The 60,948-nt window shown below is 39.9% G+C and overlaps 1 protein-coding gene across 1 annotated transcript; it reads left to right on the forward strand.

The window, feature by feature from the left end:
* The first annotated feature begins 28,813 nt into the window (after nt 1-28,813).
* Nucleotides 28,814-60,723, forward strand: lhx5 (LIM homeobox 5). Its single transcript, XM_060935004.1, has 5 exons — nt 28,814-28,986; nt 31,339-31,562; nt 34,078-34,355; nt 46,262-46,427; nt 60,434-60,723. Exons 1-5 carry the CDS (start codon nt 28,814-28,816, stop codon nt 60,721-60,723), a joined length of 1,131 nt encoding a protein of 376 aa, XP_060790987.1.
* Nucleotides 60,724-60,948: the final 225 nt, after the last annotated feature.

The raw sequence follows: 60,948 nt of genomic DNA on the forward strand, positions 1-60,948 counted from the left end.
AGATGCGGAGAGGCGAGTACGACCCACTTGCATGGGTTCTGGACAGTCACTGAAGGAGGTAGACGGTCTCCAGGTAGAGGTAGGGAGGCTGGGGGGGCTCAAGGCTTGGTGGCGTTCTCTCATCCTGTTGTCCAGACGAATAGCATGTGAGATGAGGGTTTCGAGGTCACTTGGGCATCCAATAGAGGCCAGACCGTCCTTGATGGGGTCAGACAGACCATGGTGGAAGGCTGACACCAGGGCAGTCTCGTTCCATCCACTTACTGCTGCGAGTGTTCGGAACGAGATGGCGTAATCTGCGACGCTTCCTCCTTGCTGGATGGACATGAGCTTTCGGGCTGCGTCGGTACTGATGTCTGCCTGATCGAAGACCCGAAGCATCTCTTCAGAAAACAGCTGGAAATCAAAGCACTCAGGTCCCTGTCTTTGCCAGATAGCAGTAGCCCAGGCTCGCGCCTTACCAGCTAATAAGGTGATCACAAAGGCAATCTTGCGGCGATCCGTAGTGTAGGTGGTAGGCTGAAGCTCAAAGGTGAGTTGACACTGGGTAAGGAACTCTCGGCACTCACTGTGCTTGCCGTCATACCTCTGTGCTGCAGGAAGGCTGGGTTCGCGAGGTGAAGAAGGCAGCATGGCAGGAGGCACTGGAGCAGGAGTGGGAGCTGGATCAGGAGCAGGAACTGGATCAGGAGATGCAGGCAGAGATGTCAGCTGTGCCAGGGTTTTCCCAATTTGCTGAAGCAGTTCCTCGTGGCGAGCAAGGGCCTCACGTTGGCTGGTGAGCGTATGTCCATGAGCGTCCATGGTCGCTCCGAAGCGTGTCAAAGCTGCCATAATTCCCTGAAGGTTGGCCGGGTAGACAGTTGAAGCAGCCCCTGCTGAGTCGGTCATGACGGAGTCTTTCTGTTAGGGTTTTGCTGGGATTCGAACCTGGTTCGTTGGTGTGATGATCCAGCAAACCCCCACAAGGCCACCAGGGGAATGACTCAAATGCAGAGGCGTGAGGCGGAAGTAGAAAAAGTAACAAAAGGTTTATTAATACTATGTACACTATATACAATCCAGGGCAAAACAAAAAAAACAAAAACAAAGAGTATAATTCAAAAGGAAAAAGGCAAAAATGCAAAAGCTCAGAAGATCCACAAAACACAGTACAAAGGAAACTGGAGATAAACATAACAGCACATAGACTCTGTGACAAGAGGACTGAACTCAGGGGTATAAATACACAAACTAATTAAGGACACAGGTGAAGATAATTAGGACTAACAGGCAATTAACAAAAAAAAAAAAACACAAAACACAGGAACAGTGGCGGCCTCTAGAGGCCAAAATAAATATGACATGAAAAGGAAATAACAGCGGCCTCTAGAGGCCAAAACAGTCCAAGTCCTAACAGCAACAGTAACTATGCCGCCATGACAGGAGGCATTCTAAAACCAAATGGCGACAAGAGAGACAGAACATGTGCCTTCTCTCCCGAAATATCATGATTCTTTAGGCCCTGAAGAGCGAAAAAATTATGAAAAAAACCTAGAATGCAGGTGGCACCGTGGTGTAGTGGTTAGCACCATAGACATCCTAATACATAGACGGAGAGTTGGCTGTTCTGACGCGAGAAATACGGTCGCCATCTTGGAGTGGTGAGAAAGCGCAAGATATCAAGGTACCGTCTATTAGTCTAGGGGGATTCAGTTTGCCCCTTTATCCATTAAAGAAATTAAATTTGGAGTGTTTTTAAATAATAACAAAATTGAATATGGTATTAATAATTTACTACTTTTAGGTAAACATTTTATTCACAAATGTCGTTTTATTTAAAACTAAACCTTATGTTAGACACTGGAAGAATGACCTCAAGCTTTTTGCCAAATCTTTAAAGTTAGTTGAAAATAAGGATGTTGGTTATTTTATATCTTTTTTGGATGACTTTGATTTACTCGATTAACATATGTAAAGATAGTTAAGTAACCCCTTTCTTGTTCATATTTTTTACTTTATTGCTATGTGTGTGTTTTACTATTTTGATGTTTTGGATCTGTATATATATGGTGCTCTATTTGTTTGTATTTTGAATGTTTTGGGAAATAATAATAATTTTTAAAAAAAAGTACCGTCTATTACTGCACGACTGAAGAAGAAGACAAGAGACAAGCTGCCAGGCTGGTGCTCAGCGTACTCCTGCTCAAACGAGCGAACCGTTTCAAACAGAAGCAGGGGGATTACTTTTCACAAGTAAGATTTAACATTACTGTACTATTTGTTGTTTTTTTAAAATAGTATATTACCAGAGCTGAGAAGGAGCTAAGAGACTTAAATCGTCATCAGGTAGTGGTTTCACGAGTGATGTTTTAATGTTGTATGCTAATATTATATATATATTGTTATTAAATGTTTATTCATATACTACCTTTTTTATTTATTTACTAGTTTATTTATTTACTACATTGTTATATTTTTTATGTTTGACATTAATTTGTTATAAATAAATGTTTTGATATGCTTTAAAACAAGACAAAAAATGTTTGTGGTCAATATATGGTCATCACACATTATCCTACATACCAAACAAAGTGCCCCACTCAACCTGAATCCATCAGCTTTGCTGAAGGGGGGATCAGATTGTGTTGAAGGATATAAAAGGGTCTTATAAATTCACTGACTAGATTAATTTCCCCTTTGATATGTTCTTAACAATCTATTTAAAGAAAACATACTGTACACACATTTGAATCATTATAATGGATTTAGATTGTTAAAACCGCATTTTATTTGCAACAGATTGGTGGTTGTAGCCGATAGAAAAACGTTAAGCTGTTTATATCTAATGTATTTAGTATTACACTGAGTGCAGCGGATCACCACTCCAAGATGGCGGCCCCGCGTCTCGTCAGCGCTTTTAGAATTTACATTGGATGCTCCGTCTATGTATTAGGATGTCTATGGTTAGCACTGTTGCCTCACAGCAAGAAGGTTCTGGGTTTGAGCCCAGTGGCTGATGGGAAACTTTCAGTGTGGAGTTTGTATGTTCTCCCTGTGTTTGTGTGGGTTTCCTCTGGGTGCTCCGGTTTCCCCCACAGTTCAAAGACATGCAGGTTAGGCTAATTGGTGGCTCTAAATTGACCGTAGGTGTGAATGTGAGTGTGAATGGTTGTTTTTCTCTAGTCAGCCCTGCGACGATCTGGCAACTTGTCCAGGGTGTACCCCGCCTCTCGTCCATAGTCAGCTGGGATAGGCTCCAGCTTGCCTGTGACCCTGCACAAGATAAGTGGTTACAGATAATGAATGGAAACTAGAATGCATCAGTAATATCGATCCCTACAATGTCACAAATATATATATATATATATATATATATATATATATATATATATATATATATATATACACACTATATTGCCAAAAGTATTCGCTCACCTGCCTTGACTCACATATGAGCTTAAGTGACATCCCATTCCTAATCCATAGGGTTCAATATGACGTCGGTCCACCCTTTGCAGCTAGAACAGCTTCAACTCTTCTGGGAAGGCTGTCCACAAGGTTTAGGAGTGTGTTTATGGGAATTTTTGACCATTCTTCCAGAAGCGCATTTTGTGAGGTCACACACTGATGTTGGACGAGAAGGCCTGGCTCTCAGTCTCCCCTCTAATTCATCCCAAAGGTGTTCTATTGGATTGAGGTCAGGACTCTGTGCAGGCCAGTCAAGTTCATCCACACCAGACTCTGTCATCCATGTCTTTATGGACCTTGCTTTGTGCACTGGTGCACAGTCATGTTGGAAGAGGAACAGTCTGCATGCCTAGGTGCTTGATTTTATACACCTGTGGCCATGGAAGTGATTGGAACACCTGATTCCGATAATTTGGATGGGTGAGCAAATACTTTTGGCAATATAGTGTATATATATATATATATATATATATATATATATATATATATATATATATATATATATATATGTGTGTGTGTGTGTGTGTGTGTGTGTGTGTATATATATATATATATATATATATGTTTTGTTTTGGTTTTTTTTCAGAATCGATTGAAATGTGGCCTGATCTGGAATTCCCTGACATAGTGACCTAGAGCTGTTCTCTACAATTCTTTACATGAAAGATCAAATCAAGGCCTACAAAAGCCAAGAAGCTTATGAGTTTTTTGTGGCTGGCTGGGTAAGATGTGTCTTTTGTATGTAAAGCAACAGAAAATGTGAAGATTCTAATCATAAAGCTTGGTATTTCTGAGGGATTACTTTGTTTAATTCTGCTAGCAATTGACAACGAGTCACTAATCTTAAGCCTATGTTATTATTTCTACCTGGGTTAACCACTCACAGCGATTAAATGAAACTTCTTTGAAACCTTGGATAGCTGTTAAAAATGACAGAGGGATATTAACAGCCTACTGCAACTGTATGGCTGGCTGAGGTCAAGCCTGCTCACATGTAGGAGCATTACTCAGTGCGTTTACATGCACATAGAGAGAATCGAATTTCTGCCATTGCTCGACTGAAATCGAAGTTCAAAATGCCATGTATACGGCTTAATTCGGCTGAAATTGAACCGAACTTGATTTCTCGTAATCGAGCTACACGACCTAGATTATGCGATTTCTGCCGAGCTACTTAGTGCATGTATACCCTATCAAGCTACGTAGTCGAGCTACTTACTTCAGCACTGCCCCTTCCGGAAGTGACGAGTGACGAGACCACAAGCGGGAAACACAACAGCCTCGGTCGGCATGACAACGAATCATGACAACGGCATGAATCTTTTCTTTTTGTGGCATTGTTTGCACTGTTAAAATTTAGCTCACTTACTGTATCACCAAATACATCTGTACAGCTGTTGCATAGCTGTGAATTGTGTACATAAACAAGTCATTGTATTTGTGTGTGTATGTATATATATATATATATATATATATATATATATATATATATATATATATATATATATATATATGTCCAACATCTGAAGAATGTCAATAAAAACAAAGCAATTTAACTTTTTGTGTGTTTATTAAGACATAAGTTAAATTGTAAGCAAAAAAAAATATTTTTTTGTAAGCAAAAAATGGACTTTAGAAAAATATACAATTGTGCAAAATAAGTTGTCTTACAAAACAGTAGTCTGCGCAGGACAGTTTGTAGCCATACAGTCTGTTAGAGCAAGCCTAACAGCTTGAACACGGAACTTGTGAACACGGAACTGCCAGTGTTGCCAGATTGGGCGGTTTTAAGTGGAATTTGGCGGATTTGAACATGTTTTGGGCTGGAAAACGTCAGCAGTATCTGGCAACACTGCTGATAACTTTGTTTATACTCTTGAATAGCTCTTCTTCATGACGACAACCGGAAGTATACCAACACGATGGGGCGTGTAGCGCCACCTGTGGCTCGGGTGCACAATGTACCTCACACAATAGCTCGATTTCCTTGTCTGCATGTAGGATTGGATTTCTCTGGCACCCCTGCTGGGACCCTTTGCTCGATTACCAACAGCAGCTCGATTTGGATGTGCATGTAAACACACTGACTGTTTCGCAGTTGAAGCAGGAATTTGAATGATGAAAGCAAAAACATGCATGTCTGTTTCTTTTAAGTGGCTTATGCCTATCCCTGTAACAAAAAATACCATACCAAGAATTATGAGACATTGATTTTTATCTTCGAAGGCCAAGAAAAAAAAATTGACAAAGAAATAGCAGGGCTTGCTCTTAGGGATCAATATTACTGATACATTCTAGCTTTTTTGTAATTTTTTCACTCTTCAGGGCCTAAAGAATCGTGATATTTTGGGAGAGAAGGAATGCGTTTTGTCTCTCTTGTCGCCATTTGGTTTTAGCGTGCCTCCTGTCATAGCAGTGTAGTTACCATTGCTATGGGGGTCACATAACAGTGTAAAGCCTCTACTGGCTGAAGGACTTTGCAAGTTTTCAACCTGGTAACTAGTGGGGCTTCACAGATTTTGGAAGGAAAATAAAATTTGCACATTATTTTGAATTAATGGAAGAACACAAACAAGACATGTTCTCTCATGTATCCATTGCATTCCTATTCATTTCCATAGACATGTAAGCTTTTCAAATACGCTATTCATTAAAAACTGTAATGGTGCTTCATAAAGATTTTGAATGCAAATGTACAGTGGTGCTTGAAAGTTTGTGAACCCTTTAGAATTTTCTATATTTCTGCATAAATATGACCTAAAACAACATCAGATTTTCACACAAGTCCTAAAAGTAGATCAAGAGAACCCAGTTAAACAAATGAGACAAAAATATTATATGTGGTAATTTATTTATTGAGGACAATGATCCAATATTACATATCTGTGAGTGGCAAAAGTATGTGACCCTTTGCTTTCAGTATCTGGTGTGACCCCCTTGTGCAGCAATAACTGCAACTAAACATTTCCGGTAACTGTTGATTAGTCCTGCACACCGGCTTGGAAGAATTTTAGCCCGTTGCTCCATACAGAACAGCTTCAACTCTGGGATGTTAGTGGGTTTCCTCACATGAACTGCTCACTTCAGATCCTTCCACAACATTTCGATGGGATTAAGGTCAGGACTTTGACTTGGCCATTCCAAAACATTAACTTTATTCTTCTTGAACCATTCTTTGGTAGAACGACTTGTGTGCTTAGGGTCATTGTCTTGCTGCATGACCCACTTTCTCTTGGGATTCAGTTTATGGACTGATGTCCTGACATTTTCCTTTAGCCCATGTTTACATTAGACCGTATCAGCGGATCATCAGATTAACGCTTTTAAAATGATTAGTGTGCACACAGCAACACCAATACACGATTTGCGTGCACACAGCAACACCAATACACGGATACGCTCGGCTCCGCAGGCATCCTGTGCTCCAAATCACTCCGCCCTGAACAGCGAGTGCCCTCTGGAGGGTGCGCACTCCGGCCTTGCGCAGCTCACAGAGCATGCGAGTGAAGTGCACAAGCTGTGATTCGGGACTGAGCCGCTGTGTGTGTGATCCCAGCGCATATCACTTACCACTTGCAAGTGGAAGGATGGCAAGCCTAAAGACAATCATAACTACACAATGGGCAGTATTTGCATCAGTATTTGCAGTATTTTCATACTTTTATACTCTTTAATGAAAGGTGATACAAGGCGGAAGTCCGCGCCGTTTTTCAGCAGTCGCGTCACATGACCAACGCCAGCGAATCAGGAAGGTGGATGTCACAGTGACGTTGTCCAATGACGACGCCAGCTAGAGCTCAGCACAGCGTATCCGCGTATCCGCGTATTCTCAATGTTTACACAGCACCGGAGCTGACACGATCTGGACTGAATACGTGGACCCTGGGGGATTCCCGTTTCCCGGCGTTTCCAGGCGGTTTAATGTAAACGGACAGTGCATCCGCGAAGAAAACGAGACAGATACGGTCTAATGTAAACTTGGCCTTAGAATTCACTGGTATATGTTAGGACTAGGACTGTTTTGGCCTCTAGAGGCCGCTGTTATTTCCTTTTCATGTCGTGTTTATTTTGGCCTCGAGAGGCCGCCACTGTTCCTGTGTTTTGTGTTTGTGTTAATTGCCTAATTATCTTCACCTGTGTCCTTAATTAGTTTGTCTATTTATACCCCTGAGTTCAGTCCTCTTGTCACGGAGTCTTTGTGCTGTTATGTTTATCTCCAGTTTCCTTTGTACTGTGTTTTTTGATCTTCTTAGCTTTTGTATTTTTGCACTTTGCTTTTCTTTTGGATTATACTCTTTGGTTTTTTTTGTCTTTTGTTTTGCCCTGTATATAGTGTATATAGTTTAAATAAACCTTTTGATTCTTTTTCTACTTCCGCCTCACGCCTCTGCATTTGAGTCATCCCCCTGGTGGCCTAGTGGGGGTTTGCTGGATTATCACACCAACGAACCAGGTTCGAATCCCAGCAAAACCCTAACAGAAAGACTCCGTCATGACCGACTCAGCAGAGGCTGCTTCAACTGTCTACCCGGCCAACCTTCAGGGAATTATGGCAGCTTTGACACGCTTCAGAGCAACCATGGACGCTCATGGACGTACGCTCACCAGCCAACGTGAGGCCCTCGCTCGCCACGAGGAACTGCTTCAGCAAATTGGGAAAACCCTGGCACAGCTGACATCTCTGCCTGCATCTCCTGCTCCTGATCCAGTTCCTGCTCCTGATCCAGCTCCCACTCCTGCTCCAGTGCCTCCTGCAATGCTGCCTTCTTCACCTCGCGAACCCAGCCTTCCTGCACCACAGAGGTATGACGGCAGGCACAGTGAGTGCCGAGAGTTCCTCACCCAGTGTCAACTCACCTTTGAGCTTCAGCCTACCACCTACACTACGGATCGCCGCAAGATTGCCTTTGTGATCACCTTATTAGCTGGTAAGGCGCGAGCCTGGGCTACTGCTATCTGGCAAAGACAGGGACCTGAGTGCTTTGATTTCCAGCTGTTTTCTGAAGAGATGCTTCGGGTCTTCGATCAGGCAGACATCAGTACCGACGCAGCCCGAAAGCTCATGTCCATCCGGCAAGGAGGAAGCGTCGCAGATTACGCCATCTCGTTCCGAACACTCGCAGCAGTAAGTGGATGGAACGAGACTGCCCTGGTGTCAGCCTTCCACCATGGTCTGTCTGACCCCATCAAGGACGGTCTGGCCTCTATTGGATGCCCAAGTGACCTCGAAACCCTCATCTCACATGCTATTCGTCTGGACAACAGGATGAGAGAACGCCACCAAGCCTTGAGCCCCTCCAGCCTCCCTACCTCTACCTGGAGACCGTCTACCTCCTTCAGTGACTGTCCAGAACCCATGCAAGTGGGTCGTACTCGCCTCTCCGCATCTGAGAGGGAGCGCAGAAGGAGGGACAAGTGCTGCATCTACTGTGGCAAGCCTGGTCACTTCCGAGCATCATGTCCCGAACTCTTGGGAAAAGGACCGCCCCGTCCAGCCGAGGGAGGGTTGTGACGGGGCCTACCCTCTCTCCCGGACTCCCTGGCCAAGGAATCTACATCCCGGTCTCCATCTCCTGGGGTGAGTCTGTCCACTCTTGTCAAGCTTTGATAGACTCAGGGGCGGCTGGGAACTTTATGGATATTCACTTCGCCCAAAGCATCAATATTCCGACTGCACCTCTTGAAGTCCCACTGTCTGTGTCTGCCCTCGATGGCCAAGCGTTAGGTGATGGAAGAGTCACCCAAGTTACTTCTCCAGTTTTCCTCCAGTCTCAAGGTCACAAGGAAGAAATATCCCTGCACCTGATTCCTTCACCTGAGTTCCCAGTTATTCTAGGCCTTCCTTGGCTTACTCGCCACAACCCTCGCATAGACTGGGTAACAAGCCAGGTTGTGGAATGGGGCCCTGCATGCCATGCCTCTTGTCTGCTCTCTAGCTCTCCTGTGTCTCCTGCCGAGCCCCCTGATCTCACCGAGTTATCTCAAGTTCCCACAGAGTACTGGGATCTCAAGGAGGTATTCAGCAAGAGCAGGGCCGCCGTTCTTCCTCCGCACCGGGCCTACGACTGTGCCATCGACTTGCTCCCTGGGACTACCCCTCCTCGTGGCAGACTGTTTTCCCTCTCTCAGCCAGAACGCAAGGCCATGGAGGAATACCTCAAAGATGCCCTGGTCTCTGGGTTTATTCGACCCTCCACTTCACCTGCTGGAGCCGGCTTCTTCTTTGTCGGCAAGAAGGATGGGGGGCTCCGACCATGTATTGATTACAGGGGCCTGAATAAGATCACTGTGCGCAACCGATATCCCCTTCCGCTGATGTCCACAGCTTTCGACCTGCTCCAAGGCGCCACCGTCTTCACCAAGTTGGACCTACGGAACGCATACCACCTCATCCGTATCCGACAGGGAGACGAGTGGAAGACTGCCTTTAACACCCCGTCTGGGCACTACGAATACCAGGTGATGCCCTTCGGACTCACCAACGCACCAGCTGTTTTTCAGGCCCTAATCAACGACGTCTTAAGGGACATGATTAACCTATACGTTTTTGTCTACCTCGACGACATCCTTATCTTTTCCAAGACCGTGCAGGAGCACCGCCACCATGTCCGCCAGGTTCTCCAGAGGCTGCTACAGAACAATCTGTTCGCCAAGGCCCAGAAATGCGAATTTCATGTTCCCGAGGTCTCCTTTCTGGGATTTATTGTACGGACAGGCCAACTCCAAATGGACCCTGCCAAGACCCTGGCCGTCCGGGATTGGCCTACTCCCAAGTCCGTTAAGGAGGTTCAGCGGTTCTTAGGATTCGCTAACTTCTACCGCAAGTTCATCAGGAACTTCAGTTCTGTGGCAGCACCCATGTCTGACCTCACCAAAGGGACAGGTGGATCTTATGGCTGGTCTCCTCAGGCAGAAAAGGCGTTCAAAGACCTCAAGGACCGCTTCTGCACGGCACCCATTCTGGTTCTCCCGGACACCTCCCAACCATTCATCGTGGAGGTGGACGCCTCGGACAGTGGTGTCGGCGCGGTGCTCTCTCAACGTTCGGAAGGAAAGCTGCACCCCTGCGCTTACTTCTCCCACCGCCTGAGTCCTGCTGAGTCCCGGTACGATGTGGGGGATCGAGAACTGCTAGCGGTCAAACTGGCCCTTGAGGAGTGGAGGCACTGGCTGGAGGGAGCACAACATCCATTCCTGGTTTGGACTGACCACAAGAACCTGGAGTACCTCCAGCAAGCCAAGAGACTGAACCCTCGACAGGCTAGGTGGGCCCTGTTTTTCAGTCGGTTTGACTTCACCCTCTCATACCGCCCCGGCTCCAAGAACACGAAACCTGACGCACTGTCCAGACTGTTCTCTGCCACTAACAGGGAGAATGAAGTCGGGCCTATTATCCCTGTGTCCCGGATTGTGGCCCCTGTCCGCTGGGGTATTGAGGAGGCTGTCCGACGAGCCCAACGCCAGGACCCCGGTCCTGGGACGGGGCCACCAGGCCTCTTGTACGTCCCACATCAAGCCCGGGCCAAGGTTCTCCAGTGGGGTCACTCTTCCCCTCTCACCGCCCACCCGGGAGCTCGGAGGACCCTGGACTTCCTGAAAAGACGCTTCTGGTGGCCTAACATGGAGAAGGAAGTAAGGTCATTTGTCCTGTCCTGTGAGGTTTGCACCAGAACCAAGAACCCACGACAGCGTCCCCAGGGTCTCCTGCATCCTCTGACCATTCCCCGGCGTCCCTGGTCCCACGTGGCAGTCGACTTTATCACGGGTCTCCCTGAGTCACAAGGTAACACGGTCATTTTGGTCTTAGTTGACAGATTCTCCAAGGCCTGCCGCTTCATACCACTGTGCAAACTCCCCTCTGCTCTTGAAACTGCGAAACTTTTGTTTAATCATGTCTTCCGAGTCTTTGGTCTTCCACAGGACATCGTCTCAGACCGAGGGCCCCAGTTCTCCTCCCGAGTGTGGCACGGGTTCTGCAAGGTCATCGGAGCCACTGCCAGCCTCTCCTCTGGGTTTCACCCACAGTCCAATGGTCAGACGGAGAGGCTCAACCAGGACCTGGAAACCACCCTGCGAGGCCTGGCTATGGATAACCCGACATCGTGGAGCACCTGGCTGCCATGGGCGGAGTACGCCCACAACACCCTGCAGTCATCGGCCACCAAGCTGTCGCCATTCCAGTGCCAATTCGGGTTCCAGCCACCTCTGTTCCCGGACCAGGAGGAGGACGCGGGGGTGCCCTCGGTCAACCAATATGTGAGACGGTGTCGCAAGACCTGGAGCAAGGTCAGGAAGACCCTCATACAGACCTCCAGAACCAACCAGACTCAGGCCAACCGCCATAGAAGACCTGCACACGCTTTCCGCCCTGGGCAGCGTGTTTGGCTGTCCACTAAGGACCTTCCACTGCGGGTGGAGAACCGCAAGCTTGCTCCTCGCTACATTGGCCCCTTCAAGGTGGTGCGCAGGGTGAACCCTGTCTCCTACCGGCTCCAGTTGCCCCGGACTCTGAGGATCAACCCCACTTTCCATGTTTCCCTGTTACGGCCCATACTGACGTCTACGTATGCCCCTGCCCCTAGGAACCCCCCACCCCCCCGCATCTTCCAGGGGCAGACTGTGTTCACTGTGAATCGCCTGCTTGACTCCCGCCGGGTCCGCGGCGGGTTGCAATATCTGGTGGACTGGGAGGGCTATGGTCCTGAGGAGCGCTGCTGGGTTCCTGCTCGGGATGTCCTTGATAAAGAACTATGTCGGGACTTCCATTCGGCCCATCCGGATCGCCCTGGGAACGTCAGGAGACGCTCCTAGAGGGGGGGGTCCTGTTAGGACTAGGACTGTTTTGGCCTCTAGAGGCCGCTGTTATTTCCTTTTCATGTCGTGTTTATTTTGGCCTCTAGAGGCCGCCACTGTTCCTGTGTTTTGTGTTTGTGTTAATTGCCTAATTATCTTCACCTGTGTCCTTAATTAGTTTGTCTATTTATACCCCTGAGTTCAGTCCTCTTGTCACGGAGTCTTTGTGCTGTTATGTTTATCTCCAGTTTCCTTTGTACTGTGTTTTTTGATCTTCTTAGCTTTTGTATTTTTGCACTTTGCTTTTCTTTTGGATTATACTCTTTGGTTTTTTTTGTCTTTTGTTTTGCCCTGTATATAGTGTATATAGTTTAAATAAACCTTTTGATTCTTTTTCTACTTCCGCCTCACGCCTCTGCATTTGCGTCATCCCCCTGGTGGCCTAGTGGGGGTTTGCTGGATTATCACACCAACGAACCAGGTTCGAATCCCAGCAAAACCCTAACAGTATAATTCAGAATTCATTGCTCCATCAATGATGGCAAGCTGTCCTGGCCCAAATGCAGCAAAACAGGCCCAAACCATGATACTACCACCCTCATGTTTCACAGATGGGATAAGGTTCTTATCCTGGAATGCAGTGTTTTCCTTTCTCCAAACATAACACTTCTCATTTAAACCAAAAAGTTCTATTTTGGTCTCATCAGTCCACAAAACATGTTTCCAATAGCCTTCTGGCTTGTCCACGTGATCTTTAGCAAACTGCAGATGAGCAGCAATGTTCTTTTTGGAGAGCAGTGGCTTTCTCCTTCCAACCCTGCCATGCACACCATTGTTGTTCAGTGTTCTCCTGATGGTGGACTCATGAACATTAACATTAGCCAACGTGAGAGAGGCCTTCAGTTGCTTAGAAGTTACCCTGGGGTCCTTTGTGACCTTGCCAACTATTACACGCCTTGCTCTTGGAGTGATCTTTATTGGCTGACCACTCCTGAGGAGGGTAATAGCGGTCTTGAATTTCCTCCATTTGTACACAATCTGTCTGACTGTGGATTGGTGGAGTCCAAACTCTTTAAAGATGGTTTTCTAACTTTCTCCAGCCTGATGAGCATCAACAACACTTTTTCTGAGGTCCTCAGAAATCTCCGTTGTTCGTGCCATGATACACTTCCACAAATGTGTTGTGAAGATCAGACTTTGATAGATCCCTGTTCTTTAAATAAAACAGGGTGCCCACTCCCTGTCATCCCACTGATTGAAAACACCTGACTCTAATTTCATTTTCAAATTAACTGCTAATCCTCAAGGTTCACATACTTATGCCACTCACAGATATGTAATATTGGATCATTTTCCTAAATAAATAAATGACTAAGTATAATATTTTTGTCTCATTTGTTTAACTGGGTTCTCTTGGACTGGTATGAAAATATGATGATATTTTAGGTCGTATTTATGCAGAGATATAGTTAATTCTAAAGGATTCAAAAACTTTCAAGCACCACTGTAAATTTCCTCAACAAAAAGTCCATTTTTATGTGAGTAGGCTATAATCTGTGAAACATCTCAGTTCAAAAATATACAAGAAATAGGTTTTTAAAATGATAAAATTATTTACTAGTGGTAATGTTCTATTATTTTTAATATGAAATCAGTTCACTGTGACAGTTTTCAATGGTATGCAAGGAAAATTAAATAAAATGCTGTCAAGGATAGTGTTAAGTTTCAATTAGTAGACCAATAAGAACCACTTACACTACAAAAGGAATTATATGTTCACAAATAAAAATGTCTTGAATAGAGGTAAAGTCAACTTATATTTCTTTTTATTAGATTGTTTTAACCAAATAAACCTATTTCTAGATTTTTGTTATTATTGTGTTATTAAAAATTTTGTTCTGTTGACAGGCAAGAAAGAAAGAAAGAAAGAAAGAAAGAAAGAAAGAAAGAAAGAAAGAAAGAAGCTAAATTATCTTCCAACAGAATAAACCCATTTATTAGTACACATATCTAGAAATGGGCTTAATGGTCTTATGTGTTGTTTCTCATTAGGAAATAATTACATATTAACTTTTCATAATGAGAAATATTAGACTATCTCTATTCAAGATATCTTCACTTGCTATCATTTTTGTGGTGTATACTGTATTTTTGTGGTGGGCGGCATGGTGGTGTAAGTGATTAGCACAGTCGCCTCATAGCAAGAAGGTTCTGGGTTCGACCCCAGCGGCCGGCGGGAGCCTTTCTGTGTGGAGTTTGCATGTTTTCCCTGTGTCTGTGTGTGTTTCCTCCTGGTGCTCCGGTTTCTCCCACAGTTCAAAGACATGCGGGTAGGTTAATATGTGACAGCCTGAGGTGCCCTTGAGTAAGGCACCTAACTCCCAACTGCTCCCCGGGCGCTGTTAGCATGTGTGGGTATGTGTGTGTGCTCATTGTGCATGTGTGTGTTAAATGCAGAGAGGAATTTCACAAGTGTGTGATGAATAAAGTTGTGCTTTCTTTCTTTCAAAACTAGATGCTACTTTAAAGGTAGACTGTCTTTCAGATTTTTCAAGTGTAGGTCATAAAAAGAATTTTCCCTGACACCCAATTATTTTTGTTTCATGGACCGAAAGCTACTGAATTCGAATCATAGACTTCCAATTTTATTAGTTTTTTTTTTCTCATAGAACAATTATTGAATTTAGGGCCACATGGCCCTAAATTCTCTGCCATTTTTGCCTGCTTCAGCATAATCCAATTCAAGATACTACGTCATGTATCACGTGGTGGGCTTTCCCCATTCACGCAAGGCATTGTGAGAGACAAATTTGAAACAGGAGAGAAAAATGGAGGACGTGAGTGTGCGGATTAAATGTGGAAGACTGACTACAATATCAGAAAGTGAGAAGAAAAGCCGTTGTATTGCGAAGGAAGGGAAACGCAGGGCCAAACTAATAAATATCAATGATCAGCGTAGACAGTCGGATGATCAAAGGTAAACTTACGCATGCGCACATGCACTTCCTCTGTCTGCTTGACTGCATGAACCGGGCGATCTCACGCACATTATTTGCTATGGAATCCCCTCAAATTAGATATGTTCCCAGTCACAGAATTGGCTGATATTTGGTGAGATATTAGAAAAATAAACATACATCATTATGACCAAGTTTTAGTGAGAACTAAATTATATTGATTATATTAAATTGAAAGGCAGTGTTCCTTTAAATTGAAATATGCAAACTTCAGAACAACTCCAAGATGTTGTGAGAATTCCCTTTTTTTTCAACCAAAAAGTAGATTATAGGCTTAGAAGGTGTGTGTGTGTGTGTGTGTGTGTGTGTGTGTGTGTGTGTGTGTGTGTGTGTGTGTGAGAGAGAGAGAGAGAGAGAGAGAGAGAGAGAGAGAGAGATCGAGATCACACACTGATGCTCTGAGGCTTATGTGAGTGTTAATGGAGAGAGCTTCAATTTGCCCAGATAAGTGAGATGGACAGCACTGTTGATGTGTGTGTGTGTGTGTGTGTGTGTGTGTGTGTGTGTGTGTGTGTGTGTGTGTACACCTAATTACCTAGCTGCATAGTATCACATGCATAGACAGTGCCTAAAACTCAAGTGTTTAGGTGTGGATTAAAATGCATGTACAGTGTAGTGTGTGTGTGTGTGTGTGTGTGTGTGTGTGTGTGTGTGTCCACGTATGGCCCCTCCCATCTCCCCCCTGACAGACGGCAGTAATGGTCTCCCTGATCTGTGTGAAATTGCCCGGCCGCTCTCAGCAGCTGAGGACCCACAGGAGACAAACCGCCATTTAATTCCCACTGCCAGAGGTGAGCGAGCCCCAAGCCCTGGGGAGGGCTACCAATCAGCCATCCATCACACACACACACACACACACCAGCCTGGAGTGGATGGATGGATTGGGGGGATGGGGGTTGGGGGGGTGTCAGGCATGAAAGCTTGAAATACTTTCCTGGGTGAATATTGGAAGGGGTGTGTGCATGTGTCTGGAAAAACCCAATGAAATAGCCTACCTTAAGGCAGCAAACAGGGAAGTGGAAGTGTGCCATGGACTCTCCTGTCCCCAGGGATACATCATCTGAATTAAGTTGTTTTTTTTCCCTTTATGTGCCATTTATTCCTTCGTGTAATTTGGACTGTCATTCTGTCCTTCTTATCCATTTACAATCTTTCCAACAGTCACACTCATAGAGTTTACCTTGGTTTTTGTTCTCTGCTTGTTTTCAGTTGATGTATGGAATTATTAAGAATGTGAAAGAATCATAGTGTGTCAGCTTCATGCCAGATTTCTCACCTTATGTTTACTTCTCCTTGAGTGTATATATTTGAGAGTGTATACACAGATCAGCCATAACATTAAAACCACTTGACTAATATTGTGCAGGTCCCCCTTGTACCGACAAAACAGCTCTGACCCGTCGAAGCATCAACTCCACGAGACCTCTGAAGGTGTGCTGTGGTATCTGGCACCAAGACTTTAGCAGCAGATGCTTTTAAGTCCTGTCAGTTGTGAGGTGGGTCCTCCATGCATTGGACTTGTTTGTCCAGCACATCCCACAGATACTCGATCAGATCAAGATCTGGGGAATTTGGAGGCCAAGTCAACACCTCGAACTCTGTCATATTCCTCAAACCATACCTGGGCAGTTGTTGCAGTGTGGCAGGGCGCATTATCCTGCTGAAAGAGGCCACTGCCATTAGGGAATACTGTGCCATGAAGGGGTGTACTTGGTCTGCAACAATGTTTAGGTCCAGTGTCTTGCAAAAGTATTCATCCCCCTTGGTGTTTGTCCTGTTTTGTCGCATTACAAGCTGGAATTAAAATGAATTTTGGGAGGGTTAGCAGCATTTGATTTACACAACATGCCTACCACTTTTAAAGGTGAAAATTGTTTCCATTATTGTGACACAAATAATAAGATGAAAAAACAGAAATCTGGAGTGTGCATAGGTATTTACTCCTTTTCCCTAAATAAGAGCTGGTCCAACCAATTCACTTCATAAGTTACATAATTAGTTGAATAAGATCCACCTGTGTGAAATCAAAGTGTCACATGATCTGTCACATGATGTCTGTATAAATCAACCTGTTCTGGAAGGACCCTGACTCTGCAACACTAAGCAACATGAAAACCAAGGAGCACTCCAAACAAGTCAGAGACAAAGTTGTGGAGAAGTATAGATCAGGGTTGGGTTATAAAAAATATCCCAAACTTTGAATATCCCACAGAGCACCATTAAATACATTATAGCAAAATGGAAATAATATGTCACCACGACAAACCTGACAAGGGAAGGCCACCCACCAAAATTCACAGACTGGGCAAGGAGGGCATTAATCAGAAATGCAACAAAGACACCAAAGGTAACACTGAAGGAGCTGCAAAGATCCACAGCGGAGATGGGAGTATCTGTCCATAGGACCACTTTAAGCCATACACTCCACAGAGTGGGGATTTATGGAAGAGTGGCCAGAAAAAAAGTCACTACTTAAGAAAACACATTTGGAGTTTGCCCAACAACATGTGGCAGACTCCCCAAACACATGGAAGATGATTCTCTGGTCAAATGAGACTAAAATTGAACTTTTTGGCCATCATGGGAAATGCCATGTGTGGCGCAAACCCTGAGAACACCATTCCTACAGTGAAGCATGGTGGTGGCAGCATCATGCTGTGGGGAGATTTTTCATCTGCAGGGACAGGAAAGCTGGTCAGGATTGAAGGAAAGATGGATGGCAATAAATAAAGAGCAATTCTGGAGGAAAACTTGTTTGAGTCAGCCAGAGGTTTGAGACAGGGATGAAGGTTCATGTTCCAGCAGGACAATGACCCTAAACATATAGCTAAAGCTACACTGGAGTGGTTTAAAGGGAAACATTTAAATGTCTTGGAATGGCCTAATCAAAGCCCAGACCTCAATCCAATTGAAAATCTGTGCTATAACTTGGAGATTGCTGTACACCAATGCAACCCACCTAACTTGAAGGAGTTGGAGCAGTTTTGCCTTGAGGAATGGGCAAAAATCCAAGTGGCTAGATGTGCTAAGCTAATAAAGACATACCCCAAGAAACTTACAGCTGTAATTGCAGCAAAAGGTGGCTCTACAAAGTATTGACTTGGGGGGAATACCTATGCGCACTCCAGGTTTCTGTTTTTTTTTTTATCTTAATTATTGTTTGTGTCACAATAACACAACAATTTTCACCTTTACATTGGTGGGCATGTTATGTAAATCAAATGATGCTAACTCCCCAAAAATCAATTTTAATTCCAGCTTGTAATACAACAAAACAGGACAAACACCAAGGGGGATGAATACTTTTTCAAGACACTACGTATGTGCTGTATGTCCAAATAATATCCATATGAATAGGTTAGGACCCAAGGTTTCCCAGCAGAACATTGCTCAGAGCATCACATTCCCTCCACCAGCTTGCCTTCTTCCCATAGTGCATCCTGGTATCATCTCTTCCCCAGGTAAATGATGCACACACACACCCGACCTTCCACATGATGTAAAAGAACTCATGATTCTTCAGACCAATTCACCTTCTTCCACTGATCCATGGTCCAGTTCTGATGCTCATGTGTCCATTGTAGGCGCTTTCAGCAATGGATAGGAGTCAGCATGGGCATTCTGACTGGTTTGGGGTTATGCAGCCCCATATGTAGCAAGCTGTGATGCATTGTGTGTTCTGACACTTTTCTATCATAGCCACCATTAACATTTTCAGCAATTTGTGCTACAGTAGCTCTTCTGTGGGATTGGACCAGATGAGCTAGCCTTCGCTCCCCAGGCCCATCAGTGAGCCTTGGACACCCATGACCCTGTCACTGGTTCACCAGTTGTTCTTCCTTGGACCACTTTTGGTACGGTAGGTACTAATCACTGCATACCAGGAACACCCCACAGGATGTGCCACTTTGGAGATGCTCAGACCCGGTCATGGAGCCATCACAATTTGACCCTTGTCAAAATCGCCTAGATCCTTATGCTTGCTCATTTTTCCTGCTTCCAACACATCATCCTCAAGAACTGACTGTTCACTTGCTGCCTCGTATATCCCACCCCTTGACAGATGCCACTGTAATGCGATAATCAATGTTCGTCACTTCACCTGTCAGTCATTTTAATGTTGTTGCCAATCTATGTATATTTTTTCCTTTACAGTTTAAGCTTCATTCTTGTGTCTGTAACATCATGATCTCTATACTTTTGAAAGCAATACTTCTTGAGCAACAAAAAGTTGTTTGTGTTGTTTAAAGTTAATATACAAGCTTGTATAGTCATAAAGCATGTGAGCACCAAAAAGTGAGTTTGGAAAATGGTCATGTAAAAATGTATGTGTTTTTGTACATGAAGCCACACAAATGTTTTAAGCAAACTTCAGGATAAATTATAAAATACAAAAACAATGTAGGATATGAGATGTTTAAAACAGGCACATATTCATTTCTTATTCATTCACGTTGTGTTTTTTTTATGCCTGTATGATGTCTTTGATGTCTGTTAAATTATCGGCAAGCAGAAATTGTTACCTTATGCAGGGTTCAACATTAACAGTAGTCCGACTGTCTAAGACAACCAAATGTTTGGTCTGGACAAGTCAAATCCACATCTGTCTGTCCAATGGAACAAGTTGAATATTTGTTGAAAATCACAATTTTTTAGTAATAACTCAAGAGTTATATTGCCATGGACTAATGGCTAGAGAAGCAACTTGGGGACCAAAAGATTGCCAGTTCAATTCCTTGGACCAGCAGGAATGGCTGAAGTGCCCTTGAGCAAGGCATCTAACCCCCAAGTGCTCCCCAGGCTGCTCTGGGTATACTGTATGTTGCTCTGGATAAGTGCATCTGCTAAATGCCTGTAATGTAATTAAGTTCCAACAAAACTAGTTCAATCCCCTCAGTGATCCAGTCATGTTATTGTTTACAAAATTCTGGGGAAGCCGAGTACAGCAAGTGCATGTGTAAAAATAACCACGTCGTAATATCTAATTTTATTCTAGCCACATTCACTGGATATGAGCAATCATGTACTCTGATTGGCTATTCTACTACTAGGCTATCAGCTCATATACCATGAATAGAGAAAAACAAAACTGTGGCGCATGCTGCTGAACCAACTGAGGATGAAATAAAAACTCTACTCGAAAACAAAACCCCAAATAAAAATACAAAAAAGCAACAAAATATGGAAAAAAAAATTTGATGGTAAGAATGTATCTTTTTTTTCAAGAATTATTATTATTATTATTATTATTATTATTATAGCATTTTTTCACAAATTGTTAGTTATTTTGGCAGTTTGTTTACATTCTAAGCGGAAATGATTTTGTCAGACATTTTGTATAAAGTATTTATTTATCGAATTTGCATAAAATAAAATAAAAATTCTCTGTTTCTCAAAATCCAGTGAATGTGGATAGAAGAAAACAGTTATTCCACTCAATCTCATCGTACATGGCTTATAGCTATCAGCTCATGTACAACTCAAGTTCATGGAATAACTGTTAAATAGATTATTAGAATTTGAATTCATCAAAATTGGAGAAATGGCGATCAAATACCTCAATAATATAAAAATCTGTGGTGAATCTTCATTTCTTTCTGACATTTATTGTATTTTTATTTTATATGGTACACATTAACCATCACAAATGTCGTAAAATATTTTTGTAGGAATTTTACAATAGTGCCGAACTCACTCACGATTTGTCTTCATTCACAACATGATTCTGTCACCCTTATCATGTCCAACTTGTTTTCTTTCAGTTTCATTTCAGTGAAAGAAAGTGAAAAAGACGACAATCCCAAAAAGAAAAAAGGACGAATAGAAAACAGTCATATGAAAAGAAAAGGAAATGCGAGTTCCTTCCAAAGTGGCTTTAAAAAAAAAGTCTCTTTTCACCTGGTGACCACAATGTTTTCTAATCTGTCTTTAAATTAACTTATACTTCAAGTTTTACTGGATTAATCAAGATTTAACTTTATTTCCTGAAGAAGCTTTAAATTTGGGTGAGTCTAACTCTTAAAACTGCAGATGAGGTCATGGCTTAGAACAACACACACACCATAATAGGTCATTGGATAGTTTCTTTTTATTGTTACAGTTAAAATTTGAGTTTTATTGAAAAATTATGTCATTAAAGCATAATGATTATCATAATGATACCTGCTTTTTTGTTAAACTTTGTGGATCACTTTTCTTTCATTGAAATAATAAATACATAGTAATGAAAAGGTTATGATCAGGACAAGTAAAACATTTTGCTGCTTGTCTGACTGGACAAGTGGATTAAAAAGTTAACGTCGAGTCCTGATTATGGTTTATTGGTTATGGTTTATGATGCTTAATGAAAGCAACACTGAAGTCCATTCAGGGCAAGAGCAAATTAGTAGCATCTGCCATCTCCTTTTTCACCTCCAAATGGAGATTCTCTTCCAGTTGAAGTTCCATTAATGGAGTCAGGATACTTAAGCATAAGAGTCACTTAAATAATTATTTGTTTTGATAGTAAAACAAAATTAAGTCTTGTTATACATTGTCCAGTATCTGCAATTATTATTTAGTACTAAAAAAAAAGTATCAATTTCTTCAAGAGGTTTCTGCATTACAGTACAGTGTAGTTCTCCTTAAGTGACAATAGTCACCCCGGAGGCAGGCCAAAACATGTGTTAATGAGCCTGCTAAACTCAAGTTTGGACTGCGTGGCCCTCTTTGCCTGTTCAGTCGTGATCCCCAACAAGTTGCCGATCTTTAGCCAGGGGTCTCTGTAGAATTTTCTTGTCAGCAATGCAAATCAGACCTTTTCAAATAAGAGTCTTACATTTTCTTCTCTCCACATGTGAGCGATCCATTTAAGATACTACACGGGTGATAATATCTCTGATGGCCATCATCTTTGTTATTTACAAGATGTGTTCATTCAAGTAAACAAAGTAAAATGCTTCATCCTTCTCATCTGAAACCTTCTGATGCCACCCACCCTTCACCATACTATGCAGACATTGTGCCCAGCAAGCCGCAAGTTTGGCCAATTGACACTCACTTACTGTAGAAGCCATGCTTGCGTGCCATAGATAAGTCACGAACGAATGCACACTTCCACGATCTTTCTTCTAGTGGCCATGGACACCCTAAAGTCTGTTAACACAATTCTCAACCCATTAAACTTCGCTGTCGCACTAGCCACATGGTGTTCGGCGAAACACCCATCTTCTGTATTGCTTACAACCTCCCTAAGATACCTAAATTCTCTCACATTCTTGATGGTCTTGATGTTTGCTCCTGCGCAAGGGATTGGTCATTGAACACCTACATTTTTGTTTTCTTGAAGGATATCTTCAGCCCAAAACACTTACAGGACTCACTGAGTATGCTCAAAACTTTTTTGGCCTCATACACAGATTTAGAGAAAAGAACAACATCATCTGCATACAAAATCCACTTGACAGCTTCTGTTAATATTAGGCGTTCATTACCCAATCATAATCCAGTGTGTTCTGACTTTTTTTTTTATGTTGATTCATGGTTAATGATATATGCACAAAGTATCAAAGGTCCCCGGGCCACTGTGGATGTGCTAGACCAGCATACACTCTGAGAAATAAAAGTACCAAACTGTATTTTTCCTTATCACTGAGGTGGTACCATCATGGGGGCATCTATAGTACCTTTAGTATGTATGTACATATGATATGGGATATGATCACTGATGTGTCAGCAAAGCAGACTGTATTATTTCAGCTCAAATGGAGACACAATTGTTGTGTCTCAAATGAGACACAAACTGATAGGATACATGAATCTATAGTCTGGGCTAGAATGAAGTCAGCCCCAGCATCTCCTCTTCATACCAATTAGTATGTAGTGCTCATGTACTTGGTTCCACAAAAGCCCAAAATAATCCACTTTCAGACATTTGTTCACAGCAAATAGTCTGATATGGGTGCCAAAAACAAAACCTTATACTGAGGTCTTTTATCTTTGAAATATGGAGGGCTCTTAGCTATGGTAGTCCAATTTCTGTATACCAGCCCCTTAATGGGCCAACGAAAGACAAATGTACTTAGTATAAGCAAAAATGTGCTTTAAAATTTGAATGATGTATGAAAACAATAAGAATTGTATGTACACATGAAGGAATGAGGTATTGGTGATCTTTTTTCCACATAATTTTTAGAGTACAGTAGAGAACAGTAATTTCCATTTGAGGATTGTGCTTAAAAGGGTGGCACAGTGGTGTAGTGGTTAGTACTGTCGCCTCACCACAAGAAGGTTCTGGGTTCGAGTCCAGTGGCTGACGGGGGCCTTTCTGTGTGGAGTTTGCATGTTCTCCTTGTGTCTGCGTGGGTTTCCTCGGGGTGCTCCAGTCTCCCCCACTGTCCAAAGACATGGCCTGAAGGCTGGACTGAAGTGCCCTTGAGCAAGGCACCTAACCCCCAACTGCCCCCGGGCGCTGTAGCATAGCTGCCTTCTGCTCTGGGTATGTGTGTATGCCCATTGCTCACTTGTGTGTACGTGTGTGCACTGCTTCAGATGGGTTAAATGCAGAGGAGGAATTTCTCTGTGTGTTTAAGTCTGTGCTTGAGTATACATGTGATAAATTAAGGCTTCTTGTCATTAGAAGGTACCCAAAAATATAATTTAGCCCTGTGAATTGTAAAGCCCAATTCCCCAACAAAGGCAAAAATGTAAGTACAGACAGTCATCACCAAGCATTTAAATTAGTGTTTTGGGATTTTTTTTAATCATTTTCTTGTGTTTATTTATTCTGTACTAACCTCCCCAATAGGGTTTTTATGAAGGTAGTCCCTGAGTGAAATAGCATGAGGATGTGTTCTTTGATGGAGGCAACAAAGCATTTCTTTAAGTTGCTCTGGATATGAACATCTGCTGAATGTCATAAATGTAAATGTCTATGATGTACCAAACCATTTCTGGTAAGCTTCATTCAGTCAGCTTTAAAATGCTGTAGTATATTACCCACTGTGAAATATTTTCCAAAATGCATTAGAAATCTACAGCAACTTACTGTGTGTCAAATTTTACAGTAAGACACTGTTGAGAATACAGTAATAAGAAAATAAATATAATTTACAGTGTAGATTGACAAAGCCATAATTTGGAGGGCCATGCCATATATACAAAGTGTTTCAAAACATTTTATATCATTTCACAATCTAATAACTTTGCCGATTCTCGTTCAGTTGACCTCAAATTTTAACAGCAGGTGTGGAAATAGGTCAAAATTTTATGTTTAATGTTTTTTTGTTTTTCTCTTTTTAGGTATAGAAATGCCATTCACTGGAAAAGAAAAGGCATTTTATGTGTTAGAGTACGCTCGAACACAGTCGAACAAGACTGTGCAGCATGCATTTATGAGAGAATTCTCTAAAAAATGCACCAGCTGCAATGCAGATTTGGACATGGCACAAAAAGTTCAGAGAAGAAGGCTGTGCAGGGCAAAAGGATCTGGACGACCACCAGCATCAGAAGAGACGGTCGAGTGAGCGGTTTCACAAATATTGAAAATTTGTGAAATCGTTCATGGAATCCACATACCTTTGAATTTCTCATTCAAATTTTGATAAATAAATCTTATATTTCTCAACATTAAGCCTGTTCAGTTTCATTTGCCTAGACTATGTAGTTTCTGGGATATTTACATCTCAAATAATAATTTTTTTAAACACCCTGTACACTGTAAAAAATGATTTGTTGTTTTAACTTAAAAAAGTTAAAGGGCTGCCTTGAAATTTTGAGTTCACTGAAATTACTATAGTAAGTTCATTACAATTTGATTTACTATATGAATTTCAATGAACTCAAATTTTAAGGCAGCCTGGGCACTAACTTTTTTAAGTTAAAACAACAAATCATTTTTTACAGTGTATTTCTGCCATTCAACAAATGTCAATCTTCTTAAAGTTCTAATTCAAAACACCATACATTACAGTATAAATTCTGCTGAAATACTAATTGCCACTTTTGAGGAAGCAATGAATTTTAAATGTTGCTGCTGTATTTGACAGACATAAGCCAATATTCTGATGATTTCTTTCCTATCCCTATGTTGCTCAATCAGTTGTCAATGCACCTAGTGGTCAAAAATAGGCATTGCAACAAGCTCTGATCGAGGCCCATTTGGGCAGGAATCACATTTCTTCATGTTCAGAGGAGGAGCAGCTTGCAGAATAGTTAATGTGTTACTAGGGTGCGCTAGTTTAAAAATACTAAGTGGTTGCAAAGACCTTTTATAGTAAATCATTGGTATTAAATCTAATTTCCACAAAAAGACAAAGTGTAAGTGGAACAATCTGTCTATGATGTACAGAACCATTTCTATTTAAAAATATATTGCAGGAAACTTTCAAACCTGCTTCAATGATGATACCTCCAACACAGCTGACCAATAGGCCTGTGTCTAAAACCACACAATAAAGCTGCTAGACTATATGTTAGATGATTGTATGTTGGCAACTATAACTTTCTATGACAGGGTCAGGCTAAAAGTTCACTACATAGCCTCTTGACTCAAATTTGTTTAATGTCGTCCTGCCCCACCAAAATCCATGGTCACAAGCCACTGCTGCAATTATTCCCTTTGATAATCTTTCTCTTTGTGATCCGCCCATATTACGTCATTGTGTACCGCCGGTAACGCAAAAGGAGTGTAAAGACGGGTGGGCTTGACAGTAGAGGGTCCTTGGTGTTGCGCGTGCCACGAGTCGACACTTTGTCTTAATTCGGAGACAACATTTCAGCACCTTGGACAGTTTCTCATTAGTTGCGTTCCAACCCACGGACAAGTGTTCTAACCATGATAGGTGTACTCGCATGTAGAATGCTTTCTGCCATGACGTTCATGATGTTTCTCGTGTCACTTTTGTGTGCACTTAAAGGAGCAGTAGAACTCTCGAGTGGAACACTGCTCGAAACATTGCGCTTCCATAACTTCATGTGTTTCTCAGAACACCAGATAGTGACTGACCTGTTCCTTTGGCGCTATAATATAAACCGATGTCTCCTGTGGATTTTTATTTTGTGTATTTTATAAAATTGTAATTAAATGAGCAGTATTCTCCAGTACGGATTTTTTTCTAAGACCCACATGTGTACCAGAATAGGCTAAGACTAAAGTCTGTTCCTGCAGGTGCTTCCCACTCTAGGTGTTCCACTATAGTATAGTCCGCGCACACTGTGCCAAGTGGCCCTATCGAGGGCTTTTTGAAGAAGTGCGCCCTATTGATTAGAGAGCGGAATAAAAGCCCAAACCCGCGTGCCCAGATCGCGCCTAAGAATTTTGAGGCGCACGTGCTGGTTTCCCCAAAGCTAGAGTGATTGCGTCGTGAAACACACAGGCAGGTGCACTCTGTGTGTGTGTGTGTGTGTGTGTGTGTGTGTGTGTGGCGCGCGCGCAGGCGTGCCAAATGTCCCCACAAGGATAGGAATATCAGACACGGGACACTTTGCTGATTTTTTTAAAACGAGTTTGTTTGTTTGTTTGTTTGTTTGTTTGTTTGTTTGTTTTAAATCTAAAGCGACCGTAAATTGTCCCCTTAGTTACTGAGGTCGCTGCTGGGGTTAGACTGAGGGGTGTGTGTGTGTGTGTGTGTGTCCTAGTATGGCGATTAGACCTTATCGTGTATTCAGGGCGTGTGTGAGCAGGTTAAATGTAAAATATGCAAAAGCAGATTCATTTCGACTCGCTGCCTCTTCTTCTTCTTCTTCTTCTTCTTCTTCTTCAGCGAGGAGCCAATAATATAAAGCTCGGCGAGTAAATAAATGGCGCGGATTAGGGATTTGGGCACGCTTGCCAAAAGCTGTGGGAGTCCCGCTTCTCTCCTGCAGGGCGCGATACCGCACGCGCACACACACACACACACACACTTTTTTTTTCCTTTTTCTTTTATTTATTTCTACAAGTATAGGCTTAGCCTATAATAATAATAATAATAATAATAATCTCTGCACTTGTCATGTAGTAAAGGTGTGTGTGTAAAAAGCACACACTCACCGTGCACTCAGAGCTCGCGCAATGTCCACACACTGAACGAGAAAAAAAAATCAGGTTCTAATGTAATAATTAGCAGATCAATTAAATATACCCAGCCTCTCCTCTGTCGACAATAAATAATAGATTAAAAGCACATTTTAAATTAATTTACAATTAAATCGAATACAATTCAGCTGTACCACGAGCAATGAATGAATTAATTACAACATAGCTTATATTAAAATTGTGAGATATATATATATATATATATATATATATATATATATATATATATATATATATATATATATATATATATATATATATGGAATGTAATATAACATGGTAAACATAGTATTACCTTATCCGTGTCCACGTTCATCTTTTGCACAGCTGCTAAAGAGTTGTTAATTCTGTAATCTTTCGTTTGGCTATAAAATTGGTGCACGGCTACGTTCTAGGCCTATTTGCATTTCCACGACTAACAAAATGATTATCTGGGTAAATATTTAAATTCCGCACGATCTGCGGCTACTTTGTCAAATCAATGGGAACGAGCCCGACTATTTTAATCCCGCACATTTCCCTGTAAATAGCTTTATACATGATAAAGGCAGGGTTTAGACCCCCACCCAACTGTGTATACACACGCACACACACACACATACAGAGAGAGAGACAGAGAGAGACAGAGATCCTCTGTCGACTACATTTAGCTAATTTTCCAGCCCTACCAGCGCGCAGGCTTCAGCCTTAACCGTCCACTTCCCACTTAACAAAATGCTGAAAATTACCGTGATAAAATAAAATAAAACAAAGCGTTTGTCCTAATAATAAATTATGATGAAAGAAATGATGAATTTTTCACGGATTTCCTGAAGAAAGCGCGTCTTCCAGTCCAAATGTCGCGTCTTCTCGATAGGTTTGTTTCTCTATCCAATGTTGTTGTTGTTGTTGTTGTTGTTTTTCTTTAATTCAGTCAGACGGGAGATTTTTTTTTTTTGAAAGAGGGGAGAAAACCCCACTGCAAAACAAGAAGGTGCCTCCAATGTTCACCTACCTTCACAATTTAAAGACGCTCTGACAGTGCCATTATTTAAGCCGGTTGCCATGACAACGTGGCTCTGATTGGCCAAAACTGCTCACAACGTCACCAAATCTGAATTCTGATGCGCGAGGCTCCCGCGACCCGCGGCACAGCGACGAGGAAAAGCGCGAGCGTTTAGCGGGCACCCTCACCTCCACGCGCACACAGACCACGGACAATATATATGTAGCTGTATGAAATATTCAAAAAGTGAAACAAAAAGTGAAATTTGTTATTTTATGGGGGGTTAATGTGTGTTTTTGTGATTTTTTTTTATGGCTCCTGATGTCTGGATGCCTGCAGGTTGCGAAATAACGCACCGGAGCAAGAGTGTGCTGGCTGTTCGCTTCTAATAGTGGAGAGGAAAATCTGATATTTTGGGGGGGGTTCAAATATAGACATATATATTTAGCATCCTTGTGTTCCTTCGAGGAAGTCAAGCTGCCGGTCCGCGTGGCTCGCGGGAAGCTCGACGCGATGATGGTGCACTGCGCCGGGTGCGCGAGGCCCATCCTGGACCGCTTCCTACTGAACGTGTTGGACCGCGCGTGGCACGTCGAGTGCGTGCAGTGCTGTGAGTGCAGCTGCAACCTCACCGAGAAGTGCTTTTCCAGGGATGGCAAACTTTACTGCAAAATTGACTTTTTCAGGTAAGCGATGCTTGTGGTGGTATAGCGTGCGTGGTGGTGCTGCTCTTCAGGTAATACGTCTTGTGCGAGGATTTATCACCATCCCTGTCTTTGTGGATTACTCACAATTTTGGCATTAAATCGGCGAAGTTTGTGTCGCTGTTGACTGATGACAACTGCTTTGCTTTGCTTGTCGTCTTTAGTTCAGCTGAAACCATTTGTACGCGCAAAACGTCTACTCTTGACTATGGCACTTGAACGTGATTTGTGAACGTTAGCCCAATGTCTTTCTTGTCCTTAGCATTTAGCACACCAATTCCATAAATAAATGAATGCATAAATTAATTCTCGAGAAGCTCTCTAAGCTGTGTCCATTGTCAATCATTTAAATACTGGAAATGTTTAATCTATCCTAAATCAGCACCAGACTGACAGGTATATTCCAAATACAAAAATTGCAGTATTATTTTTTTTAAATGAGGACATATTTATATGAGTTCTTTTTATCTCTATAGACTTACAAATGTTCATTTATCATGGCCTTAAATTTGAAGAAAAAAATACCCGTGTATTTTAAACCCCCAAATCTCTTTCCCCCATGCTTGGTATCTTTGGGTATAACACCCACTCAGGGGTGTTGTTCGGTTATTTGTATATAGAGAGGTTGAACGTGATCTGGTGTTGTGCATTGTTTTCCCAAACGGCCTTGACCATCACATGTGAATGTGGGGACCATTAGTTCTAATCACCCCTAATGCGTCCATTTGTTGTGTAAGTAGTGGTTTTGGCCTTTCAGTGCATTTGAAAAGAGAGAGAGAGCGAGAGAGAGAGAGAGATTCCATACCAAAACAAATGGGGGAGATTTCGTACATTAGTGTTAAAATAAACCCTAGGCGTTCTCCTTTTTTTTCTAAAAAATGAATAATAAATAAAAAAGCCTATCAATCTGTCATGGATTTGTAATGTACTGTTTATTTGATATTTTATTATTTTATATTTAATGTTTTTTATTTATTTGTTTGCCCCTTGAAATTTGATATGCAGTCTTTCAGTTTTAGTTCAGCTTCCATGTAGCCTATTTTTGTTAAAAATATTGATTTATTTAGTGTGTATATATATATATATATATATATATATATATATATATATATATATATATATATATATATATATATATAGACACACACATACAGAGTATGTATGTATTTGGCTGAAGCACTCACAGTATCTACTCGTCGATTACAGTATCTACATTACACAGTACATTAATGAATCAGCCTTAGGCCTTATTCTCACTTCCGACGAAAGGATTCATAATTTTTATTGTTCTCTATTCTTTCAATATTTGCTGCGAATAATGACTACATTTTCAGTTTACTTTATTAGTTTTTGCCTTTAATAGTTTTAGAAACTCCGAACTTTTGCATAATATTTGCGTGTGTGTGTGTGTGTGTGAGAGAGAGAGAGAGAGAGAGAGAGAGAGAGAGAGAGAGAGTGAGTGACAGGGGGAAAGCTGTGCCGATCAGACCGTGCAGTTGTGCATGCTGTGATGGATTAGCACACGCATATCATAAAAGATCAATCATAAAATAAATAGACAACCGTGCACCAGTCTGAGCAAATTTCTGTGATGTTTATTGTTTTTTTTGTTTGTTTGTTTATTTGTTTGTTTGGTTTTGTTTTGTTTTATTATAATTTTTTTTTTTTTTTTTTTGGTGATGTCTAATTACGGAATGAGCGATCCGGTTTGTGTATTTGAAGGTGTCAATTGTCTTTCCACCTCCCACTCGGAATTTCACGGTTTTACATTTAGTCTTGTTAATCCTGTAATATCACCTCATTACGCTCTGCTGCGTTGGCCTACAACTCTGATGCTGCTGTTGTTAGTGGATTTGTTTTCCTTTAAGACTGACAGCACAAAGACTCGTAGAGAAAATGGATGGAGAAAGCTTTTTTTTAAAAGCGATTAATCGGTATGAGATATGGTCGATTAATCTGGGATGTTTTGTTACATAAGGGCATTTATTTATTGTTGTGTTTATTAATTTGCAGAGTTATTATTATTATTATTATTATTATTATTATTATTATTATTATTATATCTGAAATAAAGGTAATAAACTACTTTACCTTGTCGATGGTGTGTTACTATGAAGGGTGTACCTTTAATTAGGTTTTAAAGAAGTGGCCCGTGATGTCCAGTTATGTCTTAAATTATTTTTTTTACGTTTCCAAGTAAAATCGACATGCTAAACATGAAAAACAAGTCCCCGTAATAATAGCATCGGCATTATTATTATTATTATTATTATTATTATTATTATTATTATTATTATTATTTCTAATGTTATAAATGTTATGTCTTCATTGCAGGCGTTTTGGCACAAAGTGTGCGGGCTGTTTTCAGGGCATTTCACCCAGCGACCTGGTGCGCAAGGCGCGCAGTAAAGTATTTCATTTGAACTGCTTCACGTGCATGGTCTGCAACAAGCAGCTATCCACGGGCGAGGAGCTCTACGTCATCGACGAGAACAAGTTCGTGTGCAAGGAGGACTACTTGAGCGCCAGCGCTATCAGAGAGGTCAACCTGAATTCAGGTGAGAGAGAGAGAGAGAGAGAGAGAGAGAGAGAGAGATGCATACAGCTGTGTGATGCATATTAAAAAAAAACTTCAGAACCACGGACAGCGTGTTTATGTTCTCCTACGTCATTGTGTCGTATTCTCGTGCGTGGCACCGCATGTCTCCGCCTCTATTATAATTTCCCCATAACCCTAACTGTGAAATATACTACCAATATGCTTAGTGTCTTGAGTTTCTAAAGTTGTTGTTGTTGATGAAGATGATGATGATGATGATGATGATGATGATGATGATTGATGCTGTAAATTAATTCCTTTTAAACATACAGATGCATTGCTCAAGGCTATATAGCGCATATTTCATGCTGTATGGTACTCTAAGGTGACATATAGGAGACGCCTTCTACACTGTAAAAAAAAATATTTGTTGTTTTAACTTAAAAAAGTTAGTGCAAGGGCTGCCTTAAAATTTTGAGTTCACTGGAATTCACATAGTAAGTTAAATTGTTGTGAATTTACTATATTAATTTCAGTGAACTCAAAATTTTAAGGCAGCCCTTAAGGCAACCCTTGCACTAACTTTTTTAAGTTAAAACAACAAATCATTTTTTACAGTGTATTAAGCTAATTGCGCGTAAAATATATATTTTTAAAAATCACGTCAGAGTATATTTGTGAGTCTTTCTCGACTATATGACTATAAAACAATATTTGGCAGGAATTATGGCTCAAATTAGTTTGAATTATTCTCGTCTATGTTTTAAGAAGCAACCTGTGTGTACAACTTTTTTTTTTTTTTTTTTTTTGGGGGGGGGGCACCTACATCAGTGTAATATGTGTCGCAGTCCATCAATCGACCTTTTCCCTATTCAGTATGTTTATCTATTGTGTTGTGCTGTTTTGTGTCTAAGCATATGTCATACGCTGAGTGCTGAGTTGGCTATTTTATTTAGATTACATGCAGTTCTTGTTATCCTCCTCATTAAAGCAGTGCTTCATATAGGCTCCAGTGGTCACGCAGTCACGTTTATGTGGAATGTTTCAAAGTTATAACACTGAAAGTACAATTTTTTTGAGGTGGTTTTAACTTTATACACATCATGTTACAAGCAGCAGCAGCAGCTCAATATTGACCAATTGGCTGACTATAAACAAAGCCAGGCCTATATACTTTCTCAGAAAAAAAAGAGTACCTTGTCGCTCAGGTGACCCCTTTATTTTTTTACCTGGAAAGGTGAATATACTATAATAAATATTTTTAATAATAAATACTTTGCTACTAAAGCTTCAAATGCACTCTGTATGTCTCTTAGGTTTTATATATATATATATATATATATATATATATATATATATATATATATATATATATATATATATGTGCAAAAGGTACTTTATATGGTACCAAGCAGTGAGAGAAGGTACAGTTAAGTGAGTTGTCTTTTTCTTAATCAAGAACATACTGTAGATTGTCTTTTTTTTAAATATATAATAAAGGCTACATAGCATATTTAGATCATTAGCTGTCACTGTAGATCATTAAATATAGCTTAATCAATTTTAATTATTGCTTTAAGACATTATACTCATAGTTATGCTAAGCCAAGAGGTCTGTTTTCTGGAGCCAAGTACTCACTTTGTTTTTGTTTGTTGCTCGAATAAAGAATAGTTTCGCGCATGTCAACTGGCGCGCAAAAAGTCTGCAGCAGCTTGACGTACTTTCTGTTTCTGTTCACGCCTCGTTTCTCAAATCGATAAAGCGCCACCACGAGGACACGTGAAGTAGTGACACTGTGAGTAAAGCAGCGGGTTCGTTCTTTTAGTGCTGGAGGCAATATGGCGGGGGCAATTAGGAATTCGGAATATGTTGTCGCATCATACGCTACATGGTCCTCAGAGGGGTTCGGCATGTGATTCATGTGATTACGATCACTATTAAAGTTTATTTATTTATTTATTTATTTTAATTTGCCTCAAGTAGTTGACTGGCTACTTGAGTTTGGTTCACCGTGAATGACCTGCAAACACAAGGCTATACCAAATGTCAACCAAAAACTAACTGCAATATTCACAATAAGTATGGGAAAGGCTGTAAATAGATTTTAATACAGTTTGGTTTCTGTGGGTGGAAGGTTCAGGAATAAGAAGCTCTCGTGTGTCGGATAATTGCATATAATGACAGGTTGCACATTCATCTGGTGTGTGCTTATCAAGTAAATATGGGTTGTGTTAATAGCCTGTGTAGCAGTCCGTTGACATTTATTGTTTACAAACGCTTGAGAGTTGTAGTCTTTAAATAAACATATCAATAATGCTTGGAGTCTGTTAATAATCGACAATTAAGAAAAATGTTGGAAGAAAAGCACACAGGTCAAGGCTTTGGCTTTTTGTAATGTTAAATCAGTCAGCTGTTTTTACAATACTTGTGCTTATACACTGCATTCAATCACAGTCTTGGATTTATGTCCGATGTCGCGATTTGATGTTCCGGTACTAATCTGGATCTGTCCTTGTCTCACTGCGCCTCGCAGTGTCGTCGTGCACCGACCGCAGCCTGTCGCCCGACCTGCCCGAACCAACCGCGGACGACCCAAAAGAGACGGACAATTCCACGTGCTCGGACAAGGACACGAACACCAACGAGGGCGAGGAGCAGAGCGCGTGCCAGAAGCGCCGCGGCCCGCGCACCACCATCAAGGCCAAACAGCTGGAGACGCTCAAAGCGGCGTTCGTGGCCACGCCGAAACCAACACGTCACATCCGCGAGCAGCTCGCGCAGGAGACCGGCCTCAACATGCGAGTCATTCAGGTAACCTGGTTTAACGCGCGCGCAGGGGGAACGCTTACACCTTTTAGACCGCTTGGGGCGTTTTGTGCGCGCGCCTAAACGCATCAGTCAATAATATCATAATTATAATTATCCCGCTTTCACCTTGTAACATATAGGCCTGTTGTTATCGGGGGGAAAAAATAAAAACTTTCCCTCCCCCCCAACACCCACGTGTGACTGAATGAATAATATGTGATTGTGATCACCTGAAAAGAAAATGTGAAAGTGCGTTTCAACATGGACTGAGAATTTAAAAATGTGAACACGTGGGATCACACACACACACACACACACACATATATATATATATATATATATATATATATATATATATATTTTTTTTTTTTTTTTTTTTTTTTTTTTTTTGTATTAATACAAAATATATAATACAAAATATATATATTTGTATAATACAAAATCTGTATTTCACACTACGTGTGAATAATCACGTGTGAAAAATAAAAACATCTTGTGCATCTAAAAGTTTAAATAAATAAATAACAAATTGCAGGCTTTTCACAATAACATTGATGTTTAATTTTGTGATGGTTGAAGGCCGTTTCAGTCAGGACTGATTCATTTTTTGTTCGAATTATTGATTTTTATTTATTTATTTATTTATTTATTTATTTATTTATTTCCTTGCTTTATTTTCATTGGAGAACCTGCACTGAAAAATTTATTATTATTATTATTATTATTATTATTATTATTATTATTATTATTGCATCTTTAGTGTGAAAAAATGTACATAGTATTCATGCAAGTCTTAAAGGTAAGAAAAAAATGAAATGAGCTCGATGCGGAGAGAATGCACAAGGACAGTCAGAAGAAGTGTTGATTTATTTTTTATTTTTTACTTTTAGTAGATCTAATCATTAGGGTGCATCAGTTGCCCTCACTTTCATAAAATCTGATGCATTTTTGTTTGGGTGTTCCTTTTCACCAATAAAGACATCCTGTAAAATTTTTTGACCATATTCAAAAGTCTAATGGTGGCACCATGAGGTTCATTTTTTGTCAAAAAACGCTTATTTTATGTTTTCGCGTAAGGTTTGAATCACAATGTTGGACTCCATTTATTGATTTCTTGTGAGCCAGAGATCATGTTAAGAACCTTTGCAAGGGATTGAGAAGCATTAATGTGATTCATAATACATTTGTATTGTTTAAAAGTAGTTGAACAATGATTCAATGAACAGCTAAAACTCAAACTGTGCTTGATAATATATTTAGAATATGTACTAAAAATGTGTATCTAAGATATTTGGTATACTCTATAAGGTGCCATAATGTTTCATGAAAAGTGATCGAAATTTTGTCATAAGAGTCATAGCTTTTTCCATAACTTTGAGCTCCTGGTGCCACCATTAAACTTTTGAATTTTGTCAAAATATTTCACCCAGTGTGTTTTCTTACCAAAAGGAACATAAAAACAATAATGCATCATGATCGGAGGAACTTTTCATTTTTAGGGGGCAACTGATGCACCCTACTGAGCACTTAAATAACTAAATGACTAAATTAAATTTCTAGATTTAGAAGAAAAAAAAGCTATCCTTCTATTTTCTCAGCAATATAAGTAAGGATGTGAACTAACACAAACTTATCACTTGTCCAGATTTTTTTAAGCAAATCATTTAAAAAAAAAATTTTTTAAGTCACAGACGTATATACATTTAAATACTTGAACATCATATAATCACTATAGTGAATGAAGTTTTACTGAAGGAATAAAAGTATGGCTTAATAATCTTCCTAGATAAATGATCTCACATCACATTTCATTTATGTATGAATATAAAATGTGACTACTGATAACCGTATCGTATCAGTGGCACATGGGCATGACACACTGTATGAAAAGATCTGTGAAAAAAAATTGCTTAGAATCATTCAACGGTGTTGTGGAATTGATCATGTATCACTTCTGAAAGTTTTGCAGCTCTGATGAAGCATAAGCACTTAAAGAGAAACATATATCACACTTAGTATTTATTTTAATGTATTTTCTAGACCAGTGGTTCTCAAAATGGGGTTCGGGAAACCCCAAAGCTCCATGAAGCACGTGTTGTTGTTGTTGTTGTTGTTGTTGTTGTTGTTGTTTTTAATTTGTTACAAAACTCACAGCTCATCATTATCAAGGTTATTATGTTTATCAGTTTTTTTATAGATCTTTGTTTGTTTGAATTTAATCCACATCTCAGTAAATAAAAAAATCAATCAGCCTGTAAATAATATGAAATTGGACCGACTCTGTTCTGTCTGAAAGTTCAGGAATATACAAGAAACTTGAAGGCTCAAATAAATAGGCAATATATTGTTGTATAGATTTTTTTTCTTTTTTTTCTTTTTTAAATGAGCTGAATATTTGAATCATTGCTTTGTGATAAGAGAGGATCTGGGGGATTCATTTTACATTTAAAGAAGTCCCAGGCTGCAAAAAAGAAGTTTGAGAACCCCTGTAGACGGTCTTTTCTCCTTATAGTGCGCTTATTTTACAGTATAACTCATTTAGTTGGTGTACAGTTCACGTAACAGTCACATCCAGGTCAAACCCTAAGCATTTGTTAAGCATATTGATTGATTTATTGGAATTTGTAATGAATATTTCTACACATGAATGCATTTTCTATGTGTGACTGCTGTATGGTAATCAGTAGTAATTTTTTTTTCACCTTAACACAGATTTTTGCTGAAAACCGATAGGGTGCAAATTAGGCCAAAGCAATAACGGTTTCTCACTTCCAAGCTTCTCTCGTCTCCTTCCACACACACTGTGTATTTATACTCATACACACCCATCAATAATCATACTGCTTTAGCCGTTTTTATTCGTCAAAATAGAGGTGGCCTTTGACTATTATTATTATTATTATTATTATTATTATTATTGCTGCTTATTGCAGTGTTAAATGTTAAATGTGGACAAGGGTGCCTGTGTCGGTGTAGCAGGGCGTGTGTGTGTGTGTGTGTGTGTGTGTGTGTGTGTGTGTGTGTGTTTACATACTACTGAGGAGCAAATGTTCCCACAATCTGACAATTTCGACCTTGTGGGGACATTTGGATGGTCCCCACAAGGAAATTGCTGTTGTTGTGAGGGGTTTTTAACATAAATAAATGAGACAAAAAGTTTCCTTTTCATTACTGAGGTTAAGGTTAGGGTTAGGTGCAGGCGCAGTATTAATTAACTACAATAATGTCAGTGGAAGGTCCTCACAAGGATGGTGAGACAAACGTGTGTGTGTGTGTGTGTGTGTGTGTGTGTGTGTGTGTGTGTGTGAGCGCGCGCGTGTGTAATCCCTAAGCAATGCTCAGTCAGGAGGAGGGCAAACATTTCCATAAAAATCTACTCAACAGTTAGACACTTGTTCTCAATAAGCAGGTGTTTGTTAAGCATGGTGAGGAATGCTTAAAAGGTTTTAGGTACACATGCTGGGTATGTGTTTTCTTTCTTTCTTTCTTTCTTTCTTTCTTTCTTTTTCTCTCTCTCCTTTTAGTAGGGAGTTCTCTCACGTTTGTGTGATTTTTCATTATAAAACATGCAAAGTGTTGTAAAAGCTTTGTATACATGAAGAGAGAATAGATAAAGGATGATAGAAATAAGTTATTTGGGAGAAATGGTGTGTGTGTGTGTGTGTGTGTGTGTGTGTGTGTGTGTGTGTGTGTTTGGCTCATGGTCTTTTGATGGCATCATCCTTTTAAAGCTTCTTTTTAAATTATTTAACGTAACAGTCCCTGGTTGAAACCATGTGAGTAGTTGTGATGGCTGAATTTTTTTAATTCATTCATATTTGAATGGATACACACCTTTTTTGAACTTCTCTTTCTTTTTCTTTCCAAACAATCTGGTCTCCCAGAGATTTTTATCTCTGATGTGATTCATTATGCAGTGCCAAAAACATCATTGCACCGTGTTATCAGGAATAACAGTGTCACTTTGGGTTAGATGTTTTCACTGCTTTCTTTCCCTTCTACTTTGCTGCTGAAAGCTGATTATATTAAAGTTAGGGACATATATACCTCTTCCTGTCTGTGGAAATCACACTTTGATATAAATACACTTTTTTTTTAAATGCAAGATTATGTTTGAACCTTTTAAGCTGGACTGCTGTGTTAAAAAGTTTCATCTCGCAGATACTTCATGCAACTGTTTGACAGTAGTGTGCAGTGTATCTAACACATTGCTTCTGTGGTAGAAAACTTTTTAACTTAATTTTTTTTAATGTTCATGTGTTTGATGATGACACATGTCTAGGAAGTCAAAGTTCAAATCGTGTAAGATTGTATGATGGAAATAAATGTAAATGATCCTCATCTTTCAAAGAAAGGAGGCTTTTTTTTAACAAGGTCACACCTTTTTTATTAGCCCTAAATCCTGCACCAAGCTATAATAAGTATATCTTATTTTATACAAGTGCAAATCTGGAGTGACTGAAGTGCTTTTCCAGCTTATTGCATGTTTCTGGAGCACATCACCTCATGGAATTAGAAAAGGAAGACATTAGGCCACTGTGAAAAGAAAAACACGTTCTCGTGTTCGATTAAAGAGCATTTATTGGAATTACAACAAGTACTGGTCATTGAGATTTATTTATTTATTTATTTTGGGCAGCTTCATCAAAAAAAAACAGAACAACAGAAAAGAATTCACCGTATCTTTGGGAGATTTGTGAATTAGAATCCCAGTGATTCGACAGCCATCTGTGATCAGAACCCAAGAGCTCAGGTATGCAGAAGAGGGCAGATATAACTTTCCTCTAAGTGTGTTAAACTGCCCTGTGATGCAGAACAAGGGAGACAGGCTTCATGGGTCTGGGTTGAAGCACAAGTTATCCTTCTTCCTCTTCAGTTTGTAGCTGTGGTATGATAGAGGAGAGCTGGCTGGTCAGTGGGCAGTTGACCAAATAAGGGAGAAAATGAGATAATAATAATAATAAACTTTATTTATTTATATTTATATACTTCATTTATACATTTTATACGTTATGCAATTAAAATCAACTCAACGTTTTACAGTGCAAAGTAAAAACTGAAGTAAATGGAAGCAAATGATAGTGTTTTTGTGAACTCAAGTAAAAGCAAATGTTGGGTGCATCAGTTGCCCTCACTTTCATAAAATCTGATGCATTTTTGTTTGGGTGTTCCTTTTCACCAATAAAGACATCCTGTAAAATTTTTTGACCATATTCAAAAGTCTAATGGTGGCACCATGAGGTTCATTTTTTGCCAAAAAATGCTTATTTTATGTTTTCGCATGAGGTTTGAATCACAATGTTGGACTCCATTTATTGATTTCTTGTGACCCAGAGATCATGTTAAGAACCTTTGCAAGGGATTGAGAAGCATTAATGTGATTCATAATACATTTGTAGTGTTTAAAAGTAGTTGAACAATGATTCAATGAACAGCTAAAACTCAAACTGTGCTTGATAATATATTTAGAATATGAACTAAAAATGTGTGTCTAAGATATTTGGTATACTCTATAAGGTGCCATAATGTTTCATGAAAAGTGATCGAAATTTTGTCATAAAAGTCATAAAATAGCAGCTTTTTCCATAACTTTGAGCTCCTGGTGCCACCATTAAACTTTTGAATTTTGTCAAAATATTTCACCCAGTGTGTTTTCTTACCAAAAGGAACATAAAAACAAAAATGCATCATGATCGGAGGAACTTTTCATTTTTAGGGGGCAACTGATGCACCCTATTAGACACCCTATTTTTCCATACAAACTTTGTTATAGATTTCTACTTTATCATTTCTACATTATCAAGTCAATCCAAAAACATTTTAGAGTCCAAACGTTCGTTTTCCAGCACAAAATTAAAGATTACAGAAAAAAAAGTTTGTATCTGAGCAGCATATTGCATAAGAGAGCACTTTTCAGATTAAAAAGAAAACATAATGAAGGCTACTGGGTTTTGGTGCAAAATGAAGAAGCGAGTGAGACAGTCAAAGTGTCCAGAAGAACTGTGGCTGGTTTTGCAAGATGCTCAGTAAAACCTACAGCTCATTTCATTATAAAACTGCACTCATTGTACCTGAGATTACTATTTTTCAAAGCAGAGAGTTGTCTCACACCAAATATTGACTTTATTTCATTAATTATGGCTTACTGCTGTTTATAGTAATTTTTTTAATGTTGAAACATTTCATTTAACTATTGTTAAGCCATTTTTGGTCTACAGCATTTCTTTACGTGTTTAAGACTTTTTACAGTACTGTGTATATAAACATAATTTTAAAAAATAATTGTGTAAAATACAATAAAAGTATAATACTTGGCATAATACCAGTGGCGGCTGGTAGTCTTTCAAACAGGGGAGGCTGGTCGGTTACAATATTTCCAGATTTTAAAAGAAAAAAGAAAAAACAGATCAATTTTGCCCATACTCTTGCCTCTGATCTGGCTGATCTGGCAGGGTCACAAACTGTGAAATAACAGGTTCTTTTGGCCCATTAGCCTACTGTCCAATATACATGATGGTGGTGTTGGGGGGGTATATTTTAACATTTTTATATTTTAAAATTGTGGCATGTTGTTTAAAAATTGATCATTATTGAAAGCAGCTCTTTGTCAGGAACCTCAGCAGTAACAGCAGAGTGTTCTGGAATAGGCACAAGCACTGACCTTGGGGAGCCAAACATAGAGCTGGGTGCCACACATTTCATTCAATGACACTTTCCCTGTGTTTTACTTATTTTGACTGAGAAATGTTTTATTGACAATTTTGATAACCCTTCACTTTTAATCCAGGTCTGTAGTGTGAAATGTTCTTGGCTGTGTTTTTGTTTAAAAATGTTTTCCAAATTGTAGCTGTGTTTAATTCATATCCAGAAAAATATATATTCCAATATAATATACTCAGCATAAACATTTTAAATAGATTCTATATTTTTGGTCCATCCATGACATATTACTAAAGTAGCCTATTTACTGTTGTTGATGTGGGTCATTTGCTGTTAGCCAATTCACTTTCTCGTACCAGGAGAGCTGAAAGGAACGAGTATTATTCCCTACCTTTTTCACCAAGTCAATTTGAGGCGTTGGTCTACCCTGCTCTTTAATTTTAATTTTTTCCTCGAAAGGAAGACTGGCAAATGGCTTCGCCAAACTTAAATCAGCAATGCTTGGCATCCGTGCGCAGCTTTCTTGCTAGCTGACTAGCCCCCTCAAGTTCAAGTTCAGTCACTCAAATAAACGAAATTTCTGGAACTAAGATAGCAAACTTGACAACACTATATTTACACTTTATTTACAATGAAAATATATACAAACTAAAAAAGCTGGTAGAAACTGTATGTAATGAATGAAATCGAAATGTAAGCCGATCTCTTACAATACACCACAGCACTTGCGAATCCGCATGGGACTGAACTGAAATTCACCGCTGCCTGTCTATATTTGAAACGAGCTGTCAATCAAAAAAAATATCCGACCACTTTCACCAATCACCAGTCTCCTCACGGAACGCTTTGCCATGTCCCTCCCACTCTGAGGCTGGGAGTCCGTGGGGCGGGCATTTTCGCAGTATTTGTCCGATAACCGTCTTGCATTTTGATATTGAAAAGCGCATAGCTCCCAAATGCCATTGAAGTCCACTGAGGCTGGGAGTCCGTGGGACTCCGTGGGCGGGCGTTTTTGCAGTATTTGTTCAATAATCGTCTTGTATTTTGATATTGAAAAGCGCATAGCTCCCAAATGCCATTGAAGTCCACTGAGGCTGGGCTGCATCGCGCTGTCACGAGGGGGAAAAATTCACGCACACATTAGGCAAACTGGGGAAAGTTATAACGGAATGATTTCGCACTGTAGTTGGGTTGAGCACATATATTTCTATGATTCTGGATCTGAAATAGCAATGTTATAAGGTCGGCTATAACATAAGCCTAGCGCAATTCATCCTACACGATGTTCGTCATTTTTAGAGGAGGCTGAGCCTCCCTCGTTGTCTTAGAGCAATCGCCCGTGCATAATACAGTATAAAGGTAACAGCATTTAAAGGAAGTAAGCAATAAAAGTTAGCTAAACTGAAAAATATATGAAGCCTGATGATATGTTTAATGGTAATGTGTTCCAATAATAACCTGATGGCAAATTAGCTAATCACTAGCTAGCAAAATAGCACATAAAACAATAAACTCAACTCAAAGGACAAAGAGATGAAGAACAAATATGACCTCTAGTTAATAGACAGCATAGCAAAACTTATGCTTTATTTTATCCAAATGGTATGTTTGTCAACTCACTGTAACCCCAAATCAGGAAAAGTTGGGATGGTACGGAAAATGTAGATTAAAAAAAAAAGCAGTGATTTCAAAATTTACTTTGATTTGTATTTCATTGCAGACAGTATGAATCCAAGATATTTCATGTTTTGTCTGGTGAACTTCATTTCATTTGTTAACATACATCCATTCCTGTGTTTCAGGCCTACAACACATTCCAAAATAAGGTGGGATGGGGGCAATTTAAGGCTAGTAATGAAGTAAAACAATTAAATAATGATGTGATTTGAAACAGGCAATGTCAACAGGTGACTGTAATTATGATTTGGTGCAAAAGCAGTATCCTGGAAAGGCCTTGTCTTTGAGGAGCAAAGATGGGCTGAGGAGCTCCAGTTTGTCAACAAATGCATGAGAAAATTATTGAAATGCTTTAAAACAATGTTCTTCAAAAAAAAGGATAAGAAGATATTTGGATATTTCACCTTCTCTGGTGTATATCATTAAATGATTTAAGGAATCTGGAGGAATTTCGGGGCGGCACGGTGGTGTAGTGGTTAGCGCTGTCGCCTCACAGCAAGAAGGTCCGGGTTTGAGCCCTGTGGCCGGCGAGGGCCTTTCTGTGTGGAGTTTGCATGTTCTCCCCGTGTCCACGTGGGTTTCCTCCGGGTGCTCCGGTTTCCCCCACAGTCCAAAGACATGCAGGTTAGGTTAACTGGTGACTCTAAATTGACTGTAGGTGTGAATGTGAGTGTGAATGGTTGTCTGTGTCTATGTGTCAGCCCTGCGAAGACCTGGCGACTCGTCCAGGGTGTACCCCGCCTTTCGCCCGTAGTCAGCTGGGATAGGCTCCAGCTTGCCTGCGACCCTGTAGGACAGGATAAATGGCTACAGATAATGGATGAATGGATGGATAGTTGCCAATACAAGTCACGATATAAGGTTACTAAAACCGAAAACGTAACTGAATAACACGTTAATTAAAAAATAAAGCAAGTTTAAAAATTACTTCAGTTCTCCTTTAAGTGTAGGTCGAATTTTCTTTGTTTTACCTAATTATGTTACATTTATTTCAATTCTATTTCATTTTTTACTTTTATGATATCAGTTTAGGGCAGCATAGTAGTGTAGTGGTTAGCACTTTCACCTCACAGCAAGAAGGTTCTGGGTTCGAGCCCAGTGGCCATCAGGGGCCTTTTTGTGTGGAGTTTGCATGTTCTCCCCCCTGTCTGCATGGGTTTCCTCTGGGTGCTCCGGTTTCCCCCACAGTCCAAAGACATGCAGGTTGGGCTAATTGGTAAGTGTAGCTTCAGATTGGTGTTCTTGGCTGACAGGACTGGAACTTGATGTGGTCTTCTGCTGTTGTAGGCCATCTACCTAAGGGTTAGAGATTTTGTTAGTTCTGATGTGCTTTTCTGCTCACCATGGGTTTTTTACCCATTTTGTTATTTGAGCTATCATAGCCTTCCTGTCAGCTCAAACCAGTTGGCCATTCTCCTCTGACCTCTTTCAACAACAAGGTATTATCACCTGCAGAACTACCGCTCAATGGATTTTTCTGGTTGGTTGTTTGTTTGTTTGTTTGGTTGGTTGGTTGGTTGGTTGTTTGGGTTTGGTTTGGTTTGGTTTGCATCATTCTGTGTAAACTCTCGAGCATAAAAATCTTAGGAGATCAGCAGTTTTTGTTAAACAATCAAACCAGTATGTGCATCACCAACAACCATGCCATAAAGTCACTGAGATCACATTTTCTCCCCATTCCTCATAATATTTGATGTGAACATTAGCTGAAGCTCTTGACATGTACCCACATGATTTTAAGCATTGTGCTGCTGCTACATGATTGGATGATTGAATAATTGCATGAAGAAGTACTGGTACATGTGTTCATATTTAAGTGATCATACCATTTTGGCATATGATTTATATCTATTTCATTTTTTACTTTTATGATATCAGTTTAGGTATCAGATATCAGATTTCAGATTAGATATCAGATTTTTTATCATGTACTTGTATATGCTCTAACTATTAATTCAGTTCAGTTCAATTCCAATTGAACTATTAGTGTAAACATGTTGAATTATATCTATGGATACTTTATATGGATACAAAGTATATTAGATACTTTGGCTATAGCTAACACTGCACAAAAATATATCATAGTTATGTTTTCAGTACACACACACACACACACACACACACACACACACACACACAAAACATTCCCAGATACTGAATATGATTTATGACACATTTTATAGGGTGTTTTATTTTTCTTCCCTCTGCTGTCACTATGTGTTGACATGCAGAAATCATAGTCAATCGCAATTAATACTGTTGAGCGTGTGTGAGAGTCTGAGGCTGTAGATGCTCATATTGTTAGCCTAGCTGTTCAGCATTTATTGTTATGATACTGTTAAATTATGACTGGCAAGCTCTACAGTAAGAACTAGGTCTAGGATATGTTATGCTTTAATTATTTTAACGTAGTTGTATTTAATGGTGCACCAAAATATCTAAAAAGAACTGTCCAAAGTTTTAAGAAATATTAGCATATTTTATATTATTTAACACAGTATCTGTACTGACAATGATTAACTTACACATTAGAAATAGCATTGAGTATATATTATGTATTACTGTATATAAGACAGCAGCAAATTTGTGAGAAAAAAGTAAATGGCATTTAAGCATATCTTTATTTAATACAGGTTTCAGATATGACATGAGACTCGTTACAAGAGACTGGCTAAAATGGATCGAATGGATAACACCCTGCTTTAGGACAAACAGCTTGCTCAGTCTCATCTCATCTCATTATCTCTAGCCGCTTTATCCTGTTCGACAGGGTCGCAGGCAAGCTGGAGCCTATCCCAGCTGACTATGGGCGAAAGGCGGGGTACACCCTGGACAAGTCGCCAGGTCATCACAGGGCTGACACATAGACACAGACAACCATTCACACTCACATTCACACCTACGGTCAATTTAGAGTCACCAGTTAACCTAACCTGCATGTCTTTGGACTGTGGGGGAAACCGGAGCACCCGGAGGAAACCCACGCGGACACAGGGAGAACATGCAAACTCCACACAGAAAGGCCCTCGCCGGCCACGGGGCTCAAACCCAGACCTTCTTGCTGTGAGGCGACAGTGCTAACCACTACACCACCGTGCCGCCCCGCTTGTTCAGTTATTGTCTTAAATATTACATGATACGGATACATTAACTGAATCACATTGTTGTGGCTAATACAGTATAGTTGTATGATATTTATAAATGCATAACTTCCATTTACAGTAGATACATTTACAAATGCTATTCTACAGGCACACGCTGTGGTTGTTTACATGCAGTGTAGAAATAAATGCAGGATAAATATTCTCTTGTATATAAATGCATATTCATGAAATAGGAATATTCATGAATGAGCTTTTCACAGGCCTTTGAAAGAACATGGAGGTTTTATTTCTAATTCTAGTAAGCCAGTGATATGGATGTACAAATTTAAAAAAAAAAATCTCAGCAGGATTTTTGGATAAATACTGTGACTTGGTCACATCAGACATGACTTGTTCTACAGTCTGTCTCCTCAGCCTTCTTCATTGTTGCCTGTATTTGTCTCTCGAGCCATCTCTCTTTCCTTTCAGGTGTGGTTTCAGAACAGACGGTCAAAGGAACGCAGGATGAAGCAGCTCAGTGCTCTCGGCGCCCGGCGCCATGCTTTTTTCAGAGGACCAAGGAGGATGAGGCCACTGGGCAGCAGACTCGACGAGTCTGATCTCCTTGGCCCTGGGGGATATGGCTACTATGGAGGTATGAGAGAGAAAAAAAACCCTTCTGTTCATTATTCCTTCCCCTTTTAAACACACAACCAATTGTCCTTCATACACAGCACAAAAGCACATTTTTCAGGCAACACTCAGGCAAATCACAAACCCTTTACCTCACCTTGAAATAACAAAAGATTCTCTGTCTCCTTACTCTCCCTTTTCTCCATCTCCCTCACTTACTTATTTCACTACTCCCTCACCTATCTACCCACCCATTCCATCATTTCTCTTGATATTTCTCTCAGTCTCGTTCTTTCCTATTAAGAATATGTACCACAGGGACTGTTAAACTCAATGAAATCTAAAAGCACAAACAATTTTCAAGTGACATTTCTAATCAGGTTTTTAGGCACACAGTCACAATCTGTGTTTTAACCGAAGTGGATCTAGACATTTGATTAGATTTGGTTACTGTTTATGTAGCAAAATAGCCTCATCTGAGAAAGCCTCATCTGGCACAGAAGCATGTAGTAGCAGCATGAAGTACTCAAGCTGAGATATGGCAGGTTTACTCATTCTATACAGAGTAAATTGGGATGAATTGAGCAATGCCTGCTGGGAAACTAACTCTGCAGTGCCCCCTTAGATGATATTCGATCTCAGAATAAAACACTCACATGACATCTAAAATCAGACAAATTTATCTGTTACAACATCATCCAGGAGTGTTTTGTTGTTGTTGTTGTTTATATAGTAACTTGCTTCTTTGTCGCAGCATCTATTGTTAATTTGTCAAACCAAAGTGGCATGCAATCAAAAAGTATAGCATTCCCAACGTCGCCTGTTATTGACTATTTGTGCTTGTACAGTAAATAAGTCACATTAGCGTGAATTCACGCTGCAAAGCTGGAGGCAATGAGGAAGGGAATACGTTCTGCATTCTGGTCTCTGTTGCTCAGCAGATAGTCTGTGATTCAGCAAGACATTCATGGAATGGTAGATGTACGAGTAATTGTGTTTTTGTATGGCCTGGAGAGAAACACACAAACAACCACCGTTTTTTTTTTCTCAAGGTCTCTTCCTTTTTACCTTGCAGTCACCCTTTTTATTGCAGCTATGTTTACTTCTTCAGTCGTTAATTGTTTTTCATTTGAATTGCTTGTCATTTATTTCCTCCCGCTCAACCCTCCATGTTTTTGTACGGTATCAAAGCTAGTTGAACACCTAAACAACATATCACAAATGCGTTAGAATAGCCCTGCACTTCGTTACTGCCTTTAATGCACATTCATTGACTTGACTTCTCCATTGTCCCTTGGTTGAACCCTGCCACCTTCTTAAAGGCCGTTCTATTACTTTCTCATCTCAATTGAAGTTTATTCACTGCAGATTTGTGGAGCAGAATTTTCCAGTTTCATTTCCTATTCAAAGCAGTGAAAACAGCACAAAAAAAAGCTCTTCATACGTATAAGCAAAAGCAATTAAACTCTTCAGCTTTCTGTAATATAACTTTTATTGGCTATAAATTGGGTTTTATATTGCCCAGCGCACATCTGTACATGCCCATTGATGTCGCCTTATGTTTTTGTGTTTGGCAGGGGCAATTTTCAATGTCAAAGGGGTGTGTAAGATGTGCTATCATCAATGAAATAAAATACTTAATTGTGTTTGTGTGCAATCAAAATATAAGCCACCAAAGTATGGAATTGTGGACAAGTAAGTCACCCTTCAAACAAACAAATAAATAAAATGTTCTACACTGTGTTTTTCCAGAACCAGAACTTTGGCAGCACGGTGGTATAGTGGTTAGCACTGTCGCCTCACAGCAAGAAGGTTCTGGGTTTGAGCTCAGTGGCCAACGGGGGCCTTTCCGTGCAGAGTTTGTACACTACCGTTCAAAAGTTTGGGGTCACTTTGAAATTTCCTTATTTTTGAAAGAAAAGCACTGTTCTTTTCAATGAAGATCACTTTAAACTAATCAGAAATACACTCTATACATTGCTAATGTGGTAAATGACTATTCTAGCTGCAAATGTCTGGTTTTTGGTGCAATATCTCCATAGGTGTATAGAGGCCCATTTCCAGCAACTCTCACTCCAGTGTTCTAATGGTACAATGTGTTTGCTCATTGCCTCAGAAGGCTAATGGATGATTAGAAAACCCTTGTACAATCATGTTAGCACAGCTGGAAACAGTTTAGCTCTTTAGAGATGCTATAAAACTGACCTTCCTTTGAGCAGATTGAGTTTCTGGAGCATCACATTTGTGGGGTCGATTAAATGCTCAAAATGACCAGAAATGTCTTGAATATATTTTCTATTCATTTTACAACTTATGGTGGTAAATAAAAGTGTGACTTTTCATGGAAAACAAAATTGCCTCAGTGACCCCAAACTTTTGAACGGTAGTGTATGTTCTCCCCATGTCTTCGTGGGTTTCCTCTGGGTGCTCCGGTTTCCCCCACAGTCCAAAGACATGCAGGTTAGGTTAATTGGTGGCTCTAAATTGACCGTAGGTGTGAATGAGTGCGCGAATGGTTGTTTGTCTCTATGTGTCAGCCCTGCGATGATCTGGCGACTTGTCCAGGGTGTACCCCGCCTCTCGCCCGTAGTCAGCTGGGATAGGCTCCAGCTTGCCCGCGACCCTGCACAAGATAAGCGGTTATGAATGATGGATGGATGGACTTCAAACTTTACCTCAGATACTAAGTTTAGTTTTTGTGAAATGTACTTATGGCTACTATATTATTAAATCCTTTGCTAAGGTTTATTTTAGTCCCTCTTGCCTGGCTGAGAATTCTATTAGTACATCATTACATGCATACATAATTCATTGGATATTAATATTGAATGTTGAAAATGTGTAATTAATTTCATAAGTAGCTTTTGTTTGTCAGCGCCACCACAATAATAGTAATATCTGATAGCACAGTTATGACTATGCTCCTCCTGACGGTGGTTGGATACTTAGAAATATTTTTAATGACCTCTGCTAATTTTGTTGGAGGAGGTTATGTTTTCACTTTTATTTGTTTGTTACTTGCGAAAATTGGAGATTTTTGCAAGTATGTTGATCTGTCCGTTTGTCCATTTGTTTGTCGGTGCTCTAGCATCGTCATTTCTCGACCAATCTTCACCAAAATGCACAGGACAACTCACTTGGGTCACACAAAGACATCATTAGTTTTTGGTGGGTCAAGGTCAAAGGTTAAGGTCACCAAGGTCAAATCTTGCAAAAACACCTAATCGGCAATAACTTCCATTTCTGTGTGATTTTCACAGAGTATCGTGCTCTGCACAACTTTTCATTTGTTTGTTTGTTCCCAATGTAACTCAAAAAGTAGTGAATGGATTTTGATGAAATTTTGATGAAAGGTGGGCCATGGGCCAAGGAACAATTGATTAGATTTTGATGTAAATCTGGATATGTATATGGATCCAGGATTTTTTTTTTTGTCTGTTCCCAATGTAACTCAAAAAGTAATGCATGGATTTGGATAAAATTTGGTGTACAGCTTTAGTATTATCCTAGGTTCAAGTAATTTGATTTTGATGTTGAGGATATGTAGCTTGGCAGAAGTATGTGTTCTACCATGTGCTCTTCTATTTGTGTTATACTTTTATAGTGTATCTTTATGTAAACATTTCCTCATAAAGTCCTCAGCTTATTCACTTTGTGCTCTTAGCACATCTCAGTGCTAGAATATCAGTTAATAGCATGTCTCTCAGCCATGCTGAGAATGGAGATTTCAGTGTAGCTACAATTTGGTGATGTTTGGTGACAATTTGCTGAGGTTTAAAAAAAACAGTATGGAAACCACACAAAGCCAACTTGTCAAACCTATGACTCTTGCAATGTGAATGAAATTCTCAGGGGTTTCAATGGTATTTTGTTGTTGACAAGAACACAGTCTGATTTTTTGTCTCTTCTGGTTTTCACAACAAATCTGTCCATGGACATACAGTGGTACTTGAAAGTTTATGAACCCTTTAGAATGTTCTATATTTCTGCATAAATATGATCTAAAACATCATCAGATTTTCACACAAGTCCTAAAAGTAGATCAAGAGAACCCAGTGAAACAAATGAGACAAAAATATTATACTCGGTCATTTATTTATTGAGGAAAATGATCCAATATTACATATCTGTGAGTGGCAAAAGTATGTGAACATCTAGGATTAGCAGTTAATTTAAAGGTGAAATTAGAGTCAGGTGTTTTCAAACAATGGGATGACAATCAGGTGCAAATGGACACCCTGTTTTATTTAAAGAACAGGGATCTATCAAAGTCTGATCTTCACAACACGTTTCTGGAAATGTATCATGGCATGAACAAAGGAGATTTCTGAGGACCTCATAAAAAGCGTTGTTGATGCTCATCAGGCTGGAAAAGGTTACAAAACCATCTCTAAAGAGTTTGGACTCCACCAATCCACAGTCAGACAGATTGTGTACAAATTGAGGAAATTCAAGACCATTGTTACCCTCCCCAGGGGTGGTCAACCAACAAAGATCACTCTAAGCAAGACATGTAATAGTCGGCAAGGTCACAAAGGACCCCAGGGTAATTTCTAAGCAACTGAAGGCCTCTCTCACATTGGCTAATGTTAATGTTCATGAGTCCACCATCAGGAGAACACTGAACAACAATGGTGTGCATGGCAGGGTTGCAAGGAGAAAGCCACTGCTCTCCAAAAAGAACATTGCTGCTCATCTGCAGTTTGCTAAAGATCACGTGGACAAGCCAGAAGGCTATTGGAAAAATGTTTTGTGGATGGATGAGACCAAAATAGAACTTTTTTGTTTAAATGAGAAGCGTTATATTTGGAGAAAGGAAAACACTGCATTCCAGCATAAGAACCTTATCCCATCTGTGAAACATGGTGGTGGTAGTATCATGGTTTGAGCCCATTTTGCTGCATTTGGGCCAGGACAGCTTGCCATCATTGATGGAACAATGAATTCTGAATTATACCAGCGAATTCTAAAGGAAAATGTCAGGACATCTGTCCATGAACTGAATCTCAAAAGAAGGTGGGTCATGCAGCAAGACAATGACCCTAAGCACACAAGTCGTTCTACCAAAGAATGGTTAAAGAAGAATAAAGTTAATGTTTTGGAATGGCCAAGTCAAAGGCCCTGTCCACACGGCAACGGATTCAGGTGACTCCGATACAATTGCTTATCGTTTAGGCCTGGCATCCACACGGCGCCGGCGTTTTGGGTGCCCAAAACGCAATCTTTTTGAGAACGGGTTCCAGAGTGGAAAGATCTGGCAACGTTGCCGTTGTGAAGTCGTCTGGATGAGTAAAACGGATTTGTTTACGATGACGTCACAACCACATGACTGTGAGTGCTTCACGCCGGGTAGAAGTGTAACGAATATCACCAGGAAAAAGCCTTACAGAGCACTAGTGAGAGTGAAACACGAGCTTGGATATTATTATTATTATTATTATTATGTTCAGTGTTAGTTCACAGTAGTAATGCAAGAAGCAGAATAGTGACAGTAATAGTGAAGCAAAAACATGCAATTGTACAAACACTGCAGCTCTACAGCAAAATATTCATTTATAAAATGGTCTGATTCTTAACACCAGTAGTGCCAATGATCTCATTGCGATGCGATGCGAGTTGTCAAGAAATCCTATAACTTGGTTCATGAAACGCGCTTACAAAATATTTTCACTGTGAATATTTATTGTGTAATGCCTGGTGCAAAGTGAGAGAGAGAGAGAATAGCCCTTAGGGCAGAGTCAATCCCGCCAGCAAAAATAAGGGGAAAAAAGGAGCGATCTCACCTCTTCAGATGATGGTTTAAGTCCTACAATACATTCCTCAAAAAAGGGCGTAGAAAAGCAAATTAATCCATCAACGTGTATCATTCAATTTATTCCGGACAATTAAAGACGCCGCCTTCCGCGTACGTCATCCTCGTCGCCATTTTGGAAAGGTCAAAGCGGAGAATAAAGATTAGCTGCGTTTAACTGTACCAACAGGTTTACCGTCCAAAGGAGATCACATGGGATTACCTTTCACAGGTGAGAAACAGCAAATTAATCCATCAACGTGTAGTATTCAATTTATTCCGGACCATTAAAGACGCCGCCTTCCGCGTACGTCATCCTCGCCGCCATATTGGAAAGGTCAAAGCGGAGAATAAAGATTAGCTGCGTTTAACTGTACCAACAGGTTTACCGTCCAAACGAGATCACATGGGATTACCTTTCACAGGTGAGACTGGAAAAATACTTTTCATTGTATTTGGTCATTATAATGTAATTTTACGAACAGATTTTCCTGACTTTGTGGCTAATATGAAGTCTCGCGCATAATAGTTTATGCGCATGCGTCCTTACTTCTATTCCCATACGAAAAAGAACAGTAAAGAACTTATAAGAGTTTACCACTGTCTTAGTAGTAAATCCTTATAAATATAAGGATAAATCCTTATAAGGATTTATAAATAAATATATATGCCATGTATGATTTACTCCTGAAAGTGGCCCATTTTGCATTTTCCTCATACAAATTTTTTATGAAAATCTAGTATGTATGAAGTGAACATTGTGCATGGTTTTTACAGATAATGTGTATGATGAATTACACCGTCTTTGTATGCTTCATGTAATGTTTGTAGTTTTAAATTATATTTTACAGTTTAAAATGTATATGCCTTTTATATGTAAATCCACATATGTTTGTGTTGGATTTACATATAAAAGGCATGTACATTTTAAACTGTAAAATATAATTTAAAACTACAAACATTACATGAAGCATACAAAGACGGTGTAATTCATCATACACATTATCTGTAAAAACCATGCACAATGTTCACTTCATACATACTAGATTTTCATAAAAAATTTGTATGAGGAAAATGCAAAATGGGCCACTTTCAGGAGTAAATCATACATGGCATATATATTTATTTATATTTATAAGGATTTACTACTAAGACAGTGGTAAACTCTTATAAGTTCTTTACTGTTCTTTTTCGTATGGGTTGTTCTGGTGTGTCCGAAGGGACCGTCTTACAGCGCCCCTAGAGGTGTGGCATGTGTATTGCATCGTTTTCAGCAAGCGTTGCGTTGCCATATGGACCTGATTTCTACTGATCGTTGCCCATTTGGAGGCGATATTTTTTTTAAATAACATCACGTTGCCGTTGTCGTGTGGATGTGGCCAAAGTCCTGACCTTAATCCAATCGAAATGTTGTGGAAGGACCTGAAGTGAGCAGTTCATGTGAGGAAACCCAACAACATCCCAGAGTTGAAGCAGGACTGATCAACAGTTACTGGAAATGTTTAGTTGCAGTTATTGCTGCACAAGGGGGTCACACCAGATACTGAAAGCAAAGGGTCACATACTTTTGCCACTCACAGATATGTAATACTGGATTATTTTCCTCAATAAATAAATTACCATGTATAATATTTTTGTCTCATTTGTTTAACTGGGTTCTCTTTATCTACTTTTAGGACTTGTGTGAAAATCTGATGAAGTTTTAGGTCATATTTATGCAGAAATATAGAAAATTCTAAAGGGTTCACAAACTTTCAAGCACCACTGTACATCTGCTGGGGGGGGGGGGGGGGTTCCTAACATGCTATGTTATTGTTAGATTTCACATTATATTTGCTTGTACTCAAAATTTTGTTTTAGCTAGCAACTGAGGTTTATATTAGTGCTGAGTTGTGGGTAATATTGCAGCTGAATAAAGTGTCTGCTCTATTTTTAGGGATAATCTTGAGTTCAGAATCTTTAAAATTTCAGAATTTCACATTATTGAAAAATATATTTAAGTATATTATTGTTTGAGCGCTTAGGGGTAGCAAGTTTCATTGCTGCATATACCGGTATGAGCCCCGTTTCCAGGAAAAATGGGATATTTTCCAAAATGCAATAAAAACAAAAATCTGTGATTTGTTACTTCACATGAACCTTTATTTAACTGACAAAAGTACAAATAAATGATTTTATAGTTTTACTGACCAACTTAACTGATTTTGTAAATATAAATGAAGTTAAAATTAGATTCCTGCAACACACTCAAAAAAGTTGGGACAGAAGTAAAAATAAGACTGAAAAGTTTATAGGATATTCAAGTAACACCATTTTGGAAGATTCCACAATAAGCAGATTATCTGGTAACATGATTGGGCATAAAAGGAGCATGCACCAAAGGCTCAGCCTTTACAAGCAAGGATGGGTCGTGGCTCACCCCTTTGTGCCAAAATTCATGAGAGAATTGTGAGTCAATTCAAAAAGCACATTTCTAAATACAAGATTGCAGAGAATTTAGGCCTTTCAAAATCTACAGTACATAATATTGTGAAAAGATTCAGGGAATTCAGAAACGGTGCATAAAGGGCAAAGTCGGAAACCACTGTTGAATGTACGTGACCTTCGAGCCCTCAAGCGGCACTGCCTGAGAAACTGTCACAAATACTGTATAACCACATGGGCTCAGCGATAACAAGGAAAACTGTTGTCACTTTACACAGTCCACCGCTGCATCCAGAAATGTAAACTGAAACTGCATTATGCAAGGAGGAAGCTGTTCATCAATTATATGCAAAAATGCTGTCGATTTCTCTGGGCCCAAACTCATCTCAGATGAACTGAAAGACAGTGGAAACGTGTTGTTGTCAGAGGAGTCCACATTTCAGATTGTTTTTGGGAAAACTGGATGTCGAGTTCTCTGTACCAAAGGTGAACATGACCATCCAGTTTGTTATCAGAGAAAGGTACAAAAGCCAGCATCTGTGATGGCATGGGGGTGCATCAGTGCCCACGGCATGGGTGAGATGCATATGTGTGAAGGTACCATTGATATATTGGGGCATCTATTGAGATTTTAAAGAGATATATTCATTAAGGCAGCATCTCTTCCTGGGAAGTCCATGCTTATTTGAGCAGGACCATGTCAGGCCTCATTCGGCACAGGCTACAACAGCATGGTTTCGTAGACACAGAGTGTGTGTGCTTGACTGGTCTGCTGCCAGTCCAGATCTGTCTCATATTGAGAATGTATGGCACATCATGAAGAGGAGAATCAGACAACGGCAACCATGGACTGTTGAGCAGCTGAAGTCTTGTATCAAGCAAGAATGGACAAAAATTCCAATTACAAAACTGCAACAATTAGTATCCTCAGATCTCATACAATGAAAAAGTGTTATTAAAGGAAAGGTGATGTAATACAATGGTAATAATGCTCCAACTATTTTTGAGTGTGCTGCAGGTATCAAATTCTAACTTCATTTATATTTACAAAATACAATCAAAGCTATACGGCCTTTCGATTTCATAGAATCGGTGAAATTTAGTTCCCTCTGAAATTTGGTTATTGTGATACATGTTTATTTCTGCAATATCTCTAAATAAATAAATAAATAAATAAATAAACAGGCCATTCTGTGGCTGGGAAGTTATTTGATTTGAGGGGATTCCCGAGCAAATAATGTGCATGAAATCGCTCACTTCGCACAGTCAAGCAGACAGATGAAGTCCAGTGTGCGCATGCGTAGGTTTACTTGTTTCTTCTTTTGGGTTTTATGGCAGCTAGTATCCAGTGTTGCATTACTGCCATCTACAGGTTTACCTTTGACCGTGCACCGACAGTTACATCATGTTTATGTTCTGTCACTAAACGAACAGCTGATCACACCAAGGTGCTCACTGACTGCCAGTATTTATAAGTTTGGTCCTGCGTTTCCTTTCCTTCGCAACATAACGTCTTTTCTTCTCATTTTCCATTACTGTAGTCGGTCTTTCACATTTCATTCGCATCCTCCATTTTCCTCTCCTGTTTCAAATTTCTATCCCACAATGCCTTGCGCGAACGAGGAAAGGCTACCACATGATGCATGACGTAGTATCTTGAATTGGGTCATGGTGAAGCAGGAAAAAAAAACTGGAGAATTTAGGGCCACATAGCCCTAAATTCATTAATTGTTCTATTTTAAAAAACTAATCAAATTGGAAGTTTGTGATTCGAATTCAGTAGCTTTCAGTCCACTAAACAAAAATAACAGGGTGTCAGGGAAAATTCTTTTTATGACCTACCCTTGAAAAATCTGAAAAGCAGTCTACCTTTATGTTGGTCAGTAAAACTACTGAAAATCTTTTCTTTGTACATTTGTCAGTTAAATAAAGGTTCCTGTGAATTAACAAACCACAGATTTTTGTTCTTACTGCATTTTGGAAAATATCCCAACTTTTCTGGAAATGGGGTTAGTATATGGTTGAATAACAATGTTATTTGATGGAAAAAAAATTCTGCTAGCTAGATAATTAAATTCAATTAAATTTTATTTGTAACATTTTAACAGTGGACATTGTCACAAAGCAGCTTTGCAGAAATATATACATTCTGGATATAAATTTTAAATGTATAAATTTATCCCTAATAAGCAAGCCAGAGGCGATGGTGGCAAGGTAACATTGGATAGTGAGATCGTAAATCATTTCCCTTCTATAACTGCATACTATATAATCAATTGTGTAATCAGGACCTTGTGAGCTTATGAGCATTTCTTGGTACGAACATCAGAGTTATTTCTGAATTCATTCTAATTTTAATGTGAAGTCTATTTTGTTGAAGTTATCAACTGTTCAATGATGGCGACTTGAGTGCAAAATTGTTTATAGCAATTGCAGTCCTGAGTCATTTTTATGGTTTCTAAGTGGTGCCATCCACAGTAAGCTCATGGATCTTTAGGCTGTCCATATGGGGCCATTCTCAGCAGCAGCGAGTGGTTTTCAGGTGATGAGAATTCCAACAAGAAGTAAGGCATCAGGATGGATCTGGCGGGTCCAGAGAGTGTAGGGAGAGAGAGATTATGCGGTATGTTCATTGTCATGTAATGGTTAAAGAAATTGTACACTGTGTACAGAGTGCAAGCACGGACTCCAGCAAGACTAGCTATGACAGCATAATTAAAAGGGAAAGCCAGAAGGTAACACAGATATGAGGGCACCCTGGGAGATAAAGCAACCAGCCACTCCACTGTCAACAAACCTGAGTGAACAGATGGGAGTGGTGAGGTAATAGCATCCCAAGATCCCATTTCACCAAAACATGAAATATGCCTGTGAACCCTCCAGGTCTGCTTCTTTACCAAAGAAAAAAATTTAACCAAAAGCTTAACTAAATAAATATATTTTATTATTATTATTATTATTATTATTATTATTATTATTATTAATAAAAAATAACTATTTATATAATGCTTTATATACAGTACTCCAAAGTGCTTAACAATTATAAAAATGATAAAAAATACAATAATAAAAACAAAAATTAACTAATCCACTGAAAAATATACAAACATTGTTGCCAACAAGTATAATTATCTATCTGCAAAAAATAAACTAATATATACATAAAAAATATCTTGAAAAATTACAATTAAAAAATAAACAAGTGCTGCCAGGCAAAAAAAAACCCTCGCCCAGTAGCACTTATGACGAATGGGAAGAAAGATATCACGAAAAAAAATAGGTACCCTATGGGTGCATGTGGCTACAGCTTATAAATAAAATTGTTTTCTGATACCATGTCCATACAGTAAATATAGCATATATATTTACTCTATGAGGCAGTAGCCACAAACATGAAGCGTAATCCAAAAATGAACAATTTAAAAATCACAGAAGTAAAATATACCAAGTTTCTATACTTTATATTATTCTACTCTTACAGTTTTTGAAACTGAAACTTCCGAACCGAGGCTGACATATATACGCTGTCGCCATGACTGAAACTCTTATTTCCTGGAAATGGCCTGGCGCTAGAGCTCAGTGGAACACATGTCTGAAAGCGATTTCTTTAGTGTAGTCCATTTATTTTGAATGGTTAACCGAATTGTACACTCTCACCAGCCATTTTAATCGGAACACGTGTGCACGCATGCGCAGTGCACGATCGTTACACTTACATTCTTACAGCACTATGATGTAGTGGTTAGCACCTCTATATGAGGCAGTAGACACAACAAAAATGATTTTGACCTTTTTGGTGACCTTGGGTGGATGACCCTCAAAATGCTGAAGGTTCCATTTAAGACCAATGCCCATCTATCCTGAAAGTTTCATGAAGATTGTTCCAGCCATTTTCCCGTAATATCGTTTACAAAAAAAACAAAGAAACCCAACCAAAAACAATACCTTGCCCCACTTACGCCATAGCAGGCAAGGTAACTATACAACAATAAGAAATGAATTTTGATTAATCTATTAAAATCACAATGTTATTGCCAACATTGTATTTTTTTATATGAATATTTAAATAGATATGTCTTTAAATTTTTCTTAAAAGAGTTAATGTGGGCGGCACGGTGGTGTAGTGGTTAGCACTGTCGCCTCACAGCAAGAAGGTCCGGGTTCGAGCCCCGTGGCCGGCGAGGGCCTTTCTGTGTGGAGTTTGCATGTTCTCCCCGTGTCCGCGTGGGTTTCCTCCGGGTGCTCCGGTTTCCCCCACAGTCCAAAGACATGCAGGTTAGGTTAATGTGAATGTGAGGTGTGAATGTGAGTGTGAATAGTTGTCTATGTGTCAGCCCTGTGATGACCTGGCGACTTGTCCAGGGTGTACCCCGCCTTTCGCCCGTAGTCAGCTGGGATAGGCTCCAGCTTGCCTGCGACCCTGTAGAAGGATAAAGCGGCTAGAGATAATGAGATGAGAAGAGTTAATGTCAGTTTCAAATCGCAGATCATCTGCTAGCTTGTTCCAAAGGAAAGGAGATGCAAAACTGAAACTTTGACCACCAAAAGTCAGCTTCTTTACTTTTGACATTTGGAGAAGGTTCTCGTCATCAGCCTCGGTTCCCATGTTACAGCGGTTGTGAACTAGATCCATCAGATAAACAGGAGCAATGCCATGGATACATTCGAATGTTTTCAGTCTCAACTTAAACACTGACACTATGTCTGAGTCCCAAACACTAATTGGAAGGATGTTCCATAACTGTGGGACTTTGTAATAGAATATTCTTTCCCCTGTTGAAGGCTTTACTATTCAAGGTACCAAAAAAGAGGCTGAACCTTTTGATTAAAATAGGTATGGTGGATCTTAAAAGACCAGAAGTTTGCTCAGTGTGTATAAAACAGGGGTGATGTCATATTTTCTAGTTCTAATAAAGACTCTTGCTGCTGCATTCTGGACTAACTGGAGTTTGTTTATGCACTTACTGGTACATCCAGACAGCAAAGCATTACAGTAATCCAACCTAGAGGTAACAAAAGCATGAACAATTCTTTTTTCTGGCAGCATGTAGTGACATTATTTTTTGTATCTTAGCAATACTTCTGAGATTAAAGAAGGCTATCTTAGTATCCACATGGGCTTCAAATGAAAGACTGGAGTAAACAATCTCACCAAGGTCTTTTACTGCTGCACATAATGAAACAGAAAGGCCACCCAGATTTACTATGTATTCAGAAAGCTTACTTCTAGCTGTTTGTGGTCTTAGTACAAGTACTTCTGTCTTGTCAGAATTAAGTGGAAGTTAATAAGCATCCAGCCTTGCTGAAACAAATAGTATAATTATAGTATTGCTGAAACAGCTGTGTGTCAATAGTATAACAGTGGAAGCGAACACCATGGTTAAAAATAATTTTACCCAGAGGTAGCATATATATAGAAAAAAAAACAGTGGGTCTAAAACAGAACCTTGTGGAACACCAAACTTTACCTTAGTATACATAGAGAAGGCACCATTTATATCTACAAACTGATAACAATCAATCAAATAAGACCTGAACTAGGAGGGGTCGTTCCCTTAACTCCAGCAACATTTTCTAGTCAATCAAGGAGAATCGTATGAGGTCAATGAGGTCAAAAGGTCAAGCAACAAAAGCAAGGAGACACAAACCTGATCAAAAAAGTAGTAGGTAATTTACCACTTTAACCAGCACTGTCCCTTTGTTATGAGCTAATTAACCAGCTAACTGATTCTATACATCATTTTAAGGAAAAAGAAAATGAAATAGTCAAACTAAAGCATCTCTAATCAGTGGCCACTGTTTTTGATTTCCAGAGTACCAGGGTGATTACTATGGCACTGGCGTCAACTACGATTTCTTCCCTCATGGTCCACCCTCGTCTCAGGCCCAGTCTCCTGCCGAGGCTCCCTTCCTGCTCAGCTCAGGCTCCGGCGATGACCAGCGCTTCACAGACGTGATGTCACATGATGATACGCCAAGCCCAGAATTGCACCCAAATACACAGGGCGAAGGTGGATTTGGGACAGGACCCAGTCCACCATATCCACTGGCCAACAATGCCAACTACAGTGGGCAAGAGATTGGTGAAAATACCGTATGGTAGGGGTGGTTGGGGTTTCTGGACAGATAAATGGGGCAAAATGGGATGTGGTACAGGACACAAGACTGGAAGTTTAGCACCAGAAACCCACCCAATCCCTTAAGAAATCCCACAAACCCCAGTGGCTCTATTTGCTCCAGGTTCCAGAAGTGCTCTTCTGAGCAGGATGAAAATAAGTTTCAAGGTCATGGCATACAGGAAACGAAACTGTCATATAGCTCAAATACT

Source organism: Neoarius graeffei, chromosome 12 (genome assembly GCF_027579695.1).
Source record: "Neoarius graeffei isolate fNeoGra1 chromosome 12, fNeoGra1.pri, whole genome shotgun sequence".
Classification (NCBI taxonomy): domain Eukaryota; kingdom Metazoa; phylum Chordata; class Actinopteri; order Siluriformes; family Ariidae; genus Neoarius; species Neoarius graeffei.

Bases quoted from the DNA above. Each gene is read 5' to 3' on its own strand.
- lhx5 (XM_060935004.1), top strand. From the start codon at position 28,814: ATGATGGTGCACTGCGCCGGGTGCGCGAGGCCCATCCTGGACCGCTTC. The intron at 28,987-31,338 runs GTAAGCGATGCT...TCTTCATTGCAG, and splicing joins TGCAAAATTGACTTTTTCAG to GCGTTTTGGCACAAAGTGTG. The intron at 46,428-60,433 runs GTATGAGAGAGA...TTTGATTTCCAG, and splicing joins GGGATATGGCTACTATGGAG to AGTACCAGGGTGATTACTAT.